This window comes from Ranitomeya variabilis, chromosome 4 (genome assembly GCF_051348905.1).
Source record: "Ranitomeya variabilis isolate aRanVar5 chromosome 4, aRanVar5.hap1, whole genome shotgun sequence".
NCBI classification, from domain to species: Eukaryota; Metazoa; Chordata; class Amphibia; order Anura; family Dendrobatidae; genus Ranitomeya; species Ranitomeya variabilis.
Genome location: NC_135235.1, coordinates 657,823,585 through 657,889,810, shown reverse-complemented (window position 1 = coordinate 657,889,810; position 66,226 = coordinate 657,823,585). Strand labels below are relative to the sequence as shown.

The 66,226-nt window shown below is 44.3% G+C and overlaps 1 protein-coding gene across 1 annotated transcript; it reads right to left on the bottom strand.

Moving 5' to 3' along the window:
- Positions 1–6,756: 6,756 nt before the first annotated feature.
- LOC143767479 (uncharacterized) lies at positions 6,757–41,499 on the bottom strand. Its single transcript, XM_077255858.1, has 6 exons — positions 41,351–41,499; positions 41,045–41,221; positions 40,839–40,962; positions 40,658–40,755; positions 40,369–40,459; positions 6,757–10,092 (listed from the first exon to the last, which is right to left on the bottom strand). The coding sequence occupies exons 1-6, from the start codon at positions 41,429–41,431 to the stop codon at positions 8,924–8,926; spliced, it is 1,740 nt and encodes a 579-aa protein (XP_077111973.1). The 5' UTR covers positions 41,432–41,499; the 3' UTR covers positions 6,757–8,923.
- Between the last annotated feature and the right edge of the window lie 24,727 nt (positions 41,500–66,226).

The window sequence follows — 66,226 nt, the reverse complement described above, 5'->3', positions numbered from 1 at the left end:
CCACAAGTTTCTTTCCAGCCGGAACTACGGCTAGAGTGCATTGGTAAATGTTCTTTACGATTCCAGTTTGGTTAGTATGTTTATGGCATGCAGTTCACCTCAGTGGTATAGATATATGTATGGATATAACCAGGCACATATAAGGGGGACTAAAGTTGGCTTTCTAGACGTTATTCATGTGGTCTTTGCTCTGGCTCCAGTGTATCTGGAGTGTTTCTGCTCAACACTCTACCCTATGGGTGGATTACTGCTTTATAGTCCTATGGGTATGGTTCAGGTCTCCAGTGGTGTGTGTGTATATACAGTCTCAATTGCAACCTTACTCTACATTGTTCCTTCCAGGGTATGCAACTACATCCCTTTATCTGACTCACCGGTCATACAGGGTCCTTTCTTTATAAACAACAGAGTTCTAACGGGGTAGGTCCTCTTTCCACATTTATCTTAATTATAACTTTCTCCTTTGAACCTCTCTCCGTTTTGTAACTTTTTGGAACCTTACCGTTTTGGATGCAGTGTATATTCTTTATCTTGATGAAGTATGTCCGATCATGGCAGTTAAAAGAATACATGTCAAGAGAATTTATGTAAAAATGTAAATATGTATATACACCTGTCTGTTAGTAATATTGTTTTGTCCTTTGCTTGTTACAGCGATTTTGTGATCAAGGCGACGGGTTGGCCAAAACGTAAATTCGCCAAGTACCTCTTTTCACTGAGTCAAGCCAAATAAACTTTTGATAAATGCAATTTGAAAATATACGAGTGCAGTGATTATTTTTACTTTATGTCATGACCTTTTAGGTGGAGGGCTGATAAAGACTTTAGGTCTCATTTTGCCCAAGAAAAGATGGTCACCTAGATTGACACAGATTCTCGTATCTTGTGCTCCCTTGATATCTCATGTTGTTGGAATAAACTCTGATGTGGGACCGAAGAAGAAAAGATGTTGCTGTCTCGAGGGCTTCTTGTACAGCTTTTAAAGGGAACCTGTCACCCCCCCCTGGCGTTTTAAGTAAAAAAGCCAACCTGTGCAGCACTAATGCTGCATTCTATGAAGCTGGCCCCTCCGTCCGCCGGGGGCGCCGCCTCCTCTTCCTGCATTATCGTCCCCGGCGCCTGCGCTGTAAGTTTTTTTTCCGGCCATGTGCAGTTGCGCTGCCCTTCGTACTTACAGCGCAGGGGCCGGGGACGATAATGCAGGAAGAGGAGGCGGCGCCTGGCGCGCACAGGCCCGGAGTGACTGGAAGACCATGCTAAATTTCAGTGAGAGCTGCACGAAGGATGGCTAGAGAGGCAAATCAGAACTCCCACTTAACTGCAAAAGACCTTCACAAAGATTTAGGAGATGCTGTAGTTGTGGTACATTGTTCTACTGTTCAGAGACAGCTGCACAAGTATGGTCTTCATGGAAGCGTCATCAGAATAAAACCTATCCTGCATCCTCATCATAAAGTTCAGCTTCAAAAGTATTCAAAAGAACATCTAAACAAGCCTGATACATTTTGGAAACAAGTGCTGTGGACCGATGAGGTTAAAATAGAACTCTTTGGCCACAATGATCAAAGGTATGTGTAGGAGATAAAAGGGCACAGAATTTCAGGAAAAAAAATCTCACCAACTATTAAGCTTGGGGATGGATCAATCATGCTTTGGGCTTGTGTTGCGGCCAATGACACTAGGGAATTTGTTGAAATTTCATTAAATCCATTCTTCTCTCTAAAATGGGTAGAGAGAAGAATGGATTCAATGAAATTTCAACAAATTCTAGATGCAAAGATAACATTATCTGTAAAATAAGGCTGAGATTGAAAAGAGGGTGGCTTCTACAAATGGATAATGATCCTATACACGTCACAATCCACAATAGACTACCTCAAAAAGCACAAGCTGAATATTTTACAATGGCCCTCACAGTCCCCTGATCTGAACATCATTGAAAATCTGTGGTTAGACCTCAAAATAGCAGTGCAGCAAAAATGACCCGGGAATCTCACAGAACTGGAAGAATTTTCCAAGGAAGAATGGATGAAAATCCTTCAAACAAAAATTGAAAGACTCTTGGCTGGTTACAAATGTGTTTATAAGCCTACAACCTGCAGTAACCACCAATCGACCGAACCGCTGCACGACCAGCTCTATCCTCACCTACTGTATCCTCACCCATCCCTTGTAGATTGTGAGCCCTCGCGGGCAGGGTCCTCTCTCCTCCTGTTCCAGTTGTGACTTGTATTGTTCAAGATTATTGTACTTGTTTTTATTATGTATACCCCCCCTCACATGTAAAGAGCCATGGAATAAATGGCGCTATAATAATAAATAATAATAATAATAATAAGCTGTGATACTTGCAAAAGGGGGTTCTACTAAGTACTAACTAAACTTTTGCATTAGCCCATTTTTGTTTTTATGATTTTTAAAATGTAAAAGATGAAAAAAACCCGACATATATTATAATAATGTTAGTCTATGATATCCCTTGTATGTTCTCGGACTCTTATTTTTAAAGCCTGTGTGGTGAGTCCCACATAAGTGGGAGCGAAAAGTAAGATGGACTGATCATTTTGACCGTAACGGCTCTGTACCAATATGTCTCATAAATTCTTACTACTCTTACCTGCAACGCTTGGTTGTATTGGCAAATATTGCTAAAAAGTCTTGTCGGCCATCAATATGGGCCATTACTTGATTGCATTTTTTTCATAAGATTCCATTGGGAATGGTACTGTGTGATCGTTCTAATTTTAGTATTCATGGGGTGTGGTTTCAGTGTACAGATGAGACTGTGGCATCTGGAGTTCCTAGCCCTGTTGTAGGCATATTTAATGGAATGATTACTATAGCCACAGTCCCGAAATAGTTCCCTTAATTCCGCTGCTCTCCTCTTGAAGTCCATTTCATAGGAGCAAATTCGGCAGATTCTTAGGAACTGCCCCGTGGGTACTGCATTGATACATGTGGAGGATGTGATGATGAGGCTTGGAGAGAAGTCTCTGAAAAACGTCAGCTTGTAACATGCTATATCTATCACGCCTCGCTGTCACATCCAAGAAATCAATGCTGGTGTCACTGAACTTGTATATGAGACGCAGATTCAAGTTATTATTCTTTGTCAAAAAAAAGATTCCAACTCGGTAGGATTTTCCTGCCAGATCAAAATACATTGTCAATGTACCGTGCCCCAAAATTGGACTTGGTCCATTGACGAGTATTGATCTGACAGGAACAAGTCCCCCTCCTGCAGTCCCAGGAACAGATTGGCATAGGACAGCACAAAGGCCTCCCGCATGGCTGTCCCCTGGAGCTGCAAGTAGAGGGAACCGACAAAAAAGAAAAAAATTGAGTGTCAGAGCGAAATCTAACTGTAAAATAAAATCAATTTCTTCCCCGTCATATTAGTCATAGATAGGTAATAGGACACCGCACTGAGGCCATCATGGTGATGAATGCTAGTGTACAGCACGTCACCAAGGTCGCACTTTCATCCACATGCATAAAATCTATCTTTTGTAAGAAGTCTGTTGTATCACGGACAAAGGATGGCTTCAGCAATGTATTGATATATTTACATATATGCTCCAAGAAGTTGCCAACCCCTGAAACAATCGATCTGCCAGGTGGTATCTTAAGGTACCTTCACACGAAACGACATCGCTAGCGATCCGTGACGTTGCAGCGTCCTGGCTAGCGATATCGTTTCGTTTGACACGCAGCAGCGATCAGGATCCTGCTGTGATATCGCTGGTCGCTGAATAAAGTCCAGAACTTTATTTGGTCGTCAGATCGCTGTGTATCGTTGTGTTTGAAAGCAAAAGCAACGATACCAGCAATGTTTTACACTGGTAACCAGGGTAAACATCGGGTTACTAAGCGCAAGGCCGCGCTTAGTAACCCGATGTTTACCCTGGTTACCAGCGTAAAAGTAAAAAAAACAAACAGCACATACTTACATGCGTCCCCCAGCGTCTGCTTCCTGACACTTACTGAGCGCCGGCCCTAAAGTGAAACTGAAAGCACAGCGGTGACGTCACCGCTCTGCTGTTAGGGCCGGAGCTCAGTCAGTGTCAGGAAGCAGACGCTGGGGGACGCATGTAAGTATGTGCTGTTTGTTTTTTTTACTTTTACGCTGGTAACCAGGGTAAACATCGGGTTACTAAGCGCGGCCCTGCGCTTAGCAACCCGATGTTTACCCTGGTTACCCGGGGACCTCGGCATCGTTGGTCGCTGGAGAGCGGTCTGTGTGACAGCTCCCCAGCGATCAAACAGCGACGCTGCAGCGATCGGCATCGTTGTCGCTATCGCTGCAGCGTCGCTTCGTGTGAAGGTACCTTTACAGTTCTTGTGTACTTTAGGGAGCAAATATAATATGGAAACTTTGGGCTCAGGTACTATTAATGCCTCACGTAATTGTTTAGAGATTAAATTTTCCTTCCAGACTCTCTCCAAAATTTGGGGAGTGCATCACATTATAAAAGGAGAGGGTTAAATGTAATTGTTCTATAGCATTGGCCATCCCGCAATGAGCCTCAGCCTTGTACATTTTGCAAGGCCAGATCATAATGTTTCCACCCTTGTCCGCAGGCTTGATAACTATATCTCAAATTTTGTTCAATTAGTCAATACTTGCACTATTAAGGTTATCCTATAAATCCAAACAGGGATTTTTTTTCAAGTCCTCCCAAACTAGATGAACAAATAGTTCAATGTTAGAATATGCGCACAAGGGTGGAAATCTCTGAAATCTGTGTAGCCTTCTGATCTTTAGATAAACCCTCCTGGGTCTGCAGAGCTGATTGTTCCATGGGTGTTGGGAACATCCTCTATAACTCCTCGTTATGAAACCACTTTTTAAATATCCATGATCTTGTGAAAATGTGGAAGTCTTTTATTGCTGTAAACGGGACAAACCACATTTGGCGTCCACATGTTTGTAATTTTTCTAGCCTAATTTATATGTACGCATGTCCAGAAGCATGAGCTGAGCACTACAACGTACTGGGCACTACAATGGCAGTTTGCAATTTTCACACAGCAAAATCCATAACTGCTTGTTTGTGGGGAAAAAAAACATGGAGTCACTAGACCAGTAGATAAATTCCAAAATTAGTATAATTTCCAGAATGGGGTCATTTGAGGGGGATTCTGCTCTTCTGGTACTTAGGGACTTTGTATATGGAGTCCGCAAACTAGGAAAATTGGCGCTCCAGGAGACAAAAATAGTGCTGCGTCCCTCTGGAGTCTCACAAAATGGCTAAGCAGCACTTCATAGACACATATGGGGTATTTCCACGTTCAGCAGAAATTGTGGGACATATTTTGATACAATTTTTACCCATTCCCCTGCGTGAAAATGTAAAATTTGATGCTAAATCTAAATTTTGGTGGTAAAAATGTAATTATTTTTGATTCACTGCCCAATTCTGCTACACACCTGTGGTGTCAATATGATCACTGTACCCCTAGTTGAATAGGTTGAGAGGTGTAGTTTGCAACATGGGGTCACTTATGGAGGGTCCTGCTGTTTTGGTACCTCAGGGGCTCTCCCAGTGAGTCATGGTACTCGCAAACAATAACAGCAAAATCTGCCCAATAACATGGCAATCATACCCTTCTGACCTTTTCACTGTACCTCAAAAGTAGTTTTCGACTACATATGGGGTATCAGTGTACTCAGGAGAAATCCAACAAATTTTAGGGATCATTTTCTAGTGCTATCATTGTCCTTGTAAAAATAAAAAAAAAGTTGTGGCTAAAACAACAAACATTTTTGTCGGGAAAATATTTATTTTTTCCTTTTCACAGTTCAACGTTGTAAATTTCTATAAAGCACCTGGGGGTTCAAGGTGTTCACCACACATCTAGATAAATTCCTTGATGGTCTATTTTCCAAAATGGGGTCACTTGTGGGGGTTTTCCAGTGTTTAAGCACAACAGAGGCTCTCCAAACGCCACGACACCCACAGACCATTCCATCAAAGTCTGAGTTCCAAAACATCACTCCATCCTTTCTGAGCCCTACCGTGCACCCAAACAGTAGTTTTCCCGTTTTGTCCTGTTACCCTTGTGAAAATAAATAATTTGGGGCTAAAAACATTTTTATTGGAAAAAAAATGTGATTTTTTATTTTCACAGCTCTACGTTATACTCTTGTGAACCACCTTTGGGATGAAGGTGCTCATTACACAGCTAAATAAGTTAATTGAGGGGTTTAGTTTCCAAAATGGCACCACTTGTGGGGAGTTTCCACTGTTTAGGCACATCAGCGGCTCTCCAAACCCGACATGGAATCCGTTGTAGTGTTCCAGAGTTATTACCATATAAAGTGACACTGGTCAGAATTGTAAAATTTGGCCTGGTCATGAAGATGAATACAGGCTTGGTGGGTGAAGGAGTTAATGAATCTCAGGATTTTTATCAGCCTGAATGCCGGTAGCCATTGTTATGGTCTTGCTTAAGTATGGGAAAGATAACTTTACCGAATTCACTCAGACCTACCTTTTGACAGCTGATGTCAGGATACTGTAAAGAGTTCTGGCCAATAGACTGAATAAACTAATTTCATACATCAGTATCAAACAGGCTGTATGTCTAAAAAAAAAATCTACCAATATAATTATTATACATCTCTTCTTTAGACTTCAGATACCATCAGATAACTGTAGTGGTAGGGCTATATTCTCATTAGACGTTGCAAAAGCATTTGACAGTGTTGAGTGGTCCTACCTACAATTGTAAACAAAAATTTACACTGGACACGTGGAAAAAAGTGAGGTCAGACTTTTATTGTTTCTTGCACATAAATTGATAAAATTTAGATGTATCCAGCTGAACTCTTGTACAAATCGTGATTAACAAAGCCATTATTATAGGACCATGGGGACAAATATCCCAATTTTGATACTAAAAAGAAAAAAAAAACAGAAAATATGTTGAAGGACCTTGTTTTGAGAAGTAGAGAGCTGAGGTTGAGGACACTTTATTTCTAAAAGTCTAGAAATAAAGAGGGAGGATTGGGAATTCTGAATGTATTTGTCTATTTCATGGCTTCATAACAGGGACCTTGGAAACTTATGAATCAGCAGGTTTGGATGAAATGGGAGACTCATCAAATTCCATGCCTTATACTTTTTAGATCATATCTTAAATTGAGAGAATTTGAACTTTAGATTGCAAAAGGTACATATATAAGATCACAGTTGTTGGAGAATCACAAAATTGAAACAAAAAACACGAGCGCCAGCCAACAAAGCAGGAATGGACTATGGGTATGCAGATCAGATTGCAAATCAATAGTTGACTCTTGTTTTGACTGCTGGGTCTCCTATTTTTTGTTTCTGTTTTGTACTTGCCAACAAGGGGTCCAGAGTGAGGACAACCGGCTTATGGTAGCAGCTGGCTGACTATAAAGGATATAATTTATCGTCTTTTGTAAATCCTTTCTTTGTTACCCCATCCTTTTGTGTATCCTTTTTGTGTATCCTGCGTTCATTCAGAAGCTTTTCAACATAGCCTCTTTTTTTCTGTTTGTTATCTTCTACGTTGTTAGAGAATAGAAGGATAAGGATGATAGAGGAGTTAGAGTTCTTATTCAATCTAGAAAATGGCCACCGGTTAAGGGTGAAATTGTTATGTCAAGCCTTTTAGAGAGAAAAAAGGACATTTTTGGAAAAATAAACGAACAGTTATAACTTTGTTAGTGAGAAACTGCAGTAATAAGAGAATTGTATCCAGGCTTTATAATGCCATAATGAGAAAACATGATTGGCTGACTTCTGCTCCAGCAAAAAAATAAATGGGAGAAAGAAGTAACACCAATGAAAGTTGTCTAGAATACCCAGATGAGTATGTCTGCTTTCTAAAAGCAAATAATTTGACAATTATTTAACGCTTGATGTATTGCAAAAGGTGGGTAACAAAAAGGACCCCGAGTTTCTGAAATGTCAGATTATGTTGGGGGACACGTATTATATGTAATTGTTATGCTATAAAATGTAAATTTATGGGTGTCAGGTTATTGAGACATGGGAATAAGTATTTTAAATCAAAGTCCCCTTAGTCCCAATAGTATGTGTATTGGGGGATAGAGAAGGGGATCAGTTCCCAACTTAACATGGAAAGGAAGGAATGGATTATAAATGTAAATAGCAATTTACAATATGAACATGTTCATTATTGTAATATAGAAAAGATAAAGATGTTGTTCACACATGCAGATTGTGGATTATAAAAAAACTGTAATGAAAGACAAATAATTGAGTTTGGGAGGTAAGAAGAAGAGGAAATGTAGGGTAATTTCTTGCTGAGGGAGTTTGCAATACTCTTGTCCACATAGTGAATATATAAATATATAACTGAACTATTCAGTGCAGATGCAATATTGCATTTAATTTGCTTTTTAGGTAACATATCTATTAGTAATTGCATCTGAGTTTTAAATTACAATCTTTCTCGCTTACTTATTTTTCATTACTATGACTGTCTTATGTGTTTTCTTTTACTGTTTGTCAAAATAAATTGTTTTTCCCAGTATGTGTTTTTTTTTGATGGTCAATAAAATATGACTGTTAAGTCAAACATTTATTACCTTTTAAGTATGATTAGGTCTTCTCCCTGTGTGAGATTTTTGATGTTCAAGAAGATGCCATTTGCGAATAAAAAATGTCCCGCATTCTGAATATAAAAATGGCTTCTCCCATGTGTGAGTTCTCTGGTGTTTAACAAGACTTGACTCATTTGCCCAACATTTCCTGCATTTTGATCAATAATCCGGTGTGAGTACTCTGGTGAATAACTATATGATTTCTGGTTAAAGTGTTCCATATTCAAAATGTGGAATTCTCTCCTGTGTGAAGTTTCTGATGTTTAACAAGACTTGATTGAGCTGCAAAACATTTGCCACATTCTGAACATGAAAAAGGTTTCTCTACCCTATGTGAGTTTTCTGATGTTTCACAAGATTTGATTTCTGAACAAAGCATTTCCCACATGTTTCACATGAAAATGGATTCTCTCCTGTGTGAGTTCTCTGATGTGAAGCAAGATAATATTTACTTGTAAAAGATTTCCCACATTCTGAACATGAAAAAGGTTTCTTCCCTGTGTGAGTTTTCTGGTGAATAACAAGACTTGACTTACTTGTAAAAGATTTCCCACATTCTGAACATGAAAAAAGTTTCTTCCCTTTGTGAGTTGTCTGGTGAATAACAAGAGTTGATTTACTTCTAAAAGATTTCCCACATTCTGAACATAAAAAAGGTTTCTCCCCTGTGTGAATTCTCTGATGTATAACGAAACCTGATCTCTGATTAAAACATTTCCCACATTCTGAACATGAAAAAGGTTTCACCCCTGTGTGAGTTCTCTGATGCATAACTAAACCTGAACTGTGATTAAAACATTTCCCACATTCTGAACATGAAAAAGGTTTCAACCCTGTGTGAGTACTCTGATGATAAACTAAACCTGATCGCTGAATAAAACATTTCCCACATTCTGAACATGAAAAAGGTTTCTCCCCTGTGTGACATTTCTGGTGAATAACAAGATTTGATTTATCTGCAAAACATTTCCCACATTCTGAGCATGAAAAGGGCTTCTCTCCTGTGTGAATTCTCTGGTGTGTAATAAGATGTGCCTTCCTTACAAAACATTTCCCACATTCTAAACATAAAAAAGGTTTTTTCTCTGTGTGAATTCTCTGGTGTTTAACAAAGTATGATTTCGAGTTAAAATATTTCAAACACTCTGAACAAGAAAATCTTTTCACTTCTCTGTGAATTTTTTGATGTTTAACAAAAAAACTTTTACGGGAAAAACATTTTTCATTCTTTGAATTTGAAAATGGCTTCTTTTTTGTAAGTGCAATTTGATTTTTAACGCCTCTTTTGTGGTTTTTCTTTTTCTGAATAGTTTTTGAAGCATTAGGAGATAAGTCTTGTTTAAAAGGATCAGATGATAGATCTTTGCTGTGAAGGGATGATGAAATATCTGGAGCAATGGCATTCACTTCAGTTATATCTTGTGTGATATCAACGTCATCTGATTTAAAAACTGAAGATGTCGGATGTTCCTCTGATCTCCAGGTACAGTCATCTGCCAAGAATAAAACAATTATTTAATAAAGTCCAAAGATATAAAAGAGAGTTATCTGCGCTGGATTACAATTGTTCCTTCTATATGTAGAGACTTACAAGGGATAATTGCTTTACATTCAATATAAACATGGAATAAATATATATACCTGATGGAATTTCTTATCTGAAAGTGTGATCTTCCGTGGTTGAAGCCCCTCGCAGAATCATGTCCCGGGGAAAAAGGAGGGGGGAGAAAAAGTGAGGCGAGAGAGGTCCAGGAACTACCGGATATTATCTGTAGAGTAACAGGTAGCAGGAACTGCCCCGGCCGGTGGCAGTTAAAAAATCCCGCACTCGTTATACTCTATTGTTGGTCAGCAATGCTGTGTTGCTTGGCTTAGCCGCTCGGTACTCTGCCGTAGCAGGACCTGTGTGACGTCACAGTCACGTGATGCCTCACGTGACGGGCTATGGAAAGACACTAGTGTCTTTCCATAGCCCGTCACGTGAGGCATCACGTGACTGACGTCACACAGGTCCTGCTACGGCAGAGTACCGAGCGGCTAAGCCAAGCAACACAGCATTGCTGACCAACAATAGAGTATAACGAGTGCGGGATTTTTTAACTGCCACCGGCCGGGGCAGTTCCTGCTACCTGTTACTCTACAGATAATATCCGGTAGTTCCTGGACCTCTCTCGCCTCACTTTTTCTCCCCCCTCCTTTTTTCCCCGGGACATGATTCTGCGAGGGGCTTCAACTACGGAAGATCACACTTTCAGATAAGAAATTCCATCAGGTATATATATTTATTCCATGTTTATATTGAATGTAAAGCAATTATCCCTTGTAAGTCTCTACATATAGAAGGAACAATTGTAATCCAGCGCAGATAACTCTCTTTTATATCTTTGGACTATATTGTTTTTAGTTACGGATAGGAGTAACCGTAACATTATCTGCTGCAGGTTTACTAGGTTATTAGCGCTACTGGTGTTTTTAGTAGAATTATTTAATAAAATATCCTTAATTATATTTTTAAATTTTTAGATAAAATATAAATAGAAATTGCAATTTATGTAGAAAAATTGGTATACTAAGACAAAAACAGTTCACAATCTAACAGACCTCAGAGCACGATCCAGTAGACCATGAAATGCGACTATCTTTGCACAAACAACCTCCCTAATATTGGAATAAGAAGCCACCAAAAAGTGATATGTGGGTCAAAATGATAGAAAAAAAATTCTACTCATCCTTCATAAACAAGCCCCTACTCAGGTCCATCATCTTTCAATTGAAAACTAGAGGGTTTGCTCAATGATTCTTGAAAAGCAACAACCAATCTTGCAAATACCATTCTCCAAAGCCAAAATGTCCCGCTCGCTTCTGAGCCTTGCCATATGCCCAAACACTGTTAGTGTCCATATTTTTGGCATTGCTGTACTGAGAAGAACACACTTAAAAATTTATGTTGTGCATGTCTCTATAAGCACGAGCTGGGCACTATGTATCAGGCACTAAAATGGCATATTTGCAATTTTTACACTGCAACATCAATTATGTTTTCCAGAAAGAGCCTGTGGAGTCAAAATAGTTACTACTCCTATGAATTCCAGTAGGAAAATGAAGTCACTTTATCGGGCTTTCTACTGTTCTGTAGTTCTTGTAGTTGATCTACAAATGGTATTGGCAAATTATTCCTGAAAATCTTCATTCCCATAGCCGAAATGCCTCTCCTTCCACTCCGAGCCCTGCCATGTGCCCAGACAGTAGTGTGCAACAATACATACAGTATTATCATATTTATTTGAAGTTTAAAAATAAATTGCGGGGTCTAGTTCTTCCTATTACTCTTAGTGGGGAAAAAAAAAAAAATTTTTGTTATTGTGTTACACCTAAAGGGTTAACAAACTTCCCGAATGTGCTTTTTGATACTGAGTTCAATTTTCTACAGTACAGGTGCCTCAAAGTAATTTCAAAAGTGATCTAGTCTAAAAAAAATAAAATAAAAAAATTATAAATAGGTTTTGTATATGCTCTAAAAATAAATAGAAAAAGATGTTGAAACACCGAAATTTTTTATAATTAATCGTTTTGTGAGGTATCATTTTCTGTTTTAAGGGAGTTCAAATTTAAAGGTTGAACATTTTGAAAGGGTGTGAGGAAGCACTAAACGAAACTCGCGTCAGAGGGTCTAAGTATCTTTATGCGCAACTATTTTCAATTGTCTACTTGGATCTCCATGTGCCCAGCTCTGTGCCTGTTCTTTTAAAATATAGGATTGACTAAGAGCACTTGTACTTTCTATACTCTGTAGCATTTGGAAGTCTGCGCTCCCAGACACATGGATATCTAGTCACCTTTGTGGATGATATTGGAGAACACTACATAGATTATTATTTCATCCAAAGATGGATCCATGATTTTGGACATGTGTTTTCTCCATTAAAAAAAAAGTACTGGTCTATAAGCACTTGCACTTTATTATTCTACTTTTGGAACTTCACATTAAATGTCCCATGGATGTGAACCATAGTAATACAGGCTACTTTTCCTAGGTACTACGATGATTTTATTGGAAACGTATTTTTGTATCAGGATTTATGTACACATTTTGTCACTAGGTGAAGTCAATATACCATCTTTTTTGTTAGAAAGGTCTAGTCTATGTAGTATAAGTTAGGATTGATAGTCTACATTTTCTCTATATAGGTCTCTAATTTCTAAAATAACTTTCCTTTAATGAATTGTGAATGATTAACACTACTTAAGACTAAAACAAAATAAATTTATACTTGTCATCTCTACAGTCCGACTTCTTTCAATTGTTCTTACATATTAGTGTTTTTGTTTGTTTTGTATTATCTCCATAAAGATTAACCCCTTAACGACCGCCGATACGCCTTTTAACGGCGGCCGCTAAGGGTACTTAAACCACAGCGCCGTTAATTAACGGCGCTGTGGAAAAAGTGAATAGCGCCCCCCAGAGTCGGATTTTCTCTGGGGTCTCGGTTGCCGAGGGTAGCCGAGACCCCAGAGAACATGATTCGGGGGGTTTTTACCGACCCCCGAGTTGCGATCGCCGGTAATTAACCGTTTACCGGCGGTCGCAACAAAAAAAAAAAAACGCGATTTGCCGTTTAATTTCGCTGTCCTCCGATGTGATCGCACATCGGAGGACAGAGAAATGTGGTCCCCGATGGCCCCCAATAGCCCCCCAATACTTACCTACCTCCCCCGGTGCTCCTCGTGTCTCCCCATGGGCGCCGCCATCTTTTTTCCGGGAAAAAATGGCGGGCGCACGCGCAGTGCGCCCGCCGCCCGGCACCCGGATGTTCTTTGGGGTCTCAGCTGCCGGGGGTAGCCGAGACCCCAAAGAACATGATCGGGGTCGATTTGCACCGACCCCTGCTTTGCGATCGCCGGTAATTAACAGTTTACCGGCGACCGCAAAAAAAAAAAAAAAAAAAGCGATCAGTTATTTCTCTGTCCTCTGATGTGATCGCACATCAGAGGACAGAGAAATAGGGGGATTCGGGGACCCTATCATACTCACCCGGGGTCCCTGGGTCCTCTTCTGTCTTCTCCTGCCAGCCGGCTTTTTCATCATGGCGGGCGCATGCGCAGTGCGCCCGCCATCTGCTGCCATCTGCCGGCCGGCAGAAGACAAGTTGGGGCTAAAATTAGGGTTAGGGTTAGAGTTAGGGTTAGGGTTAGAGTTAGGGTTAGGGTTGGGGCTAAATTTAGGGTTAGGGTTAGGGCTAGGGTTAGGCTACTTTCACACTAGCGTTTTTTGGCTTCCGTCGCAATGCGTCGTTGGAGAAAAAACGCATCCTGCAAAAGTGCTTGCAGGATGCGTTTTTTCTCCATTGGCTTGCATTAGCGACGCATTGCGACGGATTGCCACATGTCGCATCCGTCGTGCGACGGATGCGTCGTGCTTCGGCGGACCGTCGACACAAAAAAAAATACATGTAACTTTTTTGTGCGACGTGTCCCACATATTTCAGTGCCACGTGCCACGTATTTAAGTGACACGTGCCACGTATCAAAGTGCCACGTGCCACATATTTCAGTGCCACGTATCAAAGTGCCACGTGCCACGTATCAAAGTGCCACATATTTCAGTGCCACGTGCCACGTATCAAAGTGCCACGTGCCACATATCAAAGTGCCACGTGCCACATCTTTCAGTGCCACGTGCCACGTATTTAAGAGACACGTGCCACGTATCAAAGTGCCACGTATCACGTATTTCAGTGCCACGTATTTAAGTGACACGTATCACGTATAAGTGCCACGTGTCACGTATTTAATTGCCACATATTTAAGTGCCACGTATCAAGATTTTCCATGGAGAACAGACACATCCAGAGATATGTCTGCTCTCCACGGCTGCAGCAACACACTGACAGGAGCCATAGTTCCTGTCGGTGTGTCACTGCGCATGCGCGAGCGAGTTTACCGGCGGTCATTGACCCCGGCACTCTCGCTTAACGGCAGTGCTGCGTGGGAAAGTTCAACGCAGCTGTACTGCTGTTAACCGAGACGCCGGAGTCATTGAACTCCGGAACAGTACGCGATACACTGCTAGGAGCTTCGCTCCTGGCAGTGTATCGCCGGAGAGCAGCCGATCGGCGTGGGACACTCGTTTTATGGATTCTGCGGACAGGGAGTATGAATTTGGTTTATTATTTTTGGATTTTTTCCTGGAGGATCGAGGGCTTCGCCTACAAGTGTGCTGTTGGTGAGTATATACTCTGTGTTATATGTTGTATGTACTGTGTGTCATGTATGTGTATTGTGTGTAGGTGTTTTGTGTAACTTTACAATTGTGCTAAGTCGCCGGACACAGGGACAACTCTCCCATCCTAATACCGGATGGGAGTAGTAGTCCCATACGGCGACTTAGCACAATGGTGGCACTAGCGTCGCATGGGGACACACACACGCACACACACGCACACACACGCACACAGAAGGACTCCATGCTGCTTCACTGGGGGGCGGGGGCTTCCCTCTTCCTGTCCGACGTCACGTCCGGTCCTGGGTGTCAACCCCTCCGTACAAAGACGCCGACACCCAGGACAAAGGCGCTGTGTGTGGAAGGTAATATGGGGCCCTAGGGGGATACGCAGACACGCCGCTGCGTAAAGAATTGACATGTCAATTCTTTTTACGCCGGCGTGTTTGCAGACAAAAGCGCCGCGTTTTTTTGCGGTGTGTCTGAACGGCAAAGTGAATTTCTCATTCACTTTGCCGGCAGACGAAAATGACATTGCGCATTTTTGAAAAGCGCCCGCAAAATAGCGCTCAAAAATGCGCTATGTCTGAAAGTAGCCTAAGGCTTCTTTCACACTTGCGTCGGTACGGGGCGGTCGCAATGCGTCGGCCCGATGTACCGACGCACGTTGTGAAAATTGTGCACAACGTGGGCAGCGGATGCAGTTTTTCAACGCATCCGCTGCCCAGTCTATGTCCTGGGGAGGAGGGGGCAGAGTTACGGCCACGCATCCGCGGAAATGGCGGACGCGACGTACAAAAAAAAGGTTACATTGAACTTTTTTTGTGACGACGGGGGCTAAAGTTATGGTTAGGGTTGGGGCTAAAGTTAGGGTTGGGGCTAAAGTTAGGGTTAGAGTTGGGATTAGGGTTAGGGTTTGGATTAGGGTTGGGATTAGTGTTACGTTTGGGATTAGGGTTGGGATTAGGGTTAGGGGTGTGTTGGATTTAGGGTTTTGATTAGGGTTATGGTTAGGGTTGAGATTAGGGCTGTTTTGGGGTTAGGGTTGTGATTATCGTTAGGGTTGTGATTAGGATTATGGATCGGGTTGAGATTAGGGTTAGGGCTGTGTTGGGGTTAGGGTTGGAGTTAGAATTGGGGGGTTTCCACTGTTTAGGTACATCAGGGGGTCTCCAAACACGACAGCCAATTTTGCGCTAAAAAAGTCAAATGGTACTCCCTCCCTTCTGAGCTCTGCCGTGCGCCCAAACAGTGGTTTACCCCCACATATGGGGCATCAGCGTACTCGGGATAAATTGGACAACAACTTTTGGGGTCCAATTTCTCCTGTTACCCTTGTGAAAATAAAAACTTGGGGGCTAAAAATCTTTTTTGTTGGAAAAAAATATATTTTTTTATTTTCACTACTCTGCATTATAAATTTCTGTGAAGCACTTGAGCTTTCAAAGTTCTCACCACATATCTAGATAAGTTCCTTAGGGGGTCTAGTTTCCAAAATTTGGTCACTTGTGGGGGTTTCTACTGTTTAGGTACATTAGGGGTCTGCAAACGCAACATAACGCCCGCAGACAATTCTATCAAAGTCTGCATTGCAAAATGGCGCTCCTTCCCTTCCGAGCTCTGCCGTGCGCCCAAACAGTGGTTTACCCCCACATATGGGGTACCAGCATACTCAGGACAAATTGGACAACAACTTTTGGGGTCCAATTTCTCTTGTTACCCTTGTGAAAATAAAAACTTGGGGGCTAAAAAATCTTTATTGTTAAAAAATATATTTTTTTTATTTTCACGACTCTGCATTATAAACTTCTGTGATGCACTTGGGCATTCAAAGTTCTCACTACACATCTAGATAAGTTCCATGGGGGGTCTAGTTTCCAAAATGGGGTCACTTTTGGGGGGTTTCTGCTGTTTAGGCACATCAGGGGCTCTCCAAACGCGACATGGCGTCTGATCTCAATTCCAGTCAATTTTGCATTGAAAAGTCAAATGGCGCTCCTTTGCTTCCGAGCTCAGCCATGCGCCCAAACAGTGGTTTACCCCCACATATGGGGTGTCGGCGTACTCAAGACAAATTGTACAACAGCTTCTGGGGTCCATTTTCTCCTGTTACCCTTGGTAAAATAAAAATTTGGAGGCAAAAAGATCATTTTTGTAGAAAAAATGCGATTTTTTTATTTTCACGGCTCTACGTTATAAACTTCTGTGAAGCACCTGGGGGTTTAAAGTGCTCACCACACATCTAGATAAGTTCCTTAAGGGGTCTAGTTTCCAAAATGGTGTCATATGTGGGGGGTCTCTACTGTTTAGGCACATCAGCGGCTCTCCAAACGTGACATGGCGTCCGATCTCAATTCCAGCCAATTCTACATTGAAAAAGTAAAACGACACTCCTTCTCTTCCAAGCTCTGCGGTGCGCCCAAACAGTGGTTTACCCCCATATATGGGGTATCGACGTACTCAGGAGAAATTGCACAACAACTTTTGTGGTTTAATTTCTCCTGTTACCCTTGTGAAAATAAAAATTTGGGGGCAAAAAGATCATTTTTGTAGAAAAAATGAGATTTTTTATTTTCACGGCTCTACGTTATAAACTTCTGTGAAGCACTTGGGGGTTCAAAGTGCTCACCACACATCTAGATAAGTTCCTTGGGGGGTCTAGTTTCCAAAATGGTATCACTTGTGGGGGGTTTCCACTGTTTAGGCACATCAGGGACTCTCCAAACGCGACATGGCATCCGATCTCAATTCCAGCCAATTCTGCATTGAAAAAGTCAAACGGTGCTCCTTCACTTCCAAGCTCTGCGGTGCGCCCAAACAGTGGTTTACCTCCACATATGGGGTATCGACGTACTCAGGAGAAATTGCACAACAAAATTTGTGGTTAAATTTCTGTTTTTACACTTGTGAAAATTAAAAAAAATGGTTCTGAAGTAAAATGTTTGCAAAAAAAAGTAAAATGTTCATTTTTTTCTTCCACATTGTTTTAGTTCCTGTGAAGTACGTAAAGGGTTAATAAACTTCTTGAATGTGGTTTTGAGCAGCTTGAGGGGTGCAGTTTTTAGAATGGTGTCACACTTGGTTATTTTCTATCATATAGACCCCTCAAAATCACTTCAAAGGTGATGTGGTCCCTAAAAAAAACATGGTGTTGTAAAAATGAGAAATTGCTGGTCAACTTTTAACCCTTATAACTCCCTAACAAAAAAAAAAATTGTTTCCAAAATTGTGCTGATGTAAAGTAGACATGTGAGAAATGTTATTTATTAACAATTTTTTGTGACATATCTCTCTGATTTAAGGGCATAAAAATACAAAGTTTGAAAATTGCAAAATTTTAAAAATTTTCGCCATATTTCCATTTTTTTCATAAATAATCGCAAGTAATATCGAAGAAATGTTACCACTAACTTGAAGTACAACATGTCACGAAAAAACAATCTCAGAATCAGCGGGATCCGATAAAGCGTTCCAGAGTTATAACCTCATAAAGTGACACTGGTCAGAATTGTAAAAATTGGCTCGGTCATTAAGTACCAAATTGGCTCTGTCACTAAGGGGTTAATTTTATTTGAACAAATATTTTCATATATTAGTAGGACCTTATTTTGGCTATTAGTCTATATGTTCATTCTATCTCCTAAAAAAGCAGAATAAGGATCTCAGTTATCCTGCGCTCTCCACTGAGCACTTACATTGGGGTTTCTGTGTAAATCTCCAAATTCGCGATTTATACAAAATCCAGGACAGAACCACTCACTTATGAGGAAAATTGAGTCACTTTGCACTCCATCTGGTCTCTATTCCAGCAGTGTTCCATCATTTTAGGTCTCTTTTTATCACACAAGTGTGGTCGACCACAGTTGGAACAGATGCTAAAAACTCCAAAGTGTCTCCATCTGCCTTATTATGGTGGTTGGTTCTGTCGGGGGTTTTGCCTGAATAGCATTTTTGTGGGATTAAAGGGAACCTGTCATAAAGATTGTGCCGAGTAACCTACAGACAGTGTCAGGTTGGCACCGTTATACCGATTAAAATTATACCTGGGTGATTAAATCCGTCTTGTGGCTGATTAATATTTATTTGTAGTTTTCAGTTAATGAGATTCTCGTGCTCTGGGGCGGTCCTGTGGGGGGTCTTTATGTGGTGCTCTGCTTAAATATTCATCTGTATTGCTTATGACTGGTCACTGATAACTCAGTGACCTGCCCCCTATTTTACATACGGACTATAATACGGTTTTGAAAAAAAAAATCACATTCAGCAGGCAGGCTCCGGCGCCTGCATTGTAGAATGATCGCATCTATAATATCCATTTAATTATTTTATTTATTGATATAAAAATAAATTTCTGTAGAAAAAAAATAATTCTCTCAAAATGGCGCCGGCGCAGACGTATCTATCGGATCACCATTAGATGCTACTGCATAGGTGCCATTTTGCTTGAGGAAGAAAAAAAAAGTCTCCACCAATATGGTGCCATTTTGATTAAGATTTTTTTTTCCTGAAGAAATTTATATCACTAAATAAAATAACTATATGAAAATTGGCCAGTCACTAAGGTTAAAATTTGCTCATTCACAAAGGGATTAAACAAGGCATGTACACAGGAAAGAAGACAAGTAAATTATGCAAATAAATTCAAATAAACTTGTTGCCAGTTCACTTCTGCTGAAAAATATATCTTGCATATCTATTTCCTTCACCTATATTAGCGCTGCTTTCTTTCAAAACCACCATCCTTTCATACATTCTGTTCACTCTATCCACATCAGTCCTTCTTTCTTCCCCTGTCCCATATACTGCTCACATGCCTTCTTCATTCTTAAAATGCTGAAATCCATCCACTTCCACCATACAAAGAAGGAGACGCTCTCACAAATTGTCTGCTCATTATCTCTATTCTCCTAGTTGCAGGAGACATCTCCCATAACCCTGTTCATCCTAGTACTAATAAATGTAACTTGCTTTCCACTGCACACAGAAACCCCACTAATCTCATTAACATTTAACACAAGATTTCTCTGATTTCCTTTAACTGTGCCCTCTGGAACTCCCAGTCAGTTAACAAAAACCCTATATTCATGAATTCTCGCTTTCAAATTCGTTTGCTCATCTTTCTCACTGAAACCTGGATCTAGAAGCTACCTCTCTCTCGTATGATGGGCTACATTTTGCTCATACCTCCAGACCTGAGAGTAGACAAGTTGGAGGTGTTGGCCTGATTCTTTCATGAAAGTTTTTAGATCATCCCCTCAGTACCTTTACTTATGCTCCTTTCTTTTGAGGTCAACAACAAACATTTCCACCCCTTGTCCCAGTGAGCCTCTGGCACAAGCTGCAAACTCATTTTTTCTAGTGGTTCTTTAAGGGTATGTATAGGTATACTTACTTCCCTTGACGAAGCTGCGGCGGCAGGGATACGCGTGGGGCCTTTACCTCACCCCTCCTCCTGCTTTGGATCTTAAGCCGACCTGGCTTTGATTATCCTCCTAGGAACCGGTATTATGGCTACCATTTTGACAGTCCATAGGCAATTATAGCCTCTTCAGACTTTCATGTGTCACGCTGGGAAATTTCCTGTCAGGTTGTATATTTGGGCCTATTTCCCAGATTTGCTATACAATTGTTATCTTGCCATTTTTTTTTTTATTCACATTATTTCTATATGGGGTCCTACAACTGTGGGAATTGACCCCCATAAGTAACTAGGGGAACAAATCTGCAAGTTGGGATTCATTGCATATTGCTGCATGTTTCCCATACTGTGCCATATACAAGTGTTCAGGTACATCATTGATAATAATCATTTGGCTGTGCATCAATTTGATACTCTGCATTCGTGATCATATTGCAATCTTGATACAATATGGGCTGTCGTTAGTATATATTTTCTTTACGCACATGTGTTCAGTTCACAAGGTTGCATGGACCATGATCTTATATTGACATGTGTTTGTATCCATAGCCAGTTCAATGATCCATATATTGTCTTATTTTCATGGCTTATATAGCCTGGAGGGGTGTTGGTTTATTGGTCATGTATGTATGCTTTTAAATGGTTTTATTATTGTTTTGTCTGTGGTGCAATAAAGGTTTTTTCTATTTTCTTATTACATTGTGGATGTGCATACCATTATTAGTCTAGTCTTTTTTCTTTTGTGTAGTTCATGGTTCACACAGACTAGGTTATGCACCCCGTATTTTGCTACCACTACATGCCATTGTGATAATAGTGCACCCTATATATTTTGATATTAATTTATTGTCAAGTGAAATATGTTAAGGCAGAATTAGTTCCCTATAAAAACATTCAATTAATCGACTTTCAGAAGAGAATAAATTCTGGGAATCAGATCTTAGATTTATCATAAACAATGGGAAATAACTGTAAATTCTGCTAATGTTCTTCTCTACGTCACATGAGAGAATGTTTAAATTTATGGTTCAAAGAAAAAAAAGTTTTCCTATCATGTTTGCAAGTTGAAAAAAGATTGTTCTCAGTGTGAAAAATAAAATAATAATCTTGTAGTTATGATACCTTCTAATGGCGAACAAAAATAAAATAAGTGATGTTACATAGCAAGCTTTCAAGACTATTAAGGTCTCTTCATCATGCACCAGAGCGAAAGAGAAGGAACTGCTATGTCCACGTGACTTCATGGGAAGTAGGACAATTGCCGCCAGAAAATTATAAAAAAAAAAAAAAGGCTTCAATAACTTTAAGAACTGGATAATTTTTGGAAATATCCTTTCCTATACATGGTTGCCAACAAGTTAGGCTAAACAAATAATATTTTTTATAATAAGTTTTATATTTTTGTGTTTATGTGTCTGTTATGTTTGAGCATATAAAGAAAAAATGAAGAGAAAAAAAAGAGAAATTCTCTCTTGGCTCTCACTTGAATGATGTCTCAGTTATAAAAGGGAAGTTTGACCAGAAAGATGGGACCTGGTCTTGTAGCAATCATGTGAGCACAATCAGCCAAACTCCTATCGCTTACTTCGTTTTTTGGACTTACTCAGTGGTCCTCCTCAGCCACAAAGACGGACAAACATTAGACCTGATCTTCACCCATCTCTGCTCCCTATCTAACTTCACAACCCCCCTCTCCCTCTATCTGACCACCATCTACTCACTTTCCCATCCTTGTCCTGCTCACCTGTCACCCATGTCGAGCAAATAGCGCACCCCGCAGAAACCTTGCACATCTAGACACCCACACACTCTCTGACCCTAGTCTACCACTGGCATCCATATCCTCACTCCACGACACACACAGTGCCACTGCTTTCTACAATGCCACTCTCGCATCAGCTATTGATGCGGTCACCACTCTCGTGCTTGGCAGAGTGCGACAAATCAAGAGACAACCCGGGCACAATAACCTCACTAAAAAGCTTCGGCAAGCATCTAGGGTTGCAGAGCGGCATTGGAGGAAAACACATTCGCAAGATGATTTCACTGCATAAAAACAAGCAACACTCGCTTTCAAATCTGCCCTCACCTTCACAACCCTGATATCTTCCTTATCGTACAACCCCAGACAGTTATTCACACTTTAACTTCCTCCTCCGCCCACCTCTGCCCCCTCCGACCTCACTCAATTTTGCTGAGGACTTTACCACACACTTCAAAAATAAGATTGACCAAATAAGGCAAGTCTTTATTGTTCAACCACCACAACCCTTCCTATACCAGACCAATGCCCTTTCCCTATAACTGAATGGGAGCTGAATCGTCTCCTCTCCAAATCACACCTCACCACTTGTGCACTTTACCCCATCCCATCTCCTCCCCAACCTCACCACCACACTTATCCCATACCTAACCCATCTCTTCAACTCATCACTAACTTTTGATACCTTGCCTTCTGCGTTCAAACATGCCACAATCACGCCTATCCTCAAAAAGCCAACCCTTGACCCGACCGCTATGTCAAGCTATCGCCCCATAACGCTGCTTTCATTTGCTTCCAAACTCGAGCAACATGTCTACGCTGAACTTTTCTCCCACATTTCATCTAACTTGCTGTTCGACAATCTACAATCTGGTTTCCTTCCTAATTATTACACTGAAACTGCCCTAACTAAAATTACTAATGACCTAATTACAGCCAAAGCAAACAGACAATTCTCTAAACTCTTCCTTCTAGACCTGTCCTCAGCCTTTTACACAGTTAAGCACTGCCTCCTACTACAGATCTGTTGTGAACTCTGTTCTCGAGCTCCCTCCTGTGGTCAGGAATGGTATTTCTGTGAGTTCTGTCCGTGGGTTCTCTCTGGTGGCTGAAAGTAGAGCTGCTGGTCTGGAGGTGGCTTCCTCAGCTGCATCGTTTAGGACTGGGCTGGTTCCCCTATTTAACTCTGCTCAGATCATTACCTGATGCCAGTTGTCAATGTATCTGTACTGGTTCAGATCTCACTTGGATCTCCTGATGACCTGTCTACTTCAGCAGAAGCTAAGTCCCTGTTAAGCTCATTTGTTGTTCATTTGTGTGCTGAATATATTTCTGAGTACCTGCTAAGTTTTGTCCAGCTGGCTATCATGATATTGTCTCGCTAGCTGGAAGCTCTGGGTTGCAGAGTGGCACCTACCGCGCCGTGAGTCGGCGCGGGGGGTTTCTTGCTCACTCTGCGTGGCTTTTTGTAGTTTTTTGTGCTGATCGCAAAGATCCCTTTATCTATCTTCTGTCTATTTAGTAAGTCGGGCCTCCTTTGCTGAAACCTGTCTCATTCCTATGTTTGTGCCTTCCTCTTAACTCACAGTCAATATATGTGGGGGGCTGCTCTTTTCCTTTGGGGAATTTCTCTGAGGCAAGTTGAGGCTATATTTCTCTTTAGGGGTAGTTACCTCTCAGGCTGTGAAGAGTCGTCTAGGCAGAGTCAGGTACGATCCACGGCTAATTCTAGTGTGTGTGATAATAGATTAGGGCTGCGGTCAGCAGAGCTCCCACTTCCCAGAGCTCGCTCTATTTTTCAGTTTTGACTATCAGGTCATTCCAGGTGCTCCTAACCACTAGGTCCAGCCATAACAGTACAACTGGCCAGAAAGTGTTAATGCATCTCAATAGAGGGATAAGAGAAGTTCTGAGACCATTTTTTTTTTCTCTGCAGTGTGTTTAGTCTTTTTTTTCCCCTAAACCTCTAGGTGGTTCAGGACTCAGGTGTAGATATGGACATTCAAGGTCTGTCCTCTTGTGTGGATAATCTCACTGCAAGGGTACAAGGCATTCAGGATTATATAGTTCAGAATCCTATGTTAGAGCCTAGAATCCCAATTCCTGATTTGTTTTCTGGGGATAGATCAAAGTTTCTGAATTTCAAGAATAATTGTAAACTGTTTCTTGCCCTGAAACCCCGCTCCTCTGGTGACCCTAGTCAGCAAGTAAAAATCATTATTTCCTTGTTGCGTGGTGACCCTCAAGACTGGGCATTCTCCCTTGCGCCAGGAGATCCTGCATTGCTTAATGTAGATGCGTTTTTTCTGGCGCTTGGATTGCTCTATGACGAACCAAATTCTGTGGATCAGGCAGAGAAAATCTTGCTGGCTCATGTCAGGGTCAGGATGATGCTGAAATGTATTGTCAGAAGTTTAGAAAGTGGTCTGTGCTTACTCAATGGAATGAGTGTGCTCTAGCAGCAATTTTCATAAAGGGTCTTTCTGAGGGCCTTAAGGATGTTATGGTGGGGTTCCCCACGCCTGCTGGTCTGAATGAATCAATGTCCTTGGCTATTCAGATCGATCGGCGTTTGCGGGAGCGGAAGGTTGTGCACCATATGGCGGTGTCCTCTGAGCAGAGGCCTGAGTCTATGCAATGTGATAGGACTTTGACCAGAACTGAACGGCAAGAGCACAGACGTCAGAATGGGCTGTGTTTTTACTGTGGTGACTCCACTCATGCTATCTCTGATTGTCCTAAGCGCACTAAGCGGTCCGCTAGGTCTGTCACCATTGGTACTATACAGCCTAAATTTCTTTTGTCCGTTACTTTGATTTGCTCTTTGTCATCCTACTCTGTTATGGCATTTGTGGATTCAGGCGCAGCCCTGAATTTGATGGACTTAGAGTATGCCAGGCGCTGTGGTTTTTTCTTGGAGCCCTTGCAGCATCCTATTCCTTTACGCCTTTGGCCAAGAATAAGCCTCAGTACTGGACCCAGTTGACCATGTGCATGGCTCCTGCACATCGGGAAGATATTCGCTTTTTGGTGTTGCATAATTTGCATGATGTGGTCGTGTTGGGTTTGCCATGGCTACAGGTCCATAATCCAGTACTGGACTGGAAATCTATGTCTGTGTCCAGTTGGGGTTGTCAAGGGGCCCATGGTGATGTTCCAGCGTTGTCAATTTCTTCTTCCACTCCTTCTGAAGTACCTGAGTTCTTGTCGGATTACCAGGATGTACAGGTCCTTCTCAAAAAATTAGCATATAGTGTTAAATTTCATTATTTACCATAATGTAATGATTACAATTAAACTTTCATATACTATAGATTCATTATCCACCAACTGAAATTTGTCAGGTCTTTTATTGTTTTAATACTGATGATTTTGGCATACAACTCCTGATAACCCAAAAAACCTGTCTCAATAAATTAGCATATCAAGAAAAGGTTCTCTAAATGACCTATTACCCTAATCTTCTGAATCAACTAATTAACTCTAAACACATGCAAAAGATACCTGAGGCTTTTAAAAACTCCCTGCCTGGTTCATTACTCAAAACCCCCATCATGGGTAAGACTAGCGACCTGACAGATGTCAAGAAGGCCATCATTGACACCCTCAAGCAAGAGGGTAAGACCCAGAAAGAAATTTCTCAACAAATAGGCTGTTCCCAGAGTGCTGTATCAAGGCACCTCAATGGTAAGTCTGTTGGAAGGAAACAATGTGGCAGAAAACACTGTACAACGAGAAGAGGTGACCGGAACCTGAGGAAGCAGTGGACTGAGTCTGGTGTGGAAACATCCAGAGCCACCGTGCACAGGCGTGTGCAGGAAATGGGCTACAGGTGCCGCATTCCCCAGGTAAAGCCACTTTTGAACCATAAACAGCGGCAGAAGCGCCTGACCTGGGCTACAGAGAAGCAGCACTGGACTGTTGCTAAGTGGTCCCAAGTACTTTTTTCTGATGAAAGCAAATTTTGCATGTCATTCGGAAATCAAGGTGCCAGAGTCTGGAGGAAGACTGGGGAGAAGGAAATGCCAAAATGCCTGAAGTCCAGTGTCAAGTACCCACAGTCAGTGATGGTGTGGGGTGCCATGTCAGCTGCTGGTGTTGGTCCACTGTGTTTCATCAAGGGCAGGGTCAATGCAGCTAGCTATCAGGAGATTTTGGAGCACTTCATGCTTCCATCGGCTGAAATGCTTTATGGAGATGAAGATTTCATTTTTCAGCACTACCTGGCACCTGCTCACAGTGCCAAAACCACTGGTAAATGGTTTACTGACCATGGTATTACTGTGCTCAATTGGCCTGCCAACTCTCCTGACCTGAACCCCATAGAGAATCTGTGGGATATTGTGAAGAGAAAGTTGAGAGACGCAAGACCCAACACTCTGGATGAGCTTAAGGCCGCTATTGAAGCATCCTGGGCCTCCATAACATCTCAGCAGTGTCACAGGCTGATTGCCTCCATGCCACGCCGCATTGAAGCAGTCATTTCTGCCAAAGGATTCCCGACCAAGTATTGAGTGCATAACTGAACATTATTATTTGATGGTTTTTTTGTTTGGTATTAAAAAACACTTTTATTTGATTGGTCGGGTGAAATATGCTAATTTATTGAGACAGGTTTTTTGGGTTATCAGGAGTTGTATGCCAAAATCATCAGTATTAAAACAATAAAAGACCTGACAAATTTCAGTTGGTGGATAATGAATCTATAGTATATGAAAGTTTAATTGTAATCATTACATTATGGTAAATAATGAAATTTAACACTATATGCTAATTTTTTGAGAAGGACCTGTATTTGATGAGCCCAAGCCCAGTGCCCTGCCTCCTCATAGGGATTGTGATTGTGCTATTAATTTGATTCCTGGTAGTAAGTTTCCTAAGGGCCGACTTTTCAATTTATCTGTGCCAGAACACGCCGCTATGCGGAGCTATATAAAGGAGTCCTTGGAGAAAGGGCATATTCGCCCGTCGTCGTCACCGTTGGGAGCAGGGTTCTTTTTTGTGGCCAAGAAGGATGGTTCTCTGAGACCTTGTATAGATTACCGCCTTCTTAATAAAATCACGGTCAAATTTCAGTACCCTTTGCCTCTATTGTCTGATTTGTTTGCTCGGATTAGGGGGGCTAGTTGGTTTACCAAGATAGATCTTCGAGGAGCGTATAATCTTGTGCGTATTAAGCAGGGCGATGAATGGAAATCCGCATTTAATACGCCCGAGGGCCATTTTGAGTATCTGGTGATGCCATTCGGGCTTTCTAATGCGCCATCTGTGTTCCAGTCCTTTATGCATGACATCTTCCGAAAATATCTGGATAGATTCATGATAGTATATTTGGATGATATTTTGGTCTTTTCGGATGATTGGGAGTCTCATGTGAAGCAGGTCAGAATGGTGTTCCAAGTCCTTCGTGCTAATTCCTTGTTTGTGAAGGGGTCTAAGTGTCTCTTCGGAGTTCAGAAGGTTTCCTTTTTGGGCTTCATGTTTTCCCCTTCTACTATCGAGATGGATCCAGTTAAAGTCCAGGCCATTTATGATTGGACTCAGCCTACATCTGTAAAGAGCCTTCAGAAATTCCTGGGCTTTGCGAATTTTTACAGTCGCTTTATCGCTAATTTTTCTAGTGTTGTCAAACCACTGACTGATTTGACCAAGAAAGGTGCGGATGTGGTGAACTGGTCCTCTGCGGCCGTTGAGGCGTTTCAGGAGCTGAAACGTCGTTTTTCTTTGGCTCCTGTGTTGTGTCAGCCTGATGTTTCGCTCCCTTTTCAGGTCGAGGTTGATGCTTCTGAGATTGGAGCAGGGGCTGTTTTGTCTCAGAGAAGTTCTGATGGCTCTGTGATGAAGCCATGTGCTTTCTTTTCTAGAAAGTTTTCGCCTTCTAAGGCCAAATTCAAAATGTCCCAAGTGTACGCTCGATAATGCAGATATCCTACATATGTTCTGGACGTGTCCCTGTATACAAATATTCTGGATTATGGTTCTCAACTTAATATATATGGCCACAGAGCAGGATATTCCCAGAGATCCTATTGTCTGTGTGCTTGGATATGTTGAGGAGGCGGGAGGAGATGATCATTCACAAATAGCTGTTGCCAGAATGCTTTTTACTGCTAGAAAATTAATAGCATATCACTGGATCTCAGATAAAGTTCCCACGAGGAAGGAGTATGTAAATAAGCTAAACCTCATACTATGCAGAGAGAAGGCCATTTATCTTAAACGGGGTAGACCAGCAGTGTTTGAGAAAATTTGGGCAGGATGGTTGAATGTTCCAGGCTTACCGTCTGTAAGTTTATTCTCGTGATACCATGTTTATATCACCCTGAAAGTGATTTAGTTGTACTCCATGACTGGTGCCTTGGGATATGTGCCTTATCTATGTCTGTATTTTTCTTGTGATATATTTTATCATTGGACCAGGGTTGGGGGGGGGGGGGGGGGGAGTTGTTGGGAATGGGAAAAGACTGTGGGGTATTTTGGAAAAAATTCTGTTATGTTCTGAAAACTTTAATAAAAAATATCTGATTTAAAAAAAAGAAAGTTTTCGCCTGCTGAGCGTAATTATGATGTTGGCAATCGGGAGTTGTTGGCCATGAAGTGGGCATTCGAGGAGTGGCGACATTGGCTTGAGGGCGCCAAGCATCGCGTGGTGGTCTTGACGGATCACAAGAATCTGACTTATCTCGAGTCTGCCAAGCGGTTGAACCCTAGACAGGCTCGATGGTCACGGTTTTTCTCCCGTTTCGATTTCGTGGTTTCATACCTTCCGGGTTCTAAGAATGTGAAGGCTGATGCCCTTTCAAGGAGTTTTGTGCCTGATTCTCCGGGAGTTTCTGAGCCGGCTGGTATTCTCAAAGAGGGGGTGATTTTGTCTGCCATCTCCCCTGATTTGCGGCGGGTTCTGCAGGAGTTTCAGGCGGATAGACCTGACCGCTGTCCTGCAGAGAGACTGTTTGTCCCTGATAGATGAACTAGTAGAGTTCTCTCTGAGGTTCATTGTTCGGTGTTGGCTGGTCATCCTGGAATTTTTGGTACCAGAGATTTGGTGGCTAGGTCCTTTTGGTGGCCTTCCTTGTCCCGGGATGTGAGTGCTTTTGTGCAGTCCTGTGGGACTTGTGCTCGGGCGAAGCCCTGCTGTTCTCGTGCCAGTGGGTTACTTTTACCCTTGCCGGTCCCGAAGAGGCCCTGGACGCATGTTTCCATGGATTTTATTTCAGATCTCCCTGTCTCTCAAAGGATGTCAGTCATCTGGGTGGTTTGTGATCGCTTCTCTAAGATGGTTCATTTGGTACCCTTGCCTAAGTTGCCTTCATCCTCTGATTTGGTTCCGTTGTTTTTCCAGCATGTGGTTCGTTTGCATGGCATTCCGGAGAACATTGTGTCGGACAGAGGTTCCCAGTTTGTTTCGAGGTTTTGGCGGTCCTTTTGTGCTAAGATGGGCATTGATTTGTCTTTTTCTTCTTCTTTCCATCCTCAGACAAATGGCCAAACTGAACGAACCAATCAGACTTTGGAGACCCATCTGAGATGCTTTGTCTCTGCTGATCAGGATGATTGGGTGACCTTCTTGCCATTGGCTGAGTTCGCCCTTAATAATCGGGCCAGTTCGGCTACTTTGGTTTCACCTTTTTATTGTAATTCTGGTTTCCATCCTCGTTTCTCTTCAGGGCAGGTTGAGCCTTCGGACTATCCTGGTGTGGATTCTGTGGTGGACAGGTTGCAGCAAATTTGGACTCATGTAGTGGACAATTTGACATTGTCACAGGGGAAGGCTCAACGTTTCGCTAACCGCCGTCGCCGTGTTGGTCCTCGACTTCGTGTTGGGGATCTGGTTTGGCTGTCATCTCGTTATGTTCCTATGAAGGTTTCTTCTCCTAAGTTTAAGCCTCGTTATATTGGGCCTTATAAGATTTCTGAAATCCTCAATCCTGTGTCATTTCGTTTGGCCCTTCCTGCTTCTTTTGCCATCCATAATGTGTTCCATAGGTTGTTGTTGCAGAGATATGTGGCGCCTATGGTTCCTTCCGTTGACCCTCCTGCTCCAGTGTTGGTCGAGGGAGAATTGGAGTATGTGGTGGAGAAGATTTTAGATTCTCGTATCTCGAGACGGAAACTTCAGTATCTGGTCAAATGGAAGGGCTATGGTCAGGAAGATAATTCCTGGGTTCTTGCCTCCGATGTCCATGCTGCCGATTTGGTTCGTGCCTTTCATTTGGCTCGTCCTAATCGGCCGGGGGGTTCTGGTGAGGGTTCGGTGACCCCTCCTCAAGGGGGGGGGTACTGTTGTGAACTCTGTTCTTCGAGCTCCCTCCTGTGGTCAGGAATGGTATTTCTGTGAGTTCTGTCCGTGGGTCCTCTCTGGTGGCTGAAAGTGGAGCTGCTGGTCTGGAGGTGGCTTCCTCAGCTGCATCGTTTAGGACTGGGCTGGTTCCCCTATTTAACTCTGCTCAGATCGTTACCTGATGCCAGTTGTCAATGTATCCGTACTGGTTCAGATCTCACTTGGATCTCCTGATGACCTGTCTACTTCAGCAGAAGCTAAGTCCCTGTTAAGCTCATTTGTTGTTCATTTGTGTGCTGAATGTATTTCTGAGTACATGCTAAGTTTTGTCCAGCTGGCTATCATGATATTGTCTCGCTAGCTGGAAGCTCTGGGTTGCAGAGTGGCACCTACCTTTTCTGTGGCCTCCCTGCTAACACTCTTGCGCCTCTCCAGTCCATCCTTAACTCTGCAGCCCTAATAATTCATTTCTATCCTCGCTACTCCTCCGCTTCTCCCCTCTGCACATCTCTTCATTGGCTCCCAATTCCTCAGCATATCCAGTGCAAATTACTAATACTGATCTACAAAAAATCAATCCATGACCTGTCTCCTCAGTATGTCTCCAAACAAATCTCCCAATAACTTCCCTCACGCAATCTCCGGTCCTCCCAAGACCTCCTTCTCTCCTTCACACTTGTTTGCTCCTCACTCATTCACCTCCAAGACTTCTCCCAAATATCCCCCCATCCTCTGGAATTCTGTGCCCCAACACGTCCGATTATCCACCACATTCAAATCCTTCAGATGAAACTTGAAAACCCACCTCTTCAATAAAGCTTACAGCCTGAAATGACCCCACTATTAGTTCTTTTACTGTAAGCGATATCTGTACTTTCTATGAAACCCCTCCTCATGTACAGCACCATGGAGTCAATGTGCAATATACACTCACCGGCCACTTTATTAGGTACACCTGTCCAACTTCTTGTTAACACTTAATTTCTAATCAGCCAATCACATGGCGGCAACTCAGTGCATTTAGGCATGTAGACATGGTCAAGACAATCTCCTGCAGTTCAAACCGAGCATCAGTATGGGGAAGAAAGGTGATTTGAGTGCCTTTGAACGTGGCATGGTTGTTGGTGCCAGAAGGGCTGGTCTGAGTATTTCAGAAACTGCTGATCTACTGGGATTTTCACGCACAACCATCTCTAGGGTTTACAGAGAATGGTCCGAAAAAGAAAAAAAATCCAGTGAGCGGCAGTTCTGTGGGCGGAAATGCCTTGTTGATGCCAGAGGTCAGAGGAGAATGGGCAGACTGGTTCGAGCTGATAGAAAGGCAACAGTGACTCAAATCGCCACCCGTTACAACCAAGGTAGGCCTAAGAGCATCTCTGAACGCACAGTGCGTCGAACTTTGAGGCAGATGGGCTACAGCAGCAGAAGACCACACCGGGTACCACTCCTTTCAGCTAAGAACAGGAAACTGAGGCTACAATTTGTACAAGCTCATCGAAATTGGACAGTAGAAGATTGGAAAAACGTTGCTTGGTCTGATGAGTCTCGATTTCTGCTGCGACATTCGGATGGTAGGGTCAGAATTTGGCGTAAACAACATGAAAGCATGGATCCATCCTGCCTTGTATGGAGCATCTTTGGGATGTGCAGCCGACAAATCTGCGGCAACTGTGTGATGCCATCATGTCAATATGGACCAAAATCTCTGAGGAATGCTTCCAGCACCTTGTTGAATCTATGCCACGAAGAATTGAGGCAGTTCTGAAGGCAAAAGGGGGTCCAACCCGTTACTAGCATGGTGTACCTAATAAAGTGGCCGGTGAGTGTATATATATATATATATATATATATATATATATATATATATATATATATATATATATATATAGCATCGTGATTACTCGCTAATCCTGCTCCCTGCACAGTAGCTCCGCCCCCCACATCACCACACATAATCCCGCCCAGCATCCCCATTACCACACACAATCCCACCCCCCACATCACCACACATAATCCCGCCCCCCACACCACATAATCCCGCCCCCCAACCACATCACCACAATCCCGCCCCCCCACCACATTACCACACATAATCCCGCCACCCCAACACATTACCACACATAATCCCGCCACCCCAACACATTACCACACATAATCCCGCCACCCCAACACATCACCACACATAATCCCACCCCCACATCACCACATAATCCCGCCCCCACATCACCGCACAAAATCCCGCCCCTTCACCACATCACCACACCTAATCCCGCCCCCCAACCACATTACCACACATAATCCCGCCCCCCACCACATTACCACACATAATCCCACCCCCCACCACATCACCGCACATAATCCCGCCCATTCACCACACAATCTCGGGACGAGATCTGAATCTGAGCATGCGCCGCCCCCAGCGGCCATTTTCCCGGAGGCCACCGCATCGCAGCAATGGAGCTGCCGGTGCCTCCGGGCTTTGAAAAGATGCCGGAAGAGCCCCAACTCTGCACTAAGATACGCCGCCCCACAGCACAGAGGCCCGACGCTGCACAAAGAGGAGCCACCGCCGCTCACCAGCACAGAAACCCCACGCTGCCACAATGAGGTAATAGGGGGATACTCCACTCACACTTTCCTGTGAGACGCCCCCTCTCTTCGTCATCGGGACCACTCCCCCCCACCCACCATATACACATTGGTCTGCACCCGGCGTACAAGACTACGCCCGGCGTATAAGACGACCCCCGACTATTAAGATTTTCAGGGGTTAAAAAGTCGTCTTATACGCCGGAAAATAGGGTACTTCAGAACCATTTTTTTTTATTTTCACAAGTGTAAAAACAGAAATGTAACCATAAATGTTGTTGTGCAATTTCTCCTGAATACGCCGATACCCCATATGTGGGGGTAAACCACTGTTTGGGCGCACCGCAGAGCTTGGAAGAGAAGGAGCGCCGTTTGACTTTTTCAATGTAGAATTGGCTGGAATTGAGATCGGACACCATGTCACGTTTAGAGAGCCCCTGATGTGCCTAAACAGTGGATACGCTGCACAAGTGACACCATTTTGGAAACTAGACCCCTTAAGGAACTTATCTAGATGTTTGGTGAGCACTTTAATCCCTCAAGTGCTTCACAGAAATTTATAAACTAGAGCTGTGAAAATAAAAAATCCTTTTTTGTTTCCTCAAAAATGATTTTTATCCTGCAATTTTTTATTTTCTCAAGGGTAACAGGAGACATTGGACCCCAAAATCTGTTGACCAGTTTGTCCTGAGTACACTGATACCCCATATGTGGGGGGGGGGGGCACTGTTTGGGCACCTATCGGGGCTCGGAAGGGAAGGAGCGCCGCTTGGAATGCAGACTTTGATGGGATGGTCTGCGGGCGTCATGTTGCATTTGCAGAGCTCCTGATGTACCTAAACAGTAGAAACCCCCCACAAGTGACCCCATTTTGGAAACTAGACCCCCCAAAGAGCTTATCTAGATGTGTGTTGAGCACAATGAACCCCCAACTGCTTCACAGAAGTTTATAATGCAGAGTCATGAAAATAAAAATAATTTTTTTTTTCCATAAAAAAGATTTTTTAGCCCCCATATTTTTATTTTAACAAGAGAAATTGGACCCCAAAAGTTGTTGTCCAATTTGTCCTGAGTACACCGATACCCCATGTGTGGGGGGGGGGGGCACTGTTTGGGCGCATGGCAGAGCTCGGAAGGGAAGGAGTGCCATTTTGGAATGCAGACTTTGATAGAATGGTCTGCGGGCATTATGTTGCGTTTGCAGAGACCCTGATGTACCTAAACAGTAGAAACCCCCCACAAGTGACCCCATTTTGGAAACTAGATCCCCCAAGGAACTTATCTAGATGTGTGGTGAGAAATTTGAAAGCCCAAGTGCTTCACAGAAGTTTATAATGTAGAGTTGTGAAAATAAAAAATATATTTTTTTCCACGAAAAAGATTTTTTAGCCCCCACGTTTTTATTTTCACAAGGGTAACAGGAGAAATTGGACCCCAAAAGTTGTTGTCCAATTTATCCCGAGTACGCTGATGCCCCATATGTGGGGGAAAACCACTGTTTGGGCGCACAGCAGAGCTCGGAAGGGAGGGAGCACCATTTGACTTTTTGAGCGCAAAATTGGCTGTGGCGTTTAGAGACCCCCTGATGTACCTAAACAGTGGAAACCCCCCAAATCTAACTCCAACCCTAACCCCAACACACCCCTAACCCTAATGCCAACCCGATCCAAAATCCTAATCACAACCCTAAGGATAATCACAACCCTAACAAAACAACCCAAAACAACCATAACCCTAATCAGAACCCTAAATCCAACACACCCCTAATCCTAATCTCAACCCTAACCTCAAACCTAACCCTAATCCCAATACACCCCTAATCCCATATGTAACCCTAATTGCCAACCCTAATCCAAACCCTAATCCCAACTCTAACCCTAACTTTAGCCGCAACCCTAGTCCTAACTTTAGCCCCAACCCTAGCCCTAACTTTAGCCCCAACCCTAACCCTAAATTTAGCCCCAACCCTAACCCTAAATTTAGCCCCAACCCTAACCCTAAATTTAGCCCCAACCCTAACCCTAAATTTAGCCCCAACCCTAATCCTAAATTTAGCCCCAACCCTAACCCTAAATTTAGCCCCAACTCCTCTAGCTGCCGGCCAGCAGATCATGGCGGGCGCACTGTGCATGCGCCCGCCATTTTCTTACCGAAGGAAGAAGCCGGCGGCCAGGATAGGACACAGGAGGACCCAGGGACACCGGTAAGTATGATAGGGTCCCCGAATCCCCCTATTTCTCTGTCCTCTGATGTGCGATCACATCAGAGGACAGAGAATTACACATCGCTTTTATTTTTTTTTTGCGGTCGCCGGTAAACAGTTAATTACCGACGATCATGTTCTTTGGGGTCTCAGCTACCCCCGGCAGCCGAGACCCCAAAGATCTTCCGGGTGCCAGCCGGCGGGCGCACTGCGCATGCCATTTTTTGGCCGGAAGATGGCGGCGCCCATCGGGAACCACGAGGAGCACCGGGGGAGACAGGTGAGTATCGGGGGGCGATCGGGGACCCCATTTCTCTGTCCTCTGATGTGCGATCACATCGGGGGACAGAGAAATTAAATGGGAAATCGCGGGGGGTTTTTGCGATCGCCGGTAAACGGTTAATTACCAGCGATCGCAACTCGGGGGTTGGTAAAAAAAAACCCCGAATCATGTTCTCTGGGGTCTCGGCTACCCCCGGTAACCGAGACCCCAGGGAAAATCCGACTCTGGGGGGCGCTATTCACTTTTTCCACAGCGCCGTTAATTAACGGCGCTGTGGTTTAAGTACCCTTAACTGCCGCCGTCAAAAGGCGTATCGGTGGTCATTAAGGGGTTAAAAGCAAGACCTCATTAAATGCAAATTGTACCTGAAGCATTTCAGAATCACTCCCATGGCGCCAGAAAGGGCAAGCACAGATAAAGGTTGGGATGTGGGGATTACGGAGAACGGGGGTGGGTAATTGGATGTTTTATGGGGTTTGCGGACTCAGAAATTATTATTTTATATTTCTGACAGGGCAGCGTTTGAACGTAGTGTATCTCTCTTCTCTCCCAGAACAACTGCCATATTTACTAATACACTGTGTTCCAAATTATTATGCAAATTGGATTTAAGTGTCAAAGATTTAATTGTTTTGTTTTTCAAATAAACTCATGGATGGTATTGTGTCTCAGGGCTCAATGGATCAATGAAATCAATCTTAAACACATGTGATAATTGGTTTTCCAGGTGATTCTAATTAGAGGAAAACTACTTAAAAATGATGTTCCACATTATTAAGCAGGTCACAGTTTTCAAGTAACATGGGAAAGAAAAAGGATCTCTCTGCTGCTGAAAAGCATCAAATAGTGCAATGCCTTGGTGAAGGGATGAAAACATTAGAAATTTCCCGAAAACTTAAGCGTGATCATCATACTGTTAAGAGATTTGTGGCTGTATCTGAGCACAGATGTGTTTGTGCTGATAAAGGCATAATGAGGAAGATTTCTGCCAGGCAAGTTCATCGGATTAAGAGAGCAGCTGCTAAAAAGGCTTTACAAAGCAGCAAACAGATATTTGAAGCTGCTGGTGCCTCTGGAGTCCCTCGAACCTCAAGGTGTAGGCTCCTTCAAAGGCTTGCTGTGGTGCATAAACCTACTATTCAGCCACCCCTAAGCAGTGTTCACAAGCAGAAATGGTTGTATTGGGCCCACACATAAATGAAGACTAATTTCCAAACAGTCTTGTTTACTGATAAGTGTTGAGCAACCCTGGATGGTCCAAATGGATGGAGTAGTGGATGGTTGGTGGATGGCCACCATGTCCCAACAAGGCTGCAACGTCAGCAGGGAGGTGGGGGAGTCATGTTTTGGGCCGGAATCATGGAGAAGCAGCTGGTAGGGCCCTTTAAGGTTCCTGAAGGTGTGAAAATGACCTCTGCAAAGTATATAGAGTTTCTGACTGACAACTTTCCTCCATGGCATAAAAAGCAGAAACGTGCCTTCAGGAGCAAAATCATCTTCATGTATGACAATGAATACCTCTGAGTAATTGGCTGCTATGGGCATAAAAGGAGATAAACTCATGGTGTGGCCACCATCTTCCCCTGACCTCAACCCTATAGAGAACCTTTTAAGGATCATCAAGCCAAAGATCTATGAGGGTGGGAGGCCGTTCACATCAAAACAGCAGCTCTGGGAGGCTATTCTGACTTCAAAAAGAAAATACTCTTTCAAAGAAATACAAGCAGAAACTCTCCAAAAACTTACAAGTTCAATGGATGCAAGAATTGTGAAGGTGATATCAAAGAACGCTCCTATGTTACCATGTAACTTGGCCTGTTAGGATGTTTTGGCATTAAATAGCTTTTTTGCTCAGTGAATGTGACCTCCTAATGCGCAAATTCCACAAATGAGCACTTTCAGTTCTTTAAAACATATCAAATGTTTAGAAATTCGACTGTGCATAATAATTTGGAACAGTGCATTTTGAGTTTTTATTCATTTTGGAGATTATACTGTTATCATTGGGAGGTTTCTTCAATAAAATTCGATGTATACTCTAAAGGGTGATGACTTTTATTAGACTGACTGTCATTTACACCGACCATTTAGGAAGATCCGATAAAAATGTAATTTGCATAATAATTTGGAACATAGTGTATTTGGGGCTTTTGATCACTGTGATAGGGTCTATCACAGTAATCAAAGCCAGCAGCCAATGAAAAAATTCTCATTGGTTGCCAGGTGCAGGCAGGCAAAACTTGGCGAGCGTACTGCACATACACCCGCCATTTTCTTTCTGCCCGAGGAAGGAGGGGGGCTGGGGGACTACTGATCCGATACATAAAGTAGCGTGGGGTGCTCAGGGGACCCCATTTCTCTCTCCTCTGATGTGTGATCACATCAGTCGAGAGAGAAATTAAATGCAAAATCTGACTTTTTTTATTTTATTGTGGTCGCCATTATACCATTAATAACGGCAATCGCAAAGCAGGGGTTGGTAAAAACCGACCCGAATCATGTTCTCTGGGGTCTCAGCTACCCCCAGTAGCCGAGACCCTGAGAAATTACAACTCTGGGGTTCGCTATACCCATATTCCTCAGCACCCATATTCCTCAGCACCGTTAAAAAGCGACGCTGAGGCATAAGTACCCTAAACGCCATTAAAAAGCGTATTGTCGGTCGTTAAGGGATTAAGTATTTAAGGGCATGAAAATTCAAAGTTGGAAAATTGTGAAATTTTCACCAAATGTCCATTTTTTTTCACAAATAAACACAAGTCATACCGAAGACATTTTACCAATATTACGAAGTACAATATGTCATGAGAAAAACGATCTCAGAATCACCGGGACCAGTTGAAGATTTCCAGAGTTATTACCGTATATACTCGAGTATAAGCCGACCCGAGTATAAGCCGACCCCCTAATTTTGCCACAAAAAACTGGGAAAACTTAATGACTCGAGTATAAGCCTAGGGTGAAAAATGCAGCAGCTACCGGTAAATTTCAAAAGTAAAAATAGATACCAATAAAAGTAAAATTAATTGAGACATCAGTAGTTTAAGTGTTTTTGAATATCCATATTGAATCAGGAGCCCCATATAATCCTCCATAAAGTTTGATGGGCCCCATTAGATGCTCCATATTAAAATATGCCCCATATAATCATGCATAAAGGGTAATAAGGGCCCCATAAGATGCTCCATAGAGATATTTGCCCTATATAGTGCTGCACAAGCGTTATGGCCCCATACAGATGCTCCGCACAGCCACTTGCTCCTTATAGTGCTGCACAAGTGTTATGGCCTAATACAGATGCTCCGCACAGCTACTTGCCCCTTATAGTGCTGCACAAGTGTTATGGCCCCATACAGATGCTCCGTACAGCCACTTGCCCCTTATAGTGCTGCACAAGCGTTATGGCCCCATACAGATGCTCCGTACAGCCACTTGCTCCTTATAGTGCTGCACAAGCGTTATGGCCACATAAGATGCTCCGCACAGCCACTTGCTCCTTATAGTGTTGCACAAGCGATATGGCCCCATACAGATGCTCCGCACAGCCACTTGCCCCATATAGTGCTGCACAAGTGTTATGGCCCCATACAGATGCTCCGCACAGCCACTTGCCCCATATAGTGCTGCACAAGTGTTATGGCCCCATACAGATGCTCCGCACAGCCACTTGCCCCATATAGTGCTGCACAAGCGTTATGGCCCCATACAGATGCTCCGTACAGCCACTTGCCCCTTATAGTGCTGCACAAGCGTTATGGCCACATAAGATGCTCCGCACAGCCACTTGCTCCTTATAGTGTTGCTCAAGCGATATGGCCCCATACAGATGCTCTGCACAGCCACTTGCCCCATATAGTGCTGCACAAGTGTTATGGCCCCATACAGATGCTTTGCACAGCCACTTGCCCCATATAGTGCTGCACAAGTGTTATGGCCCCATACAGATGCTCCGCACAGCCACTTGCCCCATATAGTGCTGCACAAGTGTTATGGCCCCATACAGATGCTCTGCAGAGCTACTTGCCCCTTATAGTGCTGCACAAGTGTTATGGCCCCATACAGATGCTCCGCACAGCCACTTGCCCCATTTGCTTTTGCTGCCATAAAAAAAAAAAAAATCACATACCTCTCCGTCGCTCAGGACCCCGGCACTTTTACCTGCTCCTCGTGCGGCTCCGTCTTCGGCACTGACGTTCAGCAGAGGGCGCGCACTGACTACGTCACCGCGCCCTCTGACCTGAGCGTCACTGCCAGAGGATGATGAAGACAGAGCCGCACTGGAACGAGGAGGGGTAAATATCGCGCAGCGCTGCGCTCCCCCTCCCCGTATACTACCTGCTCCTGGCGCTGCGTCCCTGCTTCTTCCCCGGCGCAGCATCTTCTTCCTGTATTGAGCGGTCACCGTTACCGCTCATACATTAATGAATATGCGGCTCCACCTCTATGGGAGGTGGAGCCGCATATTCATTTCTGTAATGAGCGGGACCATGTGACCGCTCAGTACAGGAAGAAGCTGCAGCGCTGGAAGAAGCAGGGATGTCCAGGGACCGCGCCGGGAGCAGGTAAGTATAATTACACAGCCCCCGCCCCCCCTCACCTGCTGACCCCCGGGTATGACTCGAGTATAAGCCGAGAGGGGGACTTTCAGCCCCAAAAAAATGGGCTGAAAATCTCATCTTATATTCGAGTATATACGGTACTTCATAAAGGGACAGTGGTCAGAATTGTAAAAATTGGCCCGGTCATTAACATGCAAACCACCTTTGGGGGTAAAGGGGTTAAGGATCTGGGCAGCTAAGGGTCAGCATCTTCTAATTCCAGGGGGTAGGATGGATCCACAAACCTGTAAGTTGTGGTCAAATATGGCATCACTCCATTAGAAGAATTTCCAATGACGAAAGTAATGGGGACAGTGGCAGAATGGTGACTACTTCATAAAAACCTATAAAGCAGTGACAGCCAGAGAATGAGAATAATCTGTGACTTCTCTGAAGTTAGTGGTTACTACTCACCTGGGCCTTTACCTGTAGGAATCTCCTCATTGCACCAGTCATCACCCCTCACATATGTCTCTGTAGTATTAATATGGGTCAGATCTTTACCCTGAAACAAATTTTGTAAAAGTCACAGACAGATGGAGAAGTCACAGCTATGATCAGTTCTAATCCTGCCATCTCCACCATTCTCATTACACAAGTATAAAACATATAATACTGGTGGATAAAACAAGACTGAGCATAAGACCTTCACAGACATCTACACATCATAGGGGAGATCTCATGACATCTTCTCTCCATCTACCTGATGATTCAGAGGAACATTGGGATCTTCTTGTTTACAGTCCTGTGGAAGAAGAGGACGGGGACATCTCTCTGGTGTTGTCCTCTTACGGGATAGAACTGGAGGAAACACATACAGGGACTCAATTCATTGTTTACATACAGATAATTATAGGCTGTGTGTATTTAGTCTTGTCTATTACCTCTTGATGTGAGGGGTTGGGGAACCTCCATCATGATGTCCTTGTAGAGATATTTGTGTCCTTCTAAATACTCCCACTCCTCCATGGAGAAATATACGGTGACGTCCTCACACCTTATAGGAACCTGACACATACAGTGATATCGTCATCCCCCGATCCCTTCATAGCATTATTGTATAAAGTCCCAGCATTCCCAGCAGTGTCACCTCTCCAGTCAGCAGCTCAATCATCTTGTAGGCGAGTTCTAGGATCTTCTGGTCATTGATATTCTCATGTATCAGGGGGTGAGGTGGAGGCCCCATGATTGGGCTCAGGGGTCTTCCCCATCCCTCAGACACAGGGGTCTGATAGCCCTCACTAGAGGTCTTCACTAATATGTAATCCTGTTTATGGACAGACACATGAATAAATCAAACACTAGACATTTCCAGAGTCCTCACCTCTCCAGTTCTGTCCATCTGTTATTCCCATAGATAAGGATGATGTAATGTGACGTCATCAGAATCTCTCACCTCTCCAGTAAGCCGGAAGAGGATCTCTAGGGTGAGGTGTAATATCCTCTCCGCCATCTTGTTTCTGTCCTCCTCATCCATCCTTGATGGAGCAATCAGAAAAATTCTCTTAAATAGAATATCTCCACTGAAAGAATACTATACTGTAGGGACCTGAATGAGAAGAAAATGACGATGTAACATCATAAAGGATCCTGTAATACAATTACTGGAGATAAAAAGGGGAAATATCAGGGGATGAAACGTACAGATTTTGTACTCAAGATCTCTGGATTGTTGAAAAATCCCTTTTTTCTACATCACGATGCCCGATTCTGTTGTCAATACCGACTGTCTCATCCATGTGGGTTAAACATTGAAAAAAAAAATAACAAAAGTGCCAGCACTTTGAGATTGATAATATAAAAGTGACTAGATGGTGGCCCGATTCTAACGCATCGGGTATTCTAGAACAGTTCTTGTTAAGGCCAGAAGTGGCAGGCCAAGAAAAACATCAGAAAGGCAGAGAAGAAGAATGGTGAGATCAGTCAAGGACAATCCTCAGACCACCTCCAGAGAGCTGCAGCATCAACTTGCTGCAGATGGTGTCACTGTGCATCGGTCAACTATACAACGCACTTTGCACAAGGAGAAGCTGTATGGGAGAGTGATGCGAAAGAAGCAGTTTCTGCAAGCACGCCACAAACAGAGTCGGCTGAGGTATGCAAAAGCACATTTGGAGAAGCCAATTTCTTTTTGGAAGAAGGTCCTGTGGACTGATGAAACCAAGATTGAGTTGTTTGGTAATACAAAAAGGCGTTATGCATGGCGGCAAAAAAACACAGTGCGTTGTATAGTTGACCGATGCACAGTGACACCATCTGCAGCAAGCTGATGCTGCAGCTCTCTGGAGGTGGTCTGAGGATTGTCCTTGACTGATCTCACCATTCTTCTTCTCTGCCTTTCTGATGTTTTTCTTGGCCTGCCACTTCTGGCCTTAACAAGAACTGTAACTGTGTTCTTCCATTTCCTTACTATGTTCCTCACAGTGGAAATTGACAGGTTAAATCTCTGAGACAGCTTTTTGTATCCTTCCCCTGAACAACTATGTTGAATAATCTTTGCTTTCAGATCATTTGACAGTTGTTTTGAGGAGCCCATGATGCCACTCTTCAGAGGAGATTCAAACAGGAGAACAACTTGCAAGTGGCCACTTTAAGTAGCTTTTCTCATGATTGCACACACCTAGCTATGATGTTCAAAGCTCAATGAGGTTACAAAACCAAAAAAAGTGCTTTAGTAAGTCAGTAAAAAGCAGGTAGGAGTATTTAAAACAAGAAAATGATAAGGGTGCCCATACTTATGCACCTGTCAAATTTTGTTTGAATGCAGATTGCACATTTTCTGTTAGTACAATAAACCTCATTTCAAGGCAGAAACATTACTGTGTCCAACAGTTATTAGATATACGAAACTGAAATAGCTGTTGCAAAAAAAACAATTTTTATAAAACATTAAGCTTAAGATTAATAGGGGTGCCCAAACTTTTTCATATGACTGTATATTGCACAGCGACATAGTATATAGCCCAGCTACGTAGCATATTGCCCAGTGACGTAGTATATTGCACAGCGACGTAGTATACAGCACAGAGCCACGTAGTATATTGCGCAGCCACGTACTAGATTGCCCAGCCACGTAGAATATTGCCTAGCTACGTAGTAGATTGCCAAGCAACGTATGTCACAGGTTAAAAAATAAAAAATAAACATACTCAACTTCCGATCCGAGGGCCCCTTGTAGTTCTAACATACTCACCATACTTGTAGTTCTGTCGCCTGTGCGCGGTACAGGCGGCAGCTTCCGGTCCCAGGGTGTGATGGCGTCGCGGTCACATGACCGTGACGTCATGGCAGGTCCTGCTCGCGCAGGCGCGCAGGCCCTGTGATGGCGTCGCGGTCACATGACCGTGACGTCATAGCAGGACCTTCTGCCATACGATCCTTGGTACCGGAACCTGCCGCTTGCACACAGCGGTTACCGGAGGGTGGTGAGAAGAGGGAAAGGCAGCGGAAGGTGAGTATATAATGATTTATTTTTTTATTATTTTTAACATTAGATCCTTTTACTATTGACGCTGCATAGGCTGCGTCAATAGTAAAAACTGGATCACACAGGGTTAATAGTGGCGGTAACGGAGTGAGTTACCCGCGGCATAATGCGATCCGTTACCGCTGGCATTAACCCTGTGTGAGCGGCGATGACTGCGGAGAGTATGGAGCGGGCGCCGGGCAGTGACTGCAGGGGAGTAGGGAGGGACTAATCGGACAGTGTCCGTCGCTGATTGGTTGCGGCAGCCATGACAGGCAGCTGGCGAGACCAATCAGAGAATGAATAAACGGGACAGACAGACAGAAGGACGTAAGTACCCCTTAGACAATTATATAGTAGATAGTTAATTGTATTCATCAAAACACTTCAAAAACACTCTGAAAAATGCTGTTGCTGTTTTTTTAATATCTCATTGCTTTCTATAAGTGAAAAAAATGCTGCATAAATGCTGTAAGACAGTAGTCTTGGTACTGGATAAAGTCCATTCCTCATCTAACTTAAAAGATTCCCCTGCGATTGTCTCATTAGACGTGGAAAAGGCCTTTGACAACATTAATTGGGAGAGGTTATGGAAGTTTTTAACAAGAATGTCTTTAACGGGTTTTTTCTTTAATTACATTCGCAAATTCCGAGAGCTCAGGTATACACTCCGGGTTTTTGGTCTACTCCCTTTCCTCTCGAAAAGGCTGTGGAATCCTTAGTCCGCATTTTATTGGATCCAAATACATTTTCCAGGATCAAATGTATGAAGGAAATCGATTCAGGAGGCCTTTTTTGGGGATTATGCCATTCTATTTATGTCCGATCCCTCTCAACACCTGCCTTTAGTGCTCGACCTGCTTAGGGACTTTGGTTCTTACTCCGGTTTTAAAATTAACGTAAAAAAATGTGAAATACTTCCATTAACTGAAAAAGGAATAAAACTTTACTCAACTATGTCATTGGGTGGTTTGTCGATAGCACCTTCGTATATAACTTATCTGGGAATTAAAATAGGCCAACATCTCTGTACACCCTAAATTATCCCCCTCTTATAAATAAAATACTAGTCAGCTAAAGGCATGGCAGGATTTACCCTTATCCTTTATGGGGAGGGCACACATGGAGAAAATGATTAGTACAGCCAGGCTCATGTACCAATTACAAACCTTACCATTAAGGCCCCGTCTCACATAGCGAGATCGCTAGCGAGATCGCTGCTGAGTCACAAGTTTTGTGACGCAACAGCGACCTCCATAGCGATCTCGCTATGTGTGACACGTACCAGCGATCAGGCCCCTGCTGCGAGATCGCTGGTCGTGTCGGAATGGCCTGGACCTTTTTTTGGTCGTTGAGGCCCCGCTGACATCGCTGAATCGGTGTGTGTGACACCGATCCAGCGATGTCTTCACTGGTAACCAGGGTAAACATCGGGTTACTAAGCGCAGGGCCGCGCTTAGTAACCCGATGTTTACCCTGGTTACCAGCGTAAATGTAAAAAAAAACAAACAGTACATACTCACCATCTGATGTCCGTCAGGTCCCTTGCCGTCTGCTTCCTGCTCTCACTGACTCCCGGCCGTACAGTGAGAAGTGAGAGCACAGCAGTGACGTCACCGCTGCGCTCTGCTCTCACTGTACGGCCGGATCTCAGTCAGAGCAGGAAGCAGACGGCAAGGGACCTGGACACCGAAAGGCGAGTATGTACTGTTTGTTTTTTTTGGTAACCAGGGTAAACATCGGGTTACTAAGCGCGGCCCTGCGCTTAGTAACCCGATGTTTACCCTGGTTACCCCGGTGCTGCAGGGGGACTTCGGCATCGTTGAAGACAGTTTCAACGATGCCGAAGTCGTTCCCCTGATCGTTGGTCGCTGGGGAGAGCTGTCTGTGTGACAGCTCCCCAGCGACCACACAGCGACTTACCAACGATCACGGCCAGGTCATATCGCTGGTCGTGATCGTTGGTAAATCGCTTAGTGAGACGGGGCCTTTACTCCTGAAACACTCTTATGTCACTATACTCAATAGGGCCTTCAGTCATTTTATCTGGAGGGGTAAACGTCCTAGGACTAGCCTGAACAAACTCATGGTGTCCAAAGACGACGGAGACATTATTTTCCCAAGCATTAGAAACTATAATCTTGACTGCCTCTCCGGCTATATAACTGACTGTCAAAAAACTGGAGACCTCAATTAAAAATAGCAGACAAATCTTTATTATAAACAATAAATATTAATTAAAACACATGATCGGACACAACATGGTACAATACAGTCAAAGTGGCATCAATCATAAAAAAGATTTTTATTATATACGGTAATTATTCTGATGAAAGCCGTTTTGCATGTATAGAGATGGAATTTTACAAGATACCCAAGTGGACTCATAAAAATGTAAATACATGGAAGAGAGAAAGAAAGAAATATATATATCCAACAAAGTGTTAATCCGCACAGCGGGGAAGCCCACTCAGTGCGCAGGTAATTGCATGAACTGATGCTGCAAGCATGTATACAGCAGTAAATGCTCCGTGAGCCGGGGTGCCACTCCAAAGAAAATAGCCACAATCGATACAAAAATTGAAAGGAACGGATGGCACTCACCGGTTAAAAAACTTCTTTATTCCAATACTTAAAAACATCGGCATCGGGAGGATGGGAGCAGGAGTAGAATGGACGACAGCCGTTTCGCGCTGCAGTGGCGCTTCTACTGGTCACACCTGCCGACGCCGATGTTTTAAAGTATTGGAATAAAGAAGTTTTTTAACCGGTGAGTGCCATCCGTTCCTTTCAATTTTTGTAAGAAATATATATATGCCTCTGTTAATTTATAAAATCTGCTCAGAACTACAGTAAATGATTATCCGTATTTTTATTACACTGCCACCTGGTAAGAGTTCAATGAATGGTATCCTATTAACAATTCAGAGTACATCTCACTTTCACATCCTCATTAAAGTTCCTTATATGTGTATTGAGGAGAATGCCGAGCACCATTGATTCAATATATGGTAAATAACCATGCTACACTGACAATAAAGTGCATATAAACAAAGTATAATGCAAAGTGCAAAGTTATGCATGGAAAGTGCTACAATAGTGCAGGGCAACCATTAAAACAAAACACATATAAACTTTAAAACGACATACCACAAGTTCAGTACCGATTGACCATGTGCAGGGACCCCCTAATGCGTGTTTCCCATTCTTGCTTCTTCCTTTATTACCCCCCTTAGGTAAAAATAATAAAATAAAAAAAGTATTTATATCCATTTTCCCATTAGGGTTAGAGTTGGGCTAAAGTGAGTTGTGCTAAAATTAGGGTTAGGGTTGGGGCTAAAGTTAGCGTTAGGATTACGGTTAGGGTTGGGGTTAGGGGTGTGTTGGGGTTAGGGTCGTGGTTAGGATTATGGTTGGAATTAGGGTTAGGGATGTGTTGGGGATATAATTTGGGGGGTTTCCACTGTTTAGGTACATCAGGGGGGTCTCCAAAGGCAACATGGCACCAACATTGATTCCAGCCAATTTTAAGTTCAAAACGTCAAACGGTGCTCCCTCCCTTCTGAGCCCTGCCATGCACCCAAACAGTGGCTTTATCCCACATATGAGGTATCGGCGTACTCAGGAGAAATTGCTCAACAAATTGTCATCCATTTTCTCCTGATACCCTTGTGAAAATAAAGAAATAATAATTCAAAAGTAAAATTTTTGTGATAAAAGTAAAATGTTCATTTTTTCCTTCCTTTTGCTTTCCTTTCCATTGCTTTAGTTCTCGTGAAGCACCTGAAGGGTTAATAAACTTCTTCAATGTGGTTTTGCGCACCTTGAGGGGGTGCAGGTTTTAGAATGGTGTCACTTTTTGGTATTTTCTGCTATATTGACCCCCCTAAAACTCACTTCAAATGTGAGGTGGTCCCTAAAAAAATGGTTTTGTAAATATTGTTGGAAAAATAAGAAGTCGCTGGTAGTGTTGAGCCACCCCCCTAGTGTTCGAGTTCGGTTCGGTCCGTCGAACTGGGGCGTGTTTGTCGAACGTTCGACGAACACCGTTGAACCCCATTGAAAGCAATGGCAGGCAAACACAAACACATACAAACACATAGAAAACACCTTAAAAGGTGTCCAAAAGCTGACAAACTGCTCAGAAAACACATGGAAAAGTCACAACTACATATAGTCATGCGAAAAGAAAAGAGGTGGAGGAGTAAAAGGAGGAGGAGACACAGATAAAGGCATGTCATGCCCTTCTAAAATCAAGAAAGGCTGGAGTAAAAATCTAAAATCACCCTACCAACACCCAGACGTCGTGACAAAAAAATTTAAAAATAAATATCTTTAGATAGAATGGCAGCGGGTCCATTCAGAACACTTTCCTTAGAAGATGTAGTGGTCCCCCCATTGGGAGTTATGCCAAAAAAGGAACCCAATACATTCAGACTAATCCACCATTTGTCATATCCAAGGGGCAGGTCAGTAAACTACAACATCGAACCGGAACCAAGTACAGTACTACGTACTGTACCTTCTTTGACGAGGCGATCAGGCGGGTCAAGAAGTTGGGAAGGGGCACCCTAATGGCCAAAACAGACATTGAGGGGGCGTTCCGGTTACTACCTGTGCCTCCGAATAGTGTCCTCCCATTGGGCTGCTTCTATGAAGGAACATACTACATAGATCGCTGTTTCCCTATGGGGTGCTCCATATCCTGCTCACTATTTGAGGCATTTAGTTGCTTCCTCGAATGTGTTTTCATGGACGTTTGTAAGGCAGCACATATTATCCATTACCTCGACGACTTCTTATGCCTGGGCCCAAAAGATTCGCCACAGTGTGAATACACGCGGTAGTCCACCTGTGAGAAGGAGAGAGCTGGAGGGAGAGTGGACACCCCAGAGCCGAGAGGTTAGATTGAGAAAGGAAGAAGGCGGTGTAACCTGCTTCATGGATGGGGTACTCAGCTGAGTAGCAGAAATTGCTACTAGGCCCAAAAGGATTTCCAGGGCAAGATGCCGTTAAAAAATAGTACTTAGGTAAACAGGCGGTGTAGCTTGCTTCATGGGTGGGGTACGCTGCTGAGTAGCACAAAATTCTACTACGCCCAAAAGGATTTCCTGGGCTAGATGCAGTTAAAAAATAGTAGTTAGGTAAACAGGCGGTGGGTGGGTGGGCTACTCTGCTGACTAGCAGACACTGAAGCTTTGGAGCAGACTGCTGAATCCCAGGCCATAGTATGAGTAAACAACTCTGCAGACGAACCCACCCACCTGGAATTGACGATGGCAACGTCATGTAAAACACAGAAAGAGAACTCAATAAAGAGTCTCCATTTTTTTAAAAAAATCAGCCACAGACACCACTTAAGTGGCATCAATTTCGCCAGAGTGTTTTTAAAACGGTTGGTGAGGTGATTTTAAAAAATCATCAAGCTTTTAGTCTCCCCAGGATGACACAGGGGTAGAAAAGTCCTTGCGGATCCAGGATTTGTTCATCTTGATGAACGTTAGTCTGTCTACATTGTCACTGGACAGCCGCGTGCGCTTATCTGTCAGAACACCACCAGCAGCGCTGAACACACGTTCAGAGAGAACGCTGGCTGCGGGGCACGACAAGATCTCCAAGGCGTGAGTGGCGAGCTCAGGCCATTTTTCAAGATTTGAAGCCCAAAATGAGCAAGGGTCCAGTTCCACAGTCATGGCATCAATGTTAACTTGGAGATAGTCTTGTACCATCCTCTCTAGGCGTTGGCTGGGCCTCAGACTTCTTGTCTCCTGTGGCCTTGCAAAGGATGGTCTAAAAAAATCTTGAAACGATTGGAAAAAATTGCTGTTACCACCAGATACAATGTTACTGTTACGGTTTGAGTGATGACTCGATAGTCCCACGGTTGGCAAGTTAGAACTCAGAGATTCACTACGTGCACCACTGGTGTTTTGTGGAAAAGCAGATGTTACAGAATCTAACAGTCTCTGCTGATACTCCTGCATGCGTGAATCCCTTTCTATGGCAGGAATTATTTCGCCAACTTTATTTTTGTACCGGGGATCTAAGAGTGTGGCAACCCAGTAATCGACATTACTTCGGATTCTGACAATCCGAGGGTCATGTTGCAGGTAGTGCAGCAAGAAGGCACTCATGTGTCTTGCGCATCCAGGAGGACCAAGTCCTTGTTGTCTTGGTGGCGGCGAGGTGAGAATCATGCTTCCTTCCTCTGCCCTCTCCCTCCAACCTCGCACAACAGAAATTTGATCAAGGTCTCCCTCATCTGATAAGTCTTCCATGCCCAGCACCAGTTCGTCCTCCACTTCTTCCTCGCCTCCTGCACCTTCCTCAACAGTTTGGCTGCAACCATGCACCCTCGGTAATCCCTCTCCCGCAGCCTCCAATGCCAGCCGCCTTGGTGCTGCCAACCGTCTGGACCTTGGAGATATTATCCCTTCCACATACGACTCCTCCTGTTCCTCGTCCTCCTCCTCTTGTTCCACCAACTGACTCCGAATACTGTTTAAGGTGTGCTCCAGCATGTAAATCACCGAAATAGTCATGCTGATAATGGCATCGTCAGCAATAAACAGCTTTGTCGCTATTTCAAAACTGTGCAGAAGGGTGCATAGGTCCCTGATCTGAGACCACTCCTGCAGCGTGATTTGCCCCACCTCTGGATCTCGTTGGCCCAGGCTATACGTCATAACGTATTGCACCAGGGCTCGTCGGTGCTGCCACAGTCACTGCAACATGTGCAGAGTTGAATTCCACCGTGTGGGCACATCACATTTCAGCCGGTGAACTGGCAGGCCCAACGACTTCTGTAGAGATGTAAGTCATTGAGCTGCTGGATGTGAACGGCACAAGTGAGCACACAGTGACAGTGCCCTCTGCAGAAGCCCATCTAGTCCGGGATAGTGGGCTAAAAATTGCTGGACAACCAGGTTCAAAACGTGAGCCATACAAGGCACGTGTCACGAGTTACTGCGACAGAGCAGTACCAGAAGACCACGGCATCTGATGGCTCCTGCTTCGTCGCTGAGAAGAAGCACTTCTCCTGTGTTTTAAAGGTGTGTTATTTTCTTTCAGCAGGACAGGGGTTAATAGACCATGTGGAAATCCCTACTTTCAGCTGTGCTCGGTTAGCCACTCCTCTCTCCTATAACAGCTAGGCCTTCTGGTCAGACCTTTGTCTGAGATAGCACTTGCTTGATAGACCTGGAGAAGTGAGGAGCTGGTGTTTGGAAAGCTGGAGGAATTTATTGTGCGACAGTTGTATGGTTTGTACGCTTGGAAAATTCCTCATCCTTACCTGCCTTATTTACTTCTCCCGTCCTTCACACCCTGGTGAATACCTCTGTTGTTTGTGAGAGTATATTTTGTGTGAGTGGAGTTTTCTTTTACCCTTGTCTTTTGTTTCCCTGTTTGTCGGGTTGGTGTACTGTGGTACACGGTAGCGCCTCTCTTCCCCAGGTGGGGAGGGGGACAGACGCAGGGCTGCAGTCAGGAGACAGGGCAAGGGCGGAGGCCCCGGCATCCTCACCATCTGAGGTATCCCGGGGAACAGGGCGAGTTAGGGCGCCCCCTAGAGCTAGGGCCAGGAAAGGTGCCCCTGGTCCCAGTTTACTCACCAGTCCAATCATGACATTATCTCAGAACCGAAAGCATTTTCTGATCCATTATGGATCCTATTACAGCGCTGACAGGGCAGTTGCAGCAGCTCAGTCTGGAGGTGGCGGATTTACACATGGTGGTTTCACAGCACTCTGTTACGTCTGGTGTGGGGATCTCACTTTCCAAACAAACCATTGTGGAGCCCAAGGTCGCGCTGCCAGACAGGTTCTCTGGAGGGCGGGACAAGTTTGTTGTGTTCCGGGAGGCCTGCAAACTTTATTTCCGGCTGCGTCTGGTATCCTCTGGTACGGAGGAGCAACGGGTGGGGATTGTTATCTCGCTCCTACAGGGGGACCCGCAAGCATGGGCATTTTCTCTTCCATCTGACTCACAGTCACTTCAGACAGTAGAGAGCTTCTTCCAGGCTTTGGGCTTAGTGTATGATGACCCTGATCGTGTCTCCTTGGCTGAGTCGTCTCTGCGCCAAATTCAGCAAGGAAACCGTCTGGCGGAGGAATACTGCTCCAAGTTCCAGCAGTGGACCACTGACACTAGGTGGAATGACCCGGCCCTCCGTAGTCAGTTCTGCGAGGGTCTCTCCAAAGGAGTAAGGGATGCTTTAGCTCTCTATGAGTCTCCGGATTCCCTTGAGGCGGCCATGTCTCTGGCGATCCGGGTTGATCGCCGTCTCCGCCAGAGGCATAGGGAGACACCTCTGGGGGCAGGAGGTCCAAGTTTGAGCGTGACCAGTACTGATTCTACTGTGGAACCCATGCAAGTGGGTGCAGCGTCCCAGCCTAGCAAACTTGCATTAATTCGGCGTAAGGGGGAGTGTGCTTTTGTTGTGGCAAGAAAGGTCATTTTGTGAGCACATGTCCTACCCGTCACTTGTTTAAACCGCCGGAAAACTAGACAGCCCGGGTTGTGGGGAGGTAGGCAACTCGGGTGTACTCATAACCTCTGTGGGAAAGACTCGTTTTTTCCTTCCAGCTATTTTATACGTGGGTGAAAATAAGGTTGACGTGTCCGCCTTCTTGGACAGTGCGGCGGGGTTTAATTTGGTTGACGCAGGGTTCGTCCGGGACCAAGGCCTTGTCTCACAAACCATGTCCAGACCTATACCCATAATAGCTATCGATTCCGGTCCTCTAAGACAGGGGCACTTCACGCAGGTAGTCCATGACTTACGGCTACAGGTAGGGGCCATACACTCTGAGGTGTTAAAATGTTATGTGCTTGAGGGCCTGCCCTCACCTGTGGTACTGGGACTTCCTTGGCTCGCTCTGCACAATCCAGTAATTGATTGGCAGACACAGGAAGTGGTAAAGTGGAGTACATACTGTCAAGGACACTGTTTGGGTACCCGGTTGGCAAGGGTGGATACCCAGTCCGTGCCCCCTTACCTGCCAAGACTACGTGGATGTGTTTTCTGAGCAGGCGAGCCAAGAGCTTCCCCCACATCATCCTTATGATTGTGCCATCAATCTGGTTCCTGGTGCCAAGCTGCCCAAGAGCAGACTCTATAACATCTCAGGTCCAGAAAGGCAGGCCTCAAGGACTATATTACAGAAAGTCTGGCTAAGGGCCATATCCGACCTTCCTCTTCTCCCCTTGCTGCAGGGTTCTTTTTCGTAAAGAAGAAGGATGGCGGGTTACCTCCTTGCCTGGATTTCCGGGAACTTAATGCTATCACGGTCCGTGATCCGTATCCGCTACCTCTTTTACCTGACCTTTTTAATCAAATAGTTGGGGCAAAATGGTTCTCTAAAATGGACCTCAGGGGGCGTACAATCTCATCCGCATTAAGGAGGGTGATGAGTGGAAGACTGTGTTCAATACACCAGAAGGACACTACGAGAATCTAGTGATGCCTTTTGGGTTGACGAACGCGCCCGCTGTCTTCCAGCACTTTATTAATGACATCTTTAGTCACCTTGTAGGCAGGTTTGTTGTTATCTACCTGGATGACATTCTTGTGTACTCACCTGACCTTGAGTCACACCAGCAACATTTCAGACAAGTCCTACAGATACTTCGTGACAATAAATTGTATGTCAAACCTGAAAAGTGCATGTTCTTGGTTGAGGAGATCCCATTCCTTGGGAATGTATTATCTGCCACCGGTTTTCGCATGGATCCGGCAAAAGTCCGGGCGGTATTGGAATGGGATCGTCCTGAGGATTTGAAGGCCTTACAAAGGTTTTTGGGTTTTGCCAATTACTACCGTAAATTCATAAAACACTTTTCAGTAGTAGCTAAACCACTCAGTGATATAACTAAAAAGGGGACAGACTTCTCCAAGTGGTCCAGTCTTGCCAGGGAGGCATTTGACACTTTGAAAAGGTGTTTTGTTTCTGCGCCGATTCTTATTCAGCCTGATGTCACTCGGCCATTCATTGTGGAGGTGGATGCATCCGAGGTGGGAGTGGGGGCTGTATTATCGCAAGGTGCGTCTCCTGGTAAATTACAACCATGCGCTTACTTTTCTAAAAAACTGTCATCAGCTGAGAGAAACTATGATATTGGTAATAGGGAACTCTTAGCTATCAAATGGGCATTTGAGGAGTGGTGTCATTTCTTGGAAGGGGCGGTTCACCTTGTGATGGTGATCACTGACAATAAGAATCTGGTTTACTTGGAGTCGGCAAAACGTCTTACACCTCATCAGGCAAGATGGGCTTTGTTCTTTACCAGATTTAACTTTTTTGTTACTTTTAGGCCGGGAAGCAAAAATGTTAAGGCCGATGCTTTGTCCCGTTGCTTTCCTGGGGGAGGCGATAAGTGCAAACCGGTACCTATATTACAAAAAGGGGTAGTGATGGCATCTATATGCTCCAATCTTGAAAGAGAGGTTGCTGACGCTCAGGGGGACGCCCCTGCTACCTGTCCACTTGGTAAATTGTTTGTACCAGTCAATGTCCGTCTTAGAATCCTCAGTGAACATCATGATACGGTGCTGGCTGGACATCCAGGGATTAAGGCTACCGCGGATCTACTTACTCGGTGTTTTTGGTGGCCAGGTGCTTATAAGGATGTTCAGAAGTATGTGGCCGCCTGCAATATCTGTGCGCGTTCTAAAACTTCACATACTCGTCCGTCAGGGACTCTCCTACCTTTGGAGATTCCCATCAGACCTTGGACTCATTTGTCGGTCGATTTTATTACGGATCTACCTGTGTCTGCAGGGAACACTGTAATCTTGGTGGTGGTGGACAGGTTCAGTAAAATGTCTCATTTTATTGCTTTGCCAGCTTTGCCTAATGCCAAAACTCTGGCGCAAATCTTCGTCAGGGAAATAATAAGACTGCATGGGATTCCTACGGATATTGTTTAGGATCGGGGGGGTGCAGTTTATCTCCAAATTCTGGAGGGCGTTTTGCACCCGTCTGGGGATCTATTTGTCTTTTTCTTCGGCTTTTCACCCACAGTCTAATGGGCAGACTGAACGGGTTAATCAGAATTTAGAGACATATCTTAGATGTTTTGTATCTGAGAATCAGGAGGACTGGGTGACCTACTTACCGTTGGCTGAATTTGCAGTTAATAATCGCTGTCAGGAACCAACTGGTAAGCCCCCATTTTTTAGGGCATATGGGTTTCATCCGCAGTTTAGTTCGTTCAATGGTGATCACCCTTCTGGTTTACCGGAGGAGGAACGGTTCTCTTCTTCTATTTCTACAATTTGGCAGGGGGTGATTAATAATTTGCAAAAGATGTGTTCCAAATATAAGAGTGTGGCTGATCGGAGACGTTTGGTGAGTCCGAATCTGAGTGGTGGTGACTTGGTGTGGCTGTCCTCAAGGAACATTAACCTAAAGGTTCCATCTTGGAAATTGGGTCCCAGGTTTATTGGTCCCTATGAGATCCTAGCCGTCGTCAATCCGGTAGCATTCCGCCTTGCTCTGCCACCTACTTTTAAACTCCACAATGTGTTTCACCGTTCTCTTCTCAAGAAGTACGTGGCATCGGCAGGATCTTCACCTCTGCCACCTTCTCCTGTCATTGTCGATGGTAATCTGGAGTTCCAGATAGCAAAGGTCTTAGATTCTCGTCTTGTTCGTTGGTCACTTCAATACATGGTACACTGGAAGGGCAACAGTCCTGAGGAGAGGATGTGGGTTCCAGCTTCCGACGTTCATGCGACCACACTGGTTCGGGCCTTTCATGCGGCTCACCCAGATAAACCAGGTCCTGAGGTTCCAGAGGTCCCTCATAGAAGGGGGGATACTGTCACGGAGTTACCGCGACAGAGCAGTACCAGAAGACCATGGCGTCTGATGGCTCCTGCTTCGTCGCTGAGAAGAAGCACTTCTCCTGTGTTTTAAAGGTGTGCTGTTTTCTTTCAGCAGGACAGGGATTAATAGGCCATGTGAAAATCCCTGCTTTCAGCTGCGCTCGGTTAGCCACTCCTCTCGCCTATAAAAGCTAGGCCTTCTGGTCAGACCTTTGTCTGAGATAGCACTTGCTTGATAGACCTGGAGTAGTGAGGAGCTGGTGTTTGGAGAGCTGGAGGAATTTATTGTGCGACAGTTGTATGGTTTGTACGCTTGGAAAATTCCTCATCCTTACCTGCCTTATTTACTTTTCCCGTCCTTGACACCCTGGTGAATACCTCTGTTGTTAGTGAGAGTATACTTTGTGTGAGTGGAGTTTTCTTTTACCCTTTTGTTTCCCTGTTTGTCGGGTTGGTGTACTGTGGTCCACGGTAGCGCCTCTCTTCCCAAGTGGGGAGGGGGACAGACTCAGGGTTGCAGTCAGGAGACAGTGCAAGGGCGGAGGCCCAGGCATCCTCACCATCTGAGGTATCCCGGGGAACAGGGCGAGTTAGGGCACCCCCTAGAGGTAGGGCCAGGAAAGGTGCCCCTGGTCCCAGTTTGCTCGCCAGTCCAATCGTGACAGCACGTGTGTGACATTGCCCCGGCGAAGGGCCGCACCCAGGTTTGTCGCACACAGCCTTCCCTGGCTGCAGGTTGAGTGGAGACAACCATTGATGGAACTCGGTCTCCAGAGCTGACCACAACTACTCAGCTGTGTAACTCACATTTCCCAGACATTTCAATGTAAACACTGCCTGATGCCGTTGAGCCCTGGTGACAGCATAGTAAGGAGGTGTGCAGGATTCCTTCTGCGCAGTTAGAACGCGAGTGGCATTACCTGACAGGCTTTGGGTGCAGGTGGAGGACCGAGAGGAGGCAGAAGCAGTGGAGGAACTTCCAGATGCAGAGGATCGACGAGCAACTCGTGGGGATGGCAAGACTTGGACAGCAGCCCCTTCTCCTGATGTCGCCATAGTTACCCAGTGCCCAGTCACCAACATGTAATGCCCCTGTCCATGTCTACTCGTCCAAGTGTCTGTGGTGAAATGCACCCTGTCACACACAGAGTTTCTCAAGGAAGCGGTGATGTTGTGTGCGACATGCTGGTGTAGCGCAGGCACAGCTTTCTTTGAGAAGTAGTGGCGACTGGGCATCTGGTACTGGGGCACTGCGAAGGACATAAGTTCTCGAAAATCCTCTGTGTCCACCAGGCGGAAAGGCAGCATTTCTGTAGCCAACAGCTTGCAGATGGTGAAATTCCACCTCTTAACTTTGTCATGGCTAGGAGGAAATAGTCCCTCAGATGTGGACAAGTAAAAGACCGAGGGCTGTCTTCCGTGCTTAGACGGAGTTGAGTAGGGTGTCCCCGGCAAACTGCTGGTCTGTGAGTTAGGTGCAGGCGGAGATGTTATGTTGCCTTGATCAAAATGTGGTGTCGATGTCAGAGCGCTCAACACCAGCAGATGTTTCCACTTGCAAATGTCCTGATGACCTGCCAATCACACTGGCTGTTGCGGGTAAAGAGGTGGAAGGTCGGGGTCCAAAACCATGTGCGACTGCTGTCCCCGCAGTCACAGAGGATGAAGAGGATGCACTTGATGGGGCAGACGGTGGTTGACCCGGCCCATTAGGCTACATTGTAGCACAGTGAGCTTCCCACTGCAACTCATGCCTCATATCCATGTGACGGTTCATGCATGAAGTACTCAAGCTAGTCATTTTTTGGCCAATACTGAGATTTTGATGACAAATCTTACAGACAACATGAGTTGGGTCATCCTTTGCGATGTCAAAAAATGCCCAGGCTATGCAAGGCTTAGAGCCCGTGCGACCTGAAGAGCCACCATGACTTCTGCTCAGTGGCACAGTTGGGGTTGAGGATGCAGTTGTTGACGTGCTTCCAGTACTCAGTCTCTGTCCAGGAAGGCGCAACATAACCTCGTCATCAGACTCGTCACTAGCATCCTCCTCCAACTCCTTTGCTGACCTCATGGACTGGCGGACTGTGGGTTGACAGTAAGTGGGGTCTCCAACCTCGTCATCATCATCTTGTGTGTTCTCACACCCATCGTTCTCAGAGCGAACCACTTCCTGCCCTGACCGAAAAGTCAAGTTTTCGTTCCAATCAGGTATCTCAGTATCATCATCATCTTCCTCGTTGTCTCCACCAACAGGAGTTACAGTTTGGGAACGAGGGTCTACATTATGCTCAGAACCTTCATCTGGGCCTGGATCCGACTCACAAAGATTCTGGGCATCAGTGCAGATCATTTCCTCGTCTGGATTCACAGAAGCTCTAGAGCAGACCTCTGATTCCCAGGCTATAGTATGAGTAAACAGCTCTGCAGACTCAACCATCTGTGTTACCCCATGCTCAGACGGGCGGCTGGCGACTTGGGAGCGGTGAGGAAGCAAGTGCGATTGGGGTGACAACTCTGAGGACTGGAGTAGTTGTGATGGTGAAGTTGACATGGAGGAGAGCCCACTTGAACGAGCACTTGATATCCGTTCATGCACCTGCTGTTTTTGTGCCTCATCTGGAATTTTTGGCGATGCTCGTAGCGATGGTCGTAAGAAAGGGATCATATCAGATTGTCCACAAAAAGAAGTAGACATCTTACTTTGGCTGGAAGATGGTCTTTCTTCTGCAGATGTTACTGTTGCTTTACCACCTACCCCATGGACACAACCTTTTTTCCCTTTCCAACACGCCTATCCCCCTTTCCACCAGCAGCAGGTCTTTTGCCACTCATTTTGGTGCTCAACTAATTGGCAACTCTGTATCTGTAGTTGTTGGCACAACAAACGATGGATGAAAACCGAGCAGAACTGAGTGGCCAAACTGTGGTACTAGGCCCAAAAGGATTTACTGGGTTAGATGCAGTAAAAATTTAGATACACAGGCGGTGTAGTTAGCTTCACAGGCGGGCTACTCCGCTGACGTGCAGACACTGCTCCTAGGCCCAAAACTGTTTACTGGGTTACATGCAGTAAAAATTTAGATACACAGGCGTGCAGACACTGCTCCTAGGCCCAAAACTATTTACTGGTTTAGATGCAGTAAAAATTTAGATACACAGGCGTGCAGACACTGCTCCTAGGCCTAAAACTGTTTTCTGGATTAGATGCAGTAAAAATTTAGACACACAGGCGTGCAGACATTGCTCCTAGGCCCAAAAACCAAAAACTATTTACTGGGTTAGATGCAGTAAAAATGTAAATACATAGGCGTGCAGACACTGCTTCTAGGCCCAAAACTGTTTTCTGGGTTAGATGCAGTAAAAATGTAGATACACAGGCGGTGTAGTTAGCTTCACAGGCGGGCTACTCCGCTGACGTGCAGACACTGCTCCTAGGCCCAAAACTGTTTTATGGATTAGATGCAGTAAAAATTTAGATACACAGGCGTGCAGACACTGCTCCTAGGCCCAAAACTATTTACTGGGTTAGATGCAGTAAACATTTAGATACACAGGCGTGCAGACACTGCTCCTAGGCCTAAAACTATTTACTGGGTTAGATGCAGTAAAAATGTAGATACACAGGCGTGCAAGACACTGCTCCTAGGCCCAAAACTATTTACTGGGTTAGATGCAGTAAACATTTAGATACACAGGCGTGCAGACACTGCTCCTAGGCCCAAAACTATTTACTGGGTTAGATGCAGTAAAAATTTAGATACACAGGCGTGCAGACACTGTTCCTAGGTCCAAAACTATTTACTGGGTTAGATGCCGTAAACATTTAGATACACAGGCGTGCAGATACTGCTCCTAGGCCCAAAACTATTTACTGGGTTAGATGCAGTAAAAATGTAAATACACAGGCTTTGTAGTTAGCTTCACAGATGGGCTACTCCACTGACGTGCAGACACTGTTCCTAGGTCCAAAACTATTTACTGGGTTAGATGCAGTAAAACTTTAGATACACAGGCGTGCAGACACTGCTCCTATGCCCAAAACTATTTACTGGGTTAGATGCAGTGAAAATAGAGATACACAGGCAGTGTAGTTAGTTTCACAGACGGGCTACTCTGCTGACGTGCAGACACTGCTACTAAGCCCAAAATCCCAAAACGATTTACTAGGTTAGATGCAGTAAAAATTGAGATACACAGGCGGTGTAGCTAGCTTCACAGGTGGGCTACTCAGATGACTATCAGACAATGCTAGTAGCCCAAAAGGATTGGCTGAGCTAGATTACACCAAATGCTGTGACAAACACTTGCACAGCACTGGCTCAGACCTGCCTGGCAAACAGTGCTAGGAAATGCTGTAGCCTACCCTGAAAAGGGCTGATATTACAACTAGTCCCGACTCCTCCCGACTCCCTAAACCTATCTCTCTGACAATTCGCTCCCAAAAAAGACTCTTTGACTGTATAGCGCCCACAGCAGCAGCGGTGCCGTCTAACACTAAGCTGCAGCAGTGAGGAAATGGTGGTGACAGGGTAAATGTCTGGTTCTTATAGGGCAAGGACATGTGACATGTGACATACACAGCCAATGACACATGCCCTTGCTTGTCTGCATCACATGCACATTGCTGTGTGTGTGTGCACTGCTGATAGGCTGAGAGACTGCACCGCCCCTCTGTAAATGCGGGAAAGAAAAAAAAAATGGAGATCGGCGTTATTTCAGCGCAGATCTATCCCCCGCCCACTATACACTGAAACAGTCTATTAGCAATGATAAACAGTTTTAATGTGCAAATCAAGCTAGGCTTTTGGTGAACGAACAGTTATCGTACAGAAACTCGAACAGCCGAATTTTAAGCAAATTGTTCGAGTTCAATGAACGACTCGTACACCGCCCAAAACAGCTCGAATTTGAAATTGGGGAACAGTTCGACTCGAACACCGCTCATCTCTAATCGCTGGTCAACTTTTAACCCTTATAACTAGTGATGGGCGAGCACTAAAATGCTCAGGTGCTCGTTGCTTAGGTCGAACAAATTGGAATACTCGGGTGCTCGACCCGAGCAACAAGCCTAATGTAAGTCTATGGAAAAACCGAGCATTTTTCCGGCGGCCCCCCGGCGGTCTGCAGAGGGACTAGAAATTGCAGAAATTGATGGAAACAGTGCTCAAATGACATGGTTGAAAAGCACGAGGAACACCCCTGGAAGCATTTCTGACTCCCAGGTCACTGCTGTGAACAATGTTGTCAGAGTCTTACACCACTTTTACAGACTCACAATAAAACAAACATACAAAATCTAAACCAAAATGGATTTTCCTGAGAAATAGGTTAACCCTTTTGTGCCCGGGCCTGTTTTTGCATTTGTGACCGGGCCAATTTTTACAATTCTGACCACTGTCCTGTTATGAGGTTATAACTCTGGAACGCGTCAACAGATCCTGGTGATTGTGAGACTGTTTTCTCATGACATATTGTAATTTATGATAGTGGTAAAATTTATTTGATATGATTTGCGTTTATTTGTGAAAAAAAACAAAAATTTGGCAAAAATCTTGAAAATTTTGCAATTTTCAAACTTTTAATTTTTATGCCCTTAAATCAGAGAGTCATACCACACAAAATAGTTAATAAATAACATTTCCCACATGCCTACTTTACATCAGCACAATTTTGGAACTAACTTTTTTTGTTAGGGAGTTATAAGGGTTAAAAGTTGCCCAGCGATTTTTTTCATTTTTTCAACAAATTTTACAAAACCATTTTTTAGGGACCACCTCACACATTTGAAGTGAATTTAAGGGATCATTATGAAAGAAAAATACCCCAAAGTGACACCACTCTAAAAACTGCACCCCAGAAGGTGCTCACAACCACATTCAAGAAGTTTATTAACCCTTCAGGTGCTGTAAAATGATTTAACTCCTTCAGATGGATTTACATCGTGGGACGTGACTGATCATCGGAAGGTATGGGATATTGTTGTTTTTTTATTTTTCCTTTTTTTACAGAACGAGGGTCTTCAGCTGGATTAAGAGAATAATAAAATATTACAACACCCTGTGTCTTTATTTCCTTAAAGGACTTTGTAATAATGTGTGTGTGTGTTTTATTAACCATTTCGTACTATTGGATTGATAATGGATGTGTCAGAATTGACGCCTCTCCATTATTAATCTGGCTTAATGTCACCTTACAATAGCAAGGTGACATTAACCCTTCATTACCCCATATCCCACCGCTACACGGGAGTGGGAAGAGAGTGGCCAAGTGCCAGAATAGGCGCATCTTCCAGATGTGCTTTTTCTGGGGTGGCTGGGGGCAGATGTTTGTAGCGAGGGGGGCCAATAACCATGGACCCTCTCTAGGCTATTAATATCTGCCCTCAGTCACTGGCTTTACCACTCTGGCGGAGAAAATTGCGCGGGAGCCCACGCCAATTTTTTCCGCGATTTAACCCTTTAATTTAATAGCTAGAGCCCCCAAATTTGACACACAGACACTTCTTACATTATTGAAGAGGAATATGTAATAAAAGAAGGGATATGAGATGGTTTACTGTATGTAAACCATGTCTCATATCCTGTCGGGTTTGTGAAGGAGAGCAAAAGCCAGCAATTGAATTAGCGGCTTTTATGCTATCTAGCGCTGCATTAAATATACATATATAGGTGTCTCACTGACATATATATATGTATATATACACATTCTATGTGTATATATCTACTCTATTCTAACCTGTCAGTGTGATTTTACTGTATACCGCGCTGAATTGCCGGCTTTTCAAAGGACACCGGTGCGTAAAAATCGGACAGAACTCGCATGGTGCGAGTGCTGGGCGATTTTTTTCTCGCACCCATTGACTTGCATTGGCGAGTCTCGTCCGAGAATCGCAGCAATACGCAGCATGCTGCGATTTTTTTCTCAGCCGAGCGAAATCGCAAATGAAAAGACACCTATTGAATAACATTGGTCCGAGTTCAATCCGATTTTTTATCGGATTGCACTCTTCCGTTTTCCTCGCAAGTGGAAAGGGGCCCTTATGGCGTCCACAGTGTCTCCATCTGCCTCATTATAGGGAATCTTCAGCAGGGGGTTCTGTCTGAATCACCTACTTCAGAAATTTACACGGAAACTCCGGTACAAGCGCTCAGTGCAGTGCACAGGATAAATGTGCGATGAGCCTTACTGCGATCTTTGGGAGGCAGAATGAAAAAAAAATAATAAATCAACAGCATATGAAGAATTGGTTTTATTTATTTTTAAGACTATGTGCACACATTCAGGATTTCTTGCAGAAATTTCCTGAGCAAAACAGGACATTTTCTGCAAGAAATCCGCATGCGTTTTTACCACGTTTTTGGTGCGGTTTTTTTGCGGATTTTTCCAGAGGTTCCCAATGCAATAATAGTGGGAAATCCACAAAAAATCCGCAAAATTAATGAACATGCTGCGTTTTTTACCGCGATGCGTTTTTTTCGCGGAAAAAAACGCATCATGTGCACAAAAATTGCAGAATGCATTCTAAATGATGGAATGCATAATGTATGTGTTTTTTTTCGTGTTTTTATAGCGTTTTCATAGCGAAAAAACGCAAAAAAAACTAGGAAAATCTGCAACGTTTGCACACAGCCTTAGACCGTTCCTCGTGAAGTATAAGTGATTAGGCGACTTTATTATTCGGTTCGGTGCGATACCAGACCTATATCAGGCTTTTATATTTGGCAGCTGTCACACACTAAAAGATGCTTTTTATTACAAAAACAAGTTTTTGCATCACCATATTTTGAGAGCTATCATTTTTCCATATTTAGGCAGACAGAGTCACGTGACGGCTTGTTTTTTGTGGGTTGAGCTGACGTCTTTATTGGTACTATTTTAGGGCACATGACATTTTTTGATCGCTTTCTATTCCGGTTTTTGGGAAACAGAATGATCAAACACCAGGAACTCAGGATTGTTATTTTTTTTAATGATGCTCCGTGTGTAGTAAAATTAATAAGGCAGCTTTATTCTCCGGGTCAGTACGATTACAGTGATACCACATTCATATTTTTTTTTACGTTTTGCCGCTTTTTGACAATAAAAACTATTTTATAGAAAAAATAATTGTTTTTGCATCGCTTTATTCTGAAAGCTATAACTTTTTTATATTTGCCCTGTTGGAGCTGTATAGTGGCTTGGTTTCTGCAGGACAAGAAGACATTTTCATCGCTATGATTTTTATTTAGCTATGGCTTTTTGATCGCGTTTTATTCTACTTTTTGTTTGGCGGCATGATGAAAAAGCAAAGGTTTTTGCTCTGCTTTTTTTTACGGTGTGCACTGAAGGAGTGAACAAGTGTGACCGTTTTAAAGGTGATATGGTGGTGGAGGATTAGGATGAGGAGAAGGACAACATCAAATAGCCAAAATAAGGAAGCATATACCCATGTGTGAAGAGGTACATGGGAACAGACCTCCCCAAAAAAGACACTGGATTTGAGTTTATGTTAGGCTGCTATCATTTGGTGGTGTTGAGAAGTCTGGCCCAATCCAGCCCTTGTTCATTTTTATAAGGGCTCATTTCCACATGCGAGGCACACGTCCGTATCTCGCATGTGGAAACCAAGCTCTGGCGCCGGCACTTGGGAGCGGAGCGTGCGGCTCCATGTGTTGCTATGCGACCGCACGCTCCGCTCTGGAGTGCCGGCGCCAGAGCTTGGTTTCCACATGCGAGACACGGACGTGTTTCTCGCAAGTGGAAACAAGCCCTAAGAGTCAGCCTGTCAGCATTTTCAGTTGACAGTCGGATGCGCTTATCAGTTATAATTCCACCAACGGCACGAAAAACCCGCTCTGACAGAACACTAGCGGCAGGGCAGGCCAGGACCTCCAAGGCATAGAGAGCCAGTTCATGCCACGTGTCCAGCTTGGATACCCAATAAAAGGCACAGAGGAATCACGGAGGACATTGGTACGGTCAGCAAGGTTCTCCCTCAGCATCTTCCCAAACTTGTACTCTTGTGAGAGTACCCTGCGCCTCAATGCCTGTGTGATGGGAGGAATTGAGAAAACTCTCCCAAAACTTTGCCAGTGTTGCCCTGCCTCTACTGGATTGCAGTTGTGTCTCTTTTGCCTGTACTCCTTGGTTATCCAACAAACTGTGACCTCTGCCGCCAGCGTTTCCAGATGGTAATTATTTTAATAATTCCGCAACAAGGGTCTTCTGGTACTGTCCCATTTTAGTACACCTCTCCGCCCGGTCGGCGGGCACGTCAAAACGCCACATGCAGACGCATCCGCATACAACGCATGGCTCTGCGTACCCAATGTTAAAGATAGGTACGCAGGATGACGCAGGACACAGGCGGAGTTTAAGGGAAGAAGTAAGCATCCATACGCAGACCAGCCAAATGCAGGTGTGAACCCAGCCTAAGAAACAAGACTGTAATGAGCAGGGCGGCGCCAGGTCTGATATAGACCTAATGACGCTGTGTGGCCAGCCACTCACTGTAATGCCACAACCAATATGGCTGCAGCATTACAGTGAGTGGCAGACAATCCCTGCATGTTCATTGGCTCTCTAAAGGGCACCAAACATGCAGGGAGAGGACCCGAGCTCCTGCAGAGCAACCCTGGAAATACTCGGCGAGCTTAGAGCATCTTGAGCAGTGAGATGCTCGGGCAAGTACCGAGTAGTGGCGAGCATGCTCACTATACACTACTTATAACGTCCTAACAAAAAAAATATATGTTTCCAAAATTGTGCTGATGTAAAGTAGACATGTGGGAAATGTTACTTATTAAGTATTTTGTGCAATATGACTCCTCTGATTTAAGTGTACAAAAAGTAAAAGTTTGAAAATTGCAAAGTTTTCAAAATTTTTCAAATTTTCGCTTTTCTTCATAAATAAATGCAAGTCATATCAAAGAAATTTTACCACTATCATGAAGTACAATATGTCACAAGAACACAATGTCAGAATCACCAGGATCCGTTGAAGCGTTCCAGAGTTATTACCTCAAAAAGGGACAGTGGTCAGAATTGTAAAAAATGGCCTGGTCATTAAGTACCAAATTGGCTCTGTCACAAAGGGGTTAATATTTGGAGTTCGGAAGGCACAGAAGAGAGTGTATTTCACTCACAGTATGTAAAGCGCTGCGGAATATGATAGCTATATAAGCAACGTAGAAATAAATGCACATTGCCGAGACCAGGCTTCTCAAACAACAGACTGCTGGACAACCCAAAAGAACTGCTGGTGGACCGGCCCGGGGGGCATTGCATTTGCCCTTCCAGTAATGGGGACTCTCCAGCACCTACCTCCACCTGCAGAGCCGCACTCCACATATATGGCTGCTCTGTGCGCACAGGACCTGTGATGAGGTCACAGGAGGGGAGGAGTCAGGGGTCACATGATCAGGGGCCTCAGTGTATGCAGGACTGTGCTGTGCTGGTTGTCATGGTGCTGGATGAGGGGAAGTTTATGTGTGGGGTCAGGAGGGGTTTACAGGGTGGATGTAGCAGAGCCGTGTGTGTACGAGGTGTACGGAGCGGAGCCGTGTGTGTACGAGGTGTACGGAGCGGAGCCGTGTGTGTATGAGGTGTACGGAGCAGAGCCGTGTGTACGAGGTGTACGGAGCGGAGCTGTGTGTGTATGAGGTGTACGGAGCGGAGACGTGTGTGTACGAGGTGTACGGAGCGGAGCTGTGTGTGTATGAGGTGTACGGAGCAGAGCCGTGTGTACGAGGTGTACGGAGCGGAGCTGTGTGTGTACGAGGTGTACGGAGCGGAGCCGTATGTGTACGAGGTGTACGGAGCGGAGCTGTGTGTGTACGAGGTGTACGGAGCAGAGCCGCGTGTGTACGAGGTGTACGGAGCAGAGCCGTGTGTACGAGGTGTACGGAGCGGAGCCGTGTGTGCACGAGGTGTATGGAGCGGAGCCGTGTGTGTACGAGGTGTACGGAGCGGAGCTGTGTGTGTACGAGGTGTAT

What these genes read in the sequence shown, in the direction of transcription:
- LOC143767479 (XM_077255858.1), bottom strand. Translation starts at nt 41,431, where the DNA reads ATGGATGAGGAGGACAGAAACAAGATGGCGGAGAGGATATTACACCTC. An exon ending in ATGTTCCTCTGAATCATCAG is followed by an intron (nt 40,460 to 40,657) that starts GTAGATGGAGAG and finishes AATTTGTTTCAG; the next exon opens with GGTAAAGATCTGACCCATAT. An exon ending in TCCTACAGGTAAAGGCCCAG is followed by an intron (nt 10,093 to 40,368) that starts GTGAGTAGTAAC and finishes TATTCTTGGCAG; the next exon opens with ATGACTGTACCTGGAGATCA.